This window comes from Microtus pennsylvanicus, chromosome 3 (assembly GCF_037038515.1).
Source record: "Microtus pennsylvanicus isolate mMicPen1 chromosome 3, mMicPen1.hap1, whole genome shotgun sequence".
NCBI lineage: Eukaryota > Metazoa > Chordata > Mammalia > Rodentia > Cricetidae > Microtus > Microtus pennsylvanicus.
Window position 1 is genome coordinate 81155874 of NC_134581.1, and position 72089 is coordinate 81227962.

Sequence of the window (72089 nt, forward strand, 5' to 3'; positions counted from 1 at the left end):
GAAGACTAGCTTTGACAGTATCAGAAGGTGTTGTGCAAGCTTTCAAGGGAGAAGAGCAATAAACACCTATGAACCACATTAATCACCAACCAGTATGGCGAGTTATCCCTAAAGGTGCAGTATTGTTGCATTTACATCTTGACAGTAACGAACAACTGTCTAATTAGACTTAAGGCCTGCTTGATAGGCATAATGCCAGGTATGGTAAATTTAGCACAAAAGAAATGATCCCTGATGTAAATGGTTGTAAAACAGTTCAAAATACTTAGTATATCACAGTGCCTTGTATTGAGTGTTCTTTTAGTGTGTCGCAGTGACTTCTTGAGTATTCTTACAGTATGTCACTGTGGCTTCTAGAGTATTATAGCAGTATATTGCAATGGCTTCTTGTTGGGGATTCTTGCTGTCTGGAGAAAGAGAGCTCTCTACTGGAGCAACTTTACTGCAATGATAAATTGGCCAAAATACCCTTAAATACACACAAACAAATTTCAATTGTGAAACAAAAGGAACACTAAATGAATACATTTGATTATACAAAGAATTAAACACAATTACTCTTTTATAGCTTATTGCTTTGAGTTGATATGTAAATGATTGCACATGTCTATGGGATCAAGCAGTATAAATATAGATGCTGTGTTTTTTTCTGTTGCTGTGATAAAACAACATGACAAATGCAAGTTAGGGAAGAAAGAGTTTATTTGTGTTATGGTTCCAGAGGGACGAGTGTGTCATGGTGGGGGAGGGATGGGAGTGGGAGCAGAGGCTGAGATTTCTTATTTGGAACCACAAGTACAAAGTAGAAAGAGCAGCCTAGAAATGGGATGAGCCCTGAAACTCTCATCCCTGCTCTGTGGCACAGCCCACCTCCCAAACATCCACAGAAAGCCACACAAATTATGGACCAAGTGTTGAGTTGAGCAAGCCTTTGGAGGAGAGTCTCATTGGAAACACCACAGCTGCATCGTGTTAATTGTCAAACTAGGGCCATTAGCACATCCATCTCTTCCAACATGTCTCCTTTCTTTGTCATAAGAACAGTGAAATTTTATTTACTAGTTGCTTTGAGTTTTTCTCATTTCTTTCTCCTGTTCAGTTGTTAAAATCTTTGCTTAAATTTTGGGTTGGTTTTGTTAGAAGAATGGAAAAGATTCAAACGGGACAACAATCAGTTTTAATAGTTTTTTTTTTTCTAGATTTTCAATTCAAAATGATAAATTATTTTCAGAGAATAGCTTAGTACAAGCAGAACTCCCCCTAGTGACTGGTGTAAGTAGTGTGTCTGTATGCTTTTGTTTTGGTTTATTCATACTTTGATGGCAATAAAAACTCTCTGTGTGAGAGAAATGCTGAACCCTCTGAAAACACCCCAAACTCCCCTTATACCTATGGAATGTTTCTCCTGACTCTCAAATTGCAGACAGAGGAAAGTCATATCAGTGTCTTCACTGTACCTTAGATGAGGGGCAGGAAAGAACGAAAATGTCATTAGCCCATTCAATACAATGTAAGAAATCCTGGTTTAGGAATCCACAAGACCCCAGTGCTTCAGGGGTGGCACTCCTTACAAGACTGTGTCTTTATAATAAGGAAATTCACCTACTTAGCTTTGGTTTCACACACTGAACATGAAGAGGCTGAACTTGCTATTCTAAACAATAATCATTACACTATAATCATTACAAATACTTTAAAAAATTTGATAAAATTCTATTTATTTATATCTTTATTTAATATATTTATTTCACATCCTGACTGCAGCTTCCTCTGTCTCATCTCTTTCCATTCCCTCCCTCTACTTAACTCTACCTCCCTATCCTGTAAATTCAATCCTTTCACTCTATTGAGAAAAGGGCTAGTCTTCCATGGGTATAAACAAAAATGGTATATCAAATTGAAGTAAGACTAAACACCTCCTCTTGTATAAAGGCTGGGCAAGGCAATTAAGTATGAGGGATAGGTTTCCAAGAGCCAGCCAAAGCATCAGGGACAGCCTTTGCTCCCATTGTTAGGAGTCCCACAAGTAGACTAAGGCACATATATTTGTAGAGAAACTAGGTTGGTCCCATGCAGATTTCTTGGTTGTTGTTCAGACTCTGTGAGTTCCTATGAGCCAGATTAGTTGTTTCTTGTGATTTCCTTGACCCCTCTGGCTCTTATAATCCTTATTCCCTCTCTTCAACAGGATTCCCCAAACTCGACCAGATGTTAAGCTGTCGTTCTCTGCATTTGTTTTCATCAGTTTTCATACGGATAAAGGCTCTCTGATGACAGTTGGGGTAATCATCAATGTGGTCCCAGGAGATGGCCAGTTCAGACTACAAATCCACTATTTCTAGGACTCTTAGCTGGGGTCATCCTTGTAGATTAGTGGGAGTTTCCTTTGCATCAGGTTTCTGAATTGACCCCAAAATGTCCTCCCCTTTCCAGTCATCTCTTTTAGTTACCTCTCCTTTCATCCAGCCACAACCTGATATCTCAACTTCCCATTCCCACCTGCCCCCAGTACCCTCAGGAGATCTCTTTCTTTTTCCCTTCCCAGGGAGATCCTTGCTACTCCCCACTTGTGCCCTCCTTGCTACCTAGCTTCTTTGGGTCCGTGGATTGTAGCATGATTACCCTTTACAACTAACATCCACTTGTGAATTAGTATTTGGATATAGCCTTAAATGCATTGGCATGGGAGACAATTTCCTAAATAGAATTTCAGTAGAAATAACATTAAGATTACAATTAATAAATGGGGACCTCATGAAAATGAAAAGCTTCAGTAAGGCAAAAGACACTGTCAATAGGACAAAACAGCAGCCTACAGAATGGGAAAAGATCTTCACCAGCTTCATTTCCAACAGATGCCGATCTCCAAAATATATAAAGAACTAAAGAAATTAGACATCAAAAAATTAACAATACAATTAAAAATGGGATGCAGACCTGCCGTGCACCGTGGCCCCCCGGGTCTGCGCTCTATGCGCTAGAACCCAGTTCGCGAGCTTAGGGCAAGGGGCTGGAGGTTGAGAATACACATGCAGAGACAGACCGACACACAGACCTTCCAACACTGGTACCAAAAAGCCCCCCTTTAATAGCACCATGGAGGCTTAAATACCCTGAAGTCAATGGCCAACAGGTGAAAATCCCATCCTCTGATCCTCTAGGCAAAACACAGCTTTTAGCACCTTCAATTAGAAGGCGCTAGCAGGGAAGAGCAGCTGAAGGCCATGGCTTAATTGGTCCCAACACAGACCTAAACAGAATTCTCGACAGTAGAATCTCAAATGGCTGACAATCCCTTACAGGAAATTTCAACATCCTGAGCCATTATGGAAATGCAAATCAAAATGACTCTGAGATTCCATCTTATACCTGTCAGAATGGCTAAGACAAAAAACACAAGTGACTGCTCATGCTGGAGAGAATGTGGAGCAAGGGGAATTCTCTTCCACTGCTAGTGGGAGTGCAAACTTGCACAGCCTCTTTGCAAATCAATACAGCAATTTTCCAGAAAACTGGGACTCAATCTAACTCAAGACCCAGCTATACCATTCTTAGACATATACCTAAAGGACGCTCAGTCATACCACAAGGACAGTTGCTCAACTATGTTCATAGAAGCTTTATTCATAATAGCTAGATTCTGGAAACAGCCTAGATACCACTCAACCAAAGCATGGATAAAGAAATTGTGGTGCATTTACACAATAGAGTACTACTCAGCCACTAAAAACAATGACATCAGTAAATTTGAAGACACACAGATGAAACTAGAAAAAATCATTCTGAATGAAGTAAAAATGACTACTTTTAATTTAATTTTTTAAAGAAAGTGCTGTGAGATGGTCCTGTGGTTTAGAGCAATAGTTGACCTTCTAAAGGACCTGGATTAGATTCCCAGCATGCAATGACAACTGGCAGTTATCTGTGATTTTGGTTTCAGGGGATCCCATACCATTTTCTGGCCTCCGCAGCCACATCATGGATGTGATGCTCAGGCATTCAGACAGGCAAAACACCAATACACATAAAAAATTTAAAATAATAACAAATTTGTGAGTGTGTGTGTATATGTGTGTGTGCATGGGACTCCTAGAGGCTAGAAGAATATGTCAGATCCCCTAGAGCTGGAGTTACAGGCAGTAGGGAACACTCTTAGGAATATTCTTAGAGAAAGGCATTTTAACTGCACAATCATCTTTCCAGTTCCCATGAATAATTTTTGATAAGGATCTGTTCATGACTTGGAAATGGAAAAGTGTCTAGAGGGATTCTAATGTCTGGTTTTGTAGGGGAAATGAGTTTCCTTCTTTGTTGTCATATCTTGCTCTTCTGTTTAGTCTTCTCAAGAAAGTGAAGCTGTATCTGGGAGAGGGTGCTATTGAGCCACAAGAAACTGGTTATATCTTCCAGTGACCATATTACCCCCTGCAGTGGTAAAAACCGGGAACAGAATTGAGAGGACCCAAAACAGTTGTGATGGATATTGATGATGATGGTGGTGGTGGAAATGATGATGATGATGATTACTATGATCATGATGATGGTATCTGTGGGTGTGGTAAACAAATGCTCATGGTTACTGCTGTTGATGGCAACAGCATGTTGGTATCTTTGCAAGGAACAGTCTTAAACTACTACTCAGTTGCTGCAGTGTATATATTTGAGCCTTGCCACAGACACTTCTCTTGTAGCAGAGATCAGCTGCAAGACACAACGTGTGGAGATAGTTTCTGGCCTCCGAACGCATATAATGTTTGAAGACTGCAAAAGGGCGGCTTTATGCTGCAGCTCAGGTCATCTTCAACACACACTATCCTTATTTCTTAGGCAGGAAGGAATGGAGTTGATCCCCCCTTCTTTCCTCCCTCCCTCCCTCCCTCCTTCCCTTCTCGTTCTTTCTTTCTTTCCTTCCTTCCTTCCTTCCTTCCTTCCTTCCTTCCTTCCTTCCTTCCTTCCTTCCTTTCTTTCCTGAATTAGGAACTCATCCCAATAATCTCTTTTATTTTTTTATTTTTTTTTATTGAGAAAAGGAAGAAAAAAAAACAAGTTTCCACCTCCTCCCAGCCTCCCATTTCCCTCCCCCTCCTCCCACCCTTCTCCCCCTCCTCCCACTCCTCTCCCCCTCCCTCTCCAGTCCAAAGAGCTGTCAGGGTTCCCTGCCCTGTGGTAAGTCCTAGGTCCTCCCCCCTCTGTCCATATCTAGGAAGGTGAACATCCAAACTGGCTAGGCTCCCACAAAGCCAGCACATTGAGTAGGATCAAAACCCCGTGCCATTGTCCTTGGGTTCTCATCAGCCCTCATTGTTCGCCATGTTCAGAGAGTCCAGTTTTAACCCATGCTTTTTCAGTCACAGTCCAGCTGGCCTTGGTGAGCTCCCAGTAGATCAGCTCCACTTGAAAGGATAACTTGATCATTATTGTCAATTTAGCTCACACTTAATAGTTTTCAAACTCTGTTATTAAATTTTATTTAATTTTATTTCAGATTTTAAACTCCCATCCTTCTTTACATACAATTATGGCTGCTACTCATTACTTTTAATTCTTTTTAGGTCATGCAGGTGTGAAATTATGTATATATAAAATGGTGTTGTTTCTTTTTCAAAAGTGAATGCCATCATGAGTGTTCTTCCTGGCCCTGCTGCATTTCTTGCTACCTAACTGTTTGCTGTTCACAGGTTAGTAAGGTCACTCATGTGAATGGAGAAACAGTTGGAAACTGTCTTCAAGAAGAAGAGTTCAACAGCAACATTTTTTGGAATTTATTTTGTTAAGAATAAGAAAAGAAGCCAGGCAGGAGTGGTGCATGCCTTTATTCCCAGTACTTGGGAGGCAGAGGCAGGTGGATCTCTGTGAGTTCAAGGCCAGCCTGATCTATAAGAGCTACTTACAGGACAGCTAGGGCTGTTACACAAAGAAACCCTGTCTCGTAAAACCAAAATTAAATAAATAAATAGAAAAAAAGAACCATGCATATTTCAGGGGTATGATTCACTAAAATCCATGACATTTGTGTAATGAACAAGCCAGAACTTCAAATATTATTAATGATTTTGTATTAGTAGTTGTTGTTTTGTTTGTATATTTGGGAAAAGTTACATGTGTTCTGGTGACTCTATTAACACTAACAGACAGCGGAGAGAGTGAGCTTCATGAACTTTTGCTGTAACTGGAAACATCATTTTTTTCCCCAAACATTTTGACATTGAAAATCCTTTGGATTTCCATATGAATTTTAGAGCTTGGTTGCAACCTGCTAGAGTGTTTGTTAGGATTTTATTTAACTCACAGGTCAATCATTAGTAAACTAATCTTTTAGTACTCTAAAGTGCCATTCATAAGGAATGCATGCACATTTTTCTTTCAAGATGTATAATGTCAGTGTTCAGGTCCAGCCCAGTTTTATTGTTATTTTCTATCATTTGGAATGTTACTCTATGATAATCATATGATTACAATTAATTTTCCTGTATCAACTATGTAAACAACTTTGCAAGCCTGAATACTAATCATTGAAATATTTTCAGCTAAACCCCAGATCTGTATGGATAATCACATTGTCTGCAAACTCAATTTACTTTTATTTGAAATTCATCTTTTACTTTTTTTATACTGAATTGTCTTATGCAAAAATTGTTTAACATTGAGTAGAAAAGATGTGAGTATTAACTTGGTTCCTAATTCTAGAGATGAAATAACCACTTTGTTACCGTTAAATATGACATTAGCTTGTGGGAATTTGGGGTCTTGTTTTGTTCTTTGAAACTTTGGAGATTATTCCATTTATCTAGTGAAAATATTTCGCCATAGATTAAATTTGCAATTTGTCAAATTAGTTTTTGGTATTTTGGTGTGTTGAAAGGAAATGCCTCCTAAAGGGAGTGGCACTGTTAGGAACTATAGCTTTATTGGAATAGGTGTGGCCTTGTGGGAGAGAGTGTCAATGTGTGGGTGAATTTTTGAGGACTCCTTTGTTCAAACTTTACTCAGTGTGAAACTATGACCCTTTTCTGCTGTCTGCAAGCCAAGATGTAGGACTCTAGTCTACTTCTCCAGCTCTATGTCTGCCTGCACACCTTCCTGTTGTACCATAATGATAATGGAATAAACCTCTGAAAAGGTATGCCACCCCAATTAAATGTTTACCTTTATAAGGGCTGTCATAGTCATGGTGTTTCTTTACAGCAATTAAAACCCTAACTAAGACAGGTATTGGACTGGGGTATTGTTTTGAAAGGTCTGGCCATGTTTTTTGCTTGCCAGAATTTGGAATTAGTACTTTGGGTTAGGAAAATAGTGAAATGTTTTAAGTGCTGCTTAATTGGCCATACCAGAGGAGCATGGAAGACAGTGGTTGCAAAGATGATTTTTAATCGTGTGGGGCTGGCTCAAGAGGGCTCAGAGGAGAATTTTTTTTATGTTGCCTAAAAATCATTTGTGTGATATTTTGGTGAAGAATGTGGATGCTTTTTCAACTTATTATAAAATCTTTTAACGTTTTTAGATAAATTTATTTATAGTATTTGTCAAATAACAATACATGCTTATGTATCCATCTATTTTTTTGTTTTCTATTTGTTTACTTTAGTACATATTATAAACATGTCCAAGAAACATAAATAACTATCCAGAAGGTGAAGATAGTTAAGTGGAGCGTGCACACGCAAACACACACACATATATTGTGTAGATTAAATGTGACTACTAAAAGTAGGTTAAAGCATTGGAATGATTTCGATAGTACTTTGAAAAAAAAGTGAATTAAAGTTAGGTTAAACAAAAGACAAAAACAACATACATATGCAATACGATTAGTAATACTTAATAATACTTCAAAACTGTTGTAGGATGATTGGGAAAATCACTTCAAAGTCACAAAATTTATAAGAAAAAAGAAAATTCAGTTTTCCCTTGTGTTTTATGTATTTACTAAATATGTTACAAATTGTCATATTACCTCTATAGTGAGTATATTAATGAGGGAGAGACCAGGAAAGGGAAAAAGATATAAGAAAAGAAATTTAAGCCATTAATTATTCCCTTTGCTTATTCATACATCTTAGGTCACTGGAGATATTGTCCCCAAAGAGACCAGTTCCATTAATCCTTCTAGTTATAAAACATTATAAATTCATTATTTGAAGGTCAAATTAATAGCAGACCTGAGTCATAGATTCAAGAGGAGAGGGCAAAGCATCTTGTATCTACATCAGGACACTTTCTGCACAATAGAGTCTTTTGTTAGAAACTTTTTGACTAGAAACTTTCAAGATATCTGTTTGCTTACATTAGCTGTGATTCCTGGCTGCTGTATGTGAGTAAAGCTCTGGCTTCTTTTCATTCTTGGGCATGCCTTTCTCTCTTCCATTCTTTTATGTTCATTATTTTCTAAAATATAGAATCACAGAACTAAAGATAAAGGTTTTTGTTTAATTTTTTAAAATGAGAAGCCTATGGTTGCTGAGGTTGGTCGCCATCATCAGAAGCCAAGCAATATTTATGCTTCAACCCCCAGAGTGCTGAAGCTGGTACCCATTACAAAAGTTTGAGTTCATTGATCTATTATTAAATCAACATGAGAAAGCAATGAAAGAAAAACCTATAGGTTGTTTGCATATGTATGTGTATGTGTGTGTGTGTGAGTGTGTGTGTGTGTGTCTGTGCATGTGTGTGTGTTTGTCAGAAGGATTTAGGGAGGAAATGAGTAACATCAGGCAGATAGGGTCCTATTTTTTACTTAGCACAGATATGAGAAATTATCCCTGTGTCATAAGTATCCTTATTGCTATCTTTCCACACCTTATCCATGAATACTTCCTTAATGGGCAATATGTTTATTTCATCACATGATATTTTATCTCCATACCTAAATATAAGGGAATGTAGTGAAACGAGGATATTCACAAAAATTAGTGTGAAATTTTAGAATTTGCTTCTTGTTGAAACAAAGATAAATTTTCACACTCCTCTCAGAAGTGTGATTCCTTCTTCTGTCTCCCTGAAAGGTGGTCATATAGGTTTTAACCAGAAATCTTCTGTGGTAGGAATTTGGAATCTTTATGGTTAAGAAAGACACAATTCCAGAGCGTTTCCCTGGTATCTTGTCCTTTCTTAGGATATTCATATATGAAGTATGATATTGAGGTCTGACTGCAGATTTCCAGGGAGAAGGATTCTAAACATGCATCCAAAAGAGCTGTGAACTCTATACTTTCCTTAGGGCAGGTGAGGGCCAGTCAGCTGTGCAGCTTGCAGTGTGAATCTGGTTACTGGGTCACACACAGGAAGTCTATGAATAAGAGAGCTCCTGAGATCTTTTAACCTACTAAATGCTCCTTCATGAAACACATTGTTTAAGTGAGAGGAAAATAATGCCCCTCCAGATCAATGTGTCTTCTTTTGTCTTTAATCACAGGCTCCATAAATATCTATGGTTAAATAAATATATAAACAAATGTAATAATATTAAATGTACTAAGTTCTTTATAAGCTGTTTTAAATTAGATTTTCATCTTACCTGCAAGGCTTTTGTTGTTTTTGTATGATCATTCTTACTGCAGGGTTACTTGCTGGAGGATAACTTGTTAAACTAACTTCATTATGTATTTGCCACTAAAGGACCAACACAAACCACAGCATTATACTTTTATCTCACTCAGGTCACAATCATTGGAGGCTGAACATTATCCATTTTCCTTAGTGTAGGTGAGGTTCCGAGCCATGAAGTTACTCGGGGTCCAGAGGCCCACATTGGTGGAAGAAGGCAACGGTCAGAAACCACATTTACATTTCTCTGTGTATGGGAATTTCATTTATCTTTATAATTCTGGCAGGCTGATAGAAAATGAGTGTGTGAAATTATATTTATTGCTAAGGTCCAAAGTCAATGTCTAATAGCTAAAACAGAGAATTTTTGCATCCTGTCTATAACTTCTGGGATTTTAATTTAATCATATGGTTTGAATAAGACTAAATTCAGACAGGACCTGGCTTGTACACTAGGGACAATGATTATCTGAAACCTTTTTGTTTCTCTTCATTCTTGCCACCAATTATGCTTTTTGTATAGCAAAGATTTTATTTGGTCAAAACCCAAATAACACACATCTGCAATCTATTAGGCACTCTGAATGGATAAAACTGCTTTCAAAAACAAACGTTAGATACAGTAGAACAAAATTAGCTGCTGGTCATACGTAGAAGGTTAAGATAAGTGCAACACAAAACAGAAGAAGATTTTTTGGCGATTATTAATTACTGATTAGTATCCTAATTAATAATGTTAAAAAGCTCTAATGATATTGAAATTTCCATTTGTGAGATTTTTAGCATAGAAATAGAATTTGACTGAGAAGATAGATCATGGGAATGTAGAAAGTGTTTGTGTATCATTGTACAGCGTCTGCTTCTAAACTCAGTCCACATTCTGCCTCTGTGTGTGTGAGTCTGTGTGTGTATTCTAAATAAAAGCAACATGCTATTCTAACTATGATTGATGAAGAGTGGAAAGTATATTTTTGGAGGCAAACATTAAAAAGAAGAGTCTTACTTTCTTTTCCTTTTCACATTTTGCATGCTCTATTGGAGCAATCATGTTATGTACAATTCAAGCACAGCTTGGCCATCCAAAGTGAAGTGAAGTCGTCATCTGATAACACAGGTTTCATAAGAAAAATGGGTGCTCTGAAATGTACCAGCTTTTTTTGTTTATTATTATAAGGCAAATGTGAAGAAACAGACTGGTAAAAAACGATCACCGAGTAATATTCTTTTCCCCCACCTAACATGTAAAGAAATGGAGACCAAATGTGAATCACAACTTAACTGAATGCCAAGAGTAGATTCATCACTGTTTCTCTTTTTCCTGTTTATGCAGTCACTGCCTTAGATAGGAATCCCTTGGTCAGGAAGCTGTTCTCAGTTACTCATGGACAACATTGCTTGACTTTTCCAGGACTACCTGTGTCATGAACATGAGGAACTACACCTTTGTGACAGAGTTCATCCTGCTGGGAATTTCCAACAGCGAAGGGCTAGAGAACATGCTCTTTGTCCTGTTCCTGATCTTCTATGTCTTTGCCTTGCTGGGGAACCTGCTTATCTTCCTCACCATCCTTGCTTCCCCCAACCTCCATACCCCCATGTATTTCTTCCTGGGGAACCTGGCAGTGTTTGACATATTCTTTCCTTCTGTAAATTCTCCTAAGATGATGGATTGCCTAATGTTGCAGAGTTGCACTATCTCATACCAGGGCTGTGCCTCACAGATTTTCTTCTATCACACCCTGGGGTGTACTGAGTGTTTCCTGTACACAGTGATGGCCTATGATCGCTTTGTGGCTATTTGCTACCCTATGAGATACACGATCATCATGAACTACAAGGTGTGTACCCTCTTCACAGTGGGCACTTGGCTGGGGGGCTTTGTACATGGAAGCATCCTCACTTTTCTTATCTTTAAGTTACCCTACTGTGGACCCAATGAGGTGGACAGTTTCTTCTGTGACATTCCTGTGGTGCTGTCCCTGGCATGTGCAGACACCTCTCTAGCACAGACTGTGAGTTTTACCAATGTTGGCATTGTTGCCCTTACATGTTTTCTCCTTGTTCTCACTTCCTACACTCGTATCGTCATCTCCATCTTGAAAATCCGTTCATCAGAAGGCAGGCGCAGAGCCTTCTCCACCTGCAGTGCCCACTTCACATCCATTCTATTGTTCTATGGTCCTGTGATTCTTGTTTATCTCAGACCTGCTTCTAGCCCCTGGCTGGACTCTGTTGTCCAAGTGTTTAATAATGTTGTCACCCCTTCCTTGAATCCTCTGATTTATTCTTTGAGAAACAAGGAAGTGAAATTAGCCCTGAGAAAGGTGTTAAGTCAAGCAATGCAACCTTTGGGGTATAAGGAATAGAAGCAATCATTCTTTTCAGGTTGCTCCATGTTTTCTGTCATCAGAACTGTTGCCAAATTAGTGAGATGACCAAAGCTACTCTGCTTGGTTGGTTGGCGTCCTCACAGGCAGGGCTTATTTGGGCTAATATGTGGGTTTAGCCATGTAGAAAAGACTTTTCACATTAACCCAGTGTTTTTAATTGTAGTTTGCCAAAACAATGAATATTTCTGCCTTGCAACATCTACTGTGAAATCCACTTTTGCTTGATTGAGTTCTTTTAATTTTTGCATGCACCTATTGGGGCAATCAGCTTATGTACAATCTAGAGACTATGGAGTATGTTATGCTTGCTTCAATTTCTCTCATCACTTCTTTTAACTATTATATCTTTCTATATTCTTCTAAATGTCCCTTTGGTCACCCAGTTAAGCTAATCACCATTAATATGGTATGGAATTTGAAAACTGGATTGAAATAAGTAAATGCATCTCTATTCTATCAATTTTGATGAAAATTACCAAATTTAGAACAAAAAAAGAATCCATGTATAGGAGATGCCACGTTCAAATAGACTGAAGAATATTGATTATTGTCTGATTCTTAAAGTCCAAAGTGTTTATTTGCTTGTTATGAACTGTGACTGGTATTATAAAAAAAATAAAATATGCATAATAAAGTGCTCAGGCACTCCCAAGAAGCACAGGGAATTGATAGAGGATCCTGGTATGACTAGTCCCCAGTCAAAAGCTGCTATCATGACACAAATGTTGCTGGTAAAGAAATCAATTTAATTCAGAAGCCAAACCGTGAGAAGGTGGATAAGGCTCATTTTCAAACACCACCTCAGGGACCTCAGACAGACCAATGCATTCCTGCAACAGTGGGGCCATGTGCAAGGGCTACATAATAGTGTAGTTTTGTCATCAGACACATGTGTTTCCTTTTTTTTTTGTTACTGGAAATTTCCTGGGTAACAATCAGTTTCCTATTCTAAGCAATTCCCTCTAATTCTTTAAATGGACACATTGTTTTCCAGCAAGTTAAATACTATTTCACTTTTAACTCAAGAAATTAGCCAATCCTGTGGTTGTCTAAAGACCATAATATTCTTACAATTCTTAAAATTAAAAAGAAGATTATTGATTAAACAGTCTTGGCATCCATCTGCTCCTTTTCTTGAAATATTTGAGTCCACACCACAGTATTCTAATCATCCAAAGTTGATTTTAAAAGCTGCAAAATTTATGAAAACAAAACCCAAAAATGACAAGTATCTAAGAAACAATTCATAGACCAGTTTGTCAGATGTGATAGTGTAAGCTGTTGCTCAAGTCATTCTTGCTGGATGGCTTTACACATTGGTGCAACAGCTAATTAATTTCAGGCCAAAATTCAAAGACCTATCCAATTTCCAAGGCCAGTATGTGTCTGGGGAAATCTGTACAGAAGGTTTGTTTGAGAACCCCAAGTGTCTATTACCCTGTTTTATTTTATTTTTTTAAAATTTATTTATTTATTAAAGATTTCTGCCTCTTCCCCGCCGCTGCCTCCCATTTCCCTCCCCTCCCCCATTCAAGTCCCCCTCCCTCATCAGCCCGAAGAGCAATCAAGGTTCCCTGACCTGTGGGAAGTAGAAGGACCACCCACCTCCATCCAGGTGTAGTAAGGTGAGCATCCAAACTGCCTAGGCTCCCCCAAAGCCAGTACGTGCAGTAGGGTCAAAAACCCATTGCCATTGTTCTTGAGTTCTCAGTAGTCCTCATTGTCCACTATGTTTAGCAAGTGCGGTCATTAGAACTGTTATTACCCTGTTTTAAAAGGCCCCTGAAATCCAATCTCAGTACTCTGAGCCAATGCTATTCCACTCCTCTGGATTTTTTTTTTTCTGACAGCACTCAGGTGGTAAATTCCTTTACTCTGTCTTTCTCCTCCTCATAAAATGTTTGTGTTGACGATATGTCCTTTGGCTATCAGTAACAGCACCTGCTGTGATTCGTTCCTTATGTGTCATCAAATGAGATAATTTTCAATCTATGTCTATAACTGGGAGAATAAATTTTTAAAAATTGCAGTGAAAAAATATAGAGCCAGAGTTCCTATTATATATAACCTCTCATAATTCCTTAAATGCAACAGAATTATAATGAATAGGCATTAAAGTATGAACAAAACTTACTTTTTATTTTTGTATTACTTCAGAATTTATTCTTTTAACATTTAATCAACTACTTTTGTGATTATAACTATCTGTTTTGATTACCTTGATTTACCACAGAAACACTTAGAGTAAGACACATATAGAGTAAGCCATCTATGTGTTCTTCTAGACACCATTTGCTCTTCTAACCACTTTGCAAATACTGAAAATGAGATTTGAGCCACATATCTCCTTCTGTAGCAGCTCTCAATTGCCCTCACCAGCTTCTTAGCTAGTTATGGGATCTTGGGAGCACTTTCCCCATTTGTGCTTGAGTTTTAAGTGGTTTTATCTGGTACAGGTCTTATGTAGGTAATCACACTGTTGTGAGTTCATGTAGCTAACATCCATGTGATGTCCAGAAGACAGGATTTCAGTATGCTTTGACATCCACCGTCAGTTCCATCCAGTCTGCTTCTTCTTCCATGATGTTCCCTGAATCCGAGGAGGATTAATAACGATGTTCTTTCTATGTCTGAACATTCACAGTCAATTTTTCAGTGCTTTCATAATTTATTCATTCTTTTCATTAACTACTGTCTATTGCAAAAAGAGGTCTGAACAAGGCTGCAAATAGTAGAAATCTGTGAGCAGCGACACAGATTTAGCAGGCAGTTTTTAGATATTGGCAAAGAACAGCAGTATGTTCCCACTAGGGGCTTATGTTCTTCCCAGCCATGAGTTTTTAACTAGGTTTAAGGAACCTGGCATGATACCTTTTTGTGAAGTAGGGTTCATATCGAATTAGAAGGCAACTAGTTAGCCACATAACAGTTATATATCCATTTCATAGTTTGATCAGAGTATCCATAAAGTCCATTTAAATGATTAAAATATACCTAAGTAAACATTAATAGTTGCCTTAAGGGAAAATAAAAATGTTTTCAGGTAAGAAATAAGGTATAAATCCAAGCATTTAAAGAAATATTCATAATGGGATATTATAGAAAACATTTGTTTGCAGAGTAAAATGTACTAGTAGCTTTTCTGATGTTGTGATAATACTCTGGTAAAAAGTAAATTAGAGATGAAAAGGCTTTATTTTGATTTACAGTTCCCAAGAGACTGAGTCCATAATGGATGGATATTTCATTTCCACACATTTCATTCCCACATAGAAAGCATCAGCAGAGAGAGAACAGGAAGGAGATAGAGGCTATAAAAAGTCTTCTCCCAGTGAAGTACTTTTTCCAGACTGTCTACATCTCCCAAAGACTTCATGATCTGGGGACCCACTACGCAAATGTATGAGTTCATGGGGATATTTCTCATTGAAACCACAACAAAATGTTACATGATAGGTTATATATTTTCTTCTTCTTGAAACCAGTACAATTTTAGATGTTTTCCACTTTTCTCTAATTTTGATCCCCAAAGAACAGAGTAAATTGCAGCATTTGAACCCAAGGGATGGCACTCCTCCAGGGAAAACTCAGTATCTGCAATAAAGGAGCTTCACCTGAGTGGCTTGAAAATGACTAGGTGAATACATCCTACTCTAGGGAGCATAGGAAGCAATGCAGAGATGAGAAGGAGTGAAAAAACAAAAGCAGAGATCTTCATAGCTAACTGATCTCTCCATTCTACTCTCTCTGGTCAGGGTCATTGTGGAAAAGAATCCCAAAAGAGACCCAAAGGAAACATCTATTCCTCCTAAGTGGCTGGCTAGCTGATGCTCTTACACTCAGGGCATGAGCCCTCCTGCATCACAGATTCTAGGCATCATCAGCTGGGTCTTAGGCTAAGAAGATGCAGCCTCCTCCTCCCCTCAGCTTCATAGCAAGGCTGTTCTGTTTCATCCCTTCCAACCACAGAGGGCAGATGTGGCCGTGGGTTTTAGCCCCAATTTTTCCATCATCTGCTTTGGCGTGTAAGTGCTGGTTTACTGGAATGCGTTCTCTCAGCATCCTCTCTTCTGTGGTGTATGTCCCCTTGAAAGAGTAAGAGCCTGTGCTTACTTAGCTCAACTTGAGTTTGGATATTCATGTCACTTTATGTACTATTTATGATATGAATTATGACAGTGTGTCTTACCAACACTCATGTGGATAGCACACAACCATAGCTTGGATCATGGCTTTTGGGAACACAAACTCTATATTCAATCAATTCATAACAATGGCATCTGTAAATGGCTTTTCCCTATATTGTGTATTATGTTTTGTCTTCTGTTCTTTCATGCACCCACCATATGGATTTCAGTTTTCAGTTGTACTGACTCTGAAGACAAGAAAGAGGTTTTATGAATCAATAGCTCCTAGTCACTGTGATTGTGGCTTAGTTGAAGTCTCATTATTCAGAGTATTAGAACTTTGAATTATTTAAGAAAATACTATGTTTTTGGACAAAGTTGATAAGATATTTTATGCACATTAGAGCTTTGTGCCTTCAAGAAATTTAAATTAATAGTTTCTTCACAGAGAATAAAATTAAAATCAGAGATATTTGACAAAACTCTCTGGATTCAGAATAAGGAGTCGATGTGACATTTGAACTCTGATGTATGTAATTGTGATACTCTATGCCAGTGATACTCAACCTGAAAAAGCCAAGCAACTCTTTCTAGTGGTTACATTTCAGATATCCTTCATACCAGATACTTATGATTCATAACAGTATCAAAATTACAGGTATGAAGTAGCAATGGATATAATTTAATGGTTGGGGGTCACCACATATAAGAAACAGTGTTAAAGAGATACAGCATTAGGAAGGTTGAGAACTGCTATTCTATACTGTTAATTTGATGCTATATTCTTAATTCAAGTTGACCTCTTTAAGTTTTAGGGGAGAATTAAAAATAAATAAATGGCCAATTTGTTATTAAATATTAATTAGACAAATTAAATGAAATCTCATATTGAAAGTTCTTTCAAATACAAAGGGTCCCAGTGTGATCTGCAAAGGCTTTAATTTCTTTGGGAAGTTCAGCTAAGTAGGTCCATCTTTTTGTCTTCCAGGAGTAAGTAAACTTGAAAATGAGGAATTGCACTTTGGTAACTGAATTCCTCCTGATGGGAATCCCACATACGGTTGGGTTGGAAAAGATTCTCTTTGTTCTCTTTTTGGCCTTCTACCTGCTCACACTCCCAGGAAACCTACTCATTCTCCTGGCCATCCTCACCTCTTCCAACCTTCACACACCCATGTACTTCTTCTTGGGAAACCTGTCAGTGCTTGATATATTTTTCCCTTCGGTGAGTTCCCCAAAGATGATGCTCTATCTCACTGGACACAGCCACACCATCTCCTACCAGGGCTGTGCCTCCCAGCTCTTCTTCTATCATTTCCTGGGCTGTGCTGAATGCTTCCTGTATACTGGGATGGCTTATGACCGCTTTGCAGCCAGCTGTCACCCTCTGAGATACACAGTCATCATGAGTTCATGGGTGTGTGCCTCCATGACAGTGGCTACCTGGATGGGGAGCTGTCTGCATGCGTCTGTTCTCACGTTTCTAATCTTCAAGTTACCCTACTGTGGACCCAATGAAGTGGACAACTTTTTCTGTGACATCCCCGTGGTGTTGCGCCTGGCCTGTGGTGACACATATATGGCGCGGGCTGTGAGTTTCATCAATGTAGGTCTTGTTGCACTGGTGTGCTTCCTCCTTATTCTTACTTCATACTCTCGCATAGTTATCTCCATCTTGAAAATCCGTTCTTCTGAAGGCAGACGCAGAGCCTTCTCCACCTGCAGTGCCCACCTGACATCCATCCTGCTCTTTTATGGCCCTGTAGTCCTCATTTACCTCAGACCTGCCTCCAGTCCTTGGCTGGATTCAGTGGTTCAAGTGTTGAATAATATTGTTACTCCTTCCCTTAATCCTTTGATATATTCATTTAGAAACAGGGAGGTAAAGGTGGCTTTGAGAAAGGTCTTGACACAAGGGATGCACAGTCCTGGGGAATAAGATTTATATCATAATCTCACTTGACAGTTTGTCTCTATTATCTCATAAAAGTTGCTCTTATTTTTATATGATCTTAAAAGTTGGTTGTGGCATACTTTATAATGAGTAGATATTATTTTGATTGAACCCTATATTTCTATTGCTTAAAATTTTAAACTTTTAATATAATTACAACATTTATCCCTTCCTTTTCTCCCCCTAAACCTTCCTTCTTTTCTTCAGCTTCATGGTCTCTTTTTCCACTTACTGTATTGCAAATATATGTAATATACATATGCACATTCATATAATCCTATGTATGTTTGTATATGCAACCATTTTCTTAAAAATAACCATTTGAATTAATATAATATTAGTTTTATGTATGTTTTCAGGACTGACCTTTTATCCATGGACAACTAGTTGGTGCATCCTATCCTGGGGAGACCTCCATTTGAGTTCCTCTCTTCCATTATCAATACCCATTTTTACCCTCTATTGTATTCCTTTCTTGTTTTTAAAGGACATATTAATATTCAATTCCATTTCACATATATGAATTCATACATTACAGGTTTGTTTTTAGTATTGGACTGATCTGGATAGAATGAGTTTAGATGTCTTCAATTTAGTTTTAGTTATGTTTGTGGTCCATTTTGAATAAACTTGAACTCTATGCTCATTTACTTTATGGTCCTGATATGATTCTAACACGTTGTATGTTGTCCAGATTTCTGATCATAATTACTGAGAAGTTCATTTTGAGCTTATGTTGTCATAGCAGAATTGCAGTACACCGAGGCTATTTAAGGCTAAGAATCAGTTTTTAAAAGACAAAAGTAGTTAGTAAATACTTGAAAAAATACAGAATAAATAAGAATTAATTGATATTAAAATACAAGCATTCCAAAACTTTAGAAAAGGCATCAAATATAGATATGTAGTGGAATATGACATCCAAAATTATAATCACATTGTATAGAATTGAAATACATAAACAGAATCTAAATTATCTGAGAAAACAAGGTGTCTTTTAATGCAGGAGACTACCAGTCAGGTTGCTATTTGATAAAGAAGAAAAAAAATAGAGTTTATAACCACACCACACACAAAAATATGCTTGCACACTAAATCTCAAAAGGGCACCCAACAAATTAGCAAACAATAAATGACAAAAAGCAAAGGGATTATCTATAAATGACTTTAGATAGAGTTCTGATAAAGGTGTACTATATTCCAAACCAGTGAAAAAACCTTATCTATTTAATTAGCTATTAAGATGAAAACAGTACCAGCTGTAACATAAGCACTCAGTGTAACCGACTCTGGTTCCCCTTGTGCTATTCTTCCCTTTCTGCTTGCTTATGTTATCTGTGAAGAGTCTTCAAATGTTGTGCCATATACTCTGTCCAGAGTTTATATTTTAATTAAGTGAAGAAAAAGGATCCCAGGTATTTCATTGTGTAATAAAAAAATAAAACATTAATAAGACTGTAAGTAAAAATGCTCTTATACACAATTCGTTCAGAATACCAGTTATTACAAGTGACATAGAGGAATTCAGCAGTATCTAACAATATCATCTACGGTTACTTTTAAAATTATTTACATTTATTATTATTATCATTGTTGTTGCTATTAGTGTGTGTGTGTGTGTGTGTGTGTGTGTGTGTGTGTGTGTGTGTGTGCATGAATACGTGTGGAGGCTATCTTGAGTGATCTGACCCTCTCCTTCCACTATATTGATTCAGGGTTGGGGTTCTAGGGATTGGTTTCATGTTGTTAGCTTTACAAACAACTGCCTTTATCTGCAGCTTTGTCTCTCCAGCCCTGTTAAGTACTTTTTAATGTAGAAGTTTATTGTTATTTTAGTCTTATCCAGAAGTTGTTGCTCAAACAATATGAAAATTTCACATCTGGGTTACTTGTGTAGTAAGACCGTGGAAACTGTATAAATATTTAGATGTAAGACAATACTATTTATCTAGCTTTACAGACTCACAGTAGTATTTAAATAAGGTATAACAATCCACAAAATACATTTTAATTTGGAAATATTAATATTTGCACAAGTAAATAAAAAGAAAAAAACTATAAGGATGGAAACAAAATTGTATATGAAAATTAACAAAATTATAACTATTTTTTTTTTTTTTGGTTTTTCGAGACAGGGTTTCTCCGTGGCTTTGGAGCCTGTCCTGGAACTAGCTCTGTAGACCAGGCTGGTCTCGAACTCACAGAGATCCGCCTACCTCTGCCTCCCGAGTGCTGGGATTAAAGGCATGCGCCACCATTGCCCGGCTAAAATTATAACTATTTAATATTTCTTTATGCATTTATTTTTGTTTTGTTTGAGACAGGTTCTTGTTCCACAGCCAGGCCGGTCTTGAACTTATGTAATTATCCTGCTTCAACCTCTTTAGTGATCATATTACAATCATAAGTCATCATGCATATTGGGCTTAATTTAAATTAGTATCATATGCACAGCAAAGGTAGAGCTAGCTTTGCATTGTAACTGTATCTTGTCTTCTTGGCTTTTTATCTTTAACAATGGAGTACTACACAGCAGAAAAAAATAACAACATCATGAATTTTGCAGGAAAATGGATGGAGCTAGAAAACATTTTGAGTGAGGTAACCTAGACACAGAAAGACAATTATCACATGTACTCACTCATAGGTGGTTTTTAAACATAAAACAAAAAAAGCCTAAAACCACAATCCCAAAGAACTTAGACAACAATGAAGACATTAAGAGAGACTTACATAGATCTAATCTACATGGGAAGTAGAAAAAACCAAGATCTCCTGAGTAAATTGGAAGTATGGGGGAGGGTTACAGGGGGGAGGGAAGAGGTAGGGCGAGGAGGAGAGAAAAATGTAGAGCTCAATGAAAATCAAAAAACGGAAAAAAATTAAAAAATAAGAAAAAAGGAAAAATAGAAAAAATTAGATAGAAAAAGAAATTAACCAAGACTGAAGGTACATTAAAAAAAAAAAACAACCAAAACAAAACCATAAACCATTTTCACTTCTGTAAGATAGATAAAGAGACCTGCACCATTTGGGCAAACTCTTTTGGGAAATATTTCTTCACTGTCAGTTCACAGGATGTAGTCCAGGATGAGGCTAAGGCTATATCTGCAGCTGGTGACTGAACAGAATAATGTGAAGAAGTCTCCCACTTTACACTGGTATTGAAGACATGAAGGATTCATGGAGAGCAGAAGGGGCTTGGCACCATGTGGCACTGTTGGATTTCCTGAAGAGAGGACCCCCTGTTCTTAAAGGCACAGCTTCAGTTCCAGTGGAAACTCAGGGTATGGAGGATGCCAGGCATGTAGAGTGAACACCAAGGTCAGTGGCAGATGTGGAGTTGAGTCAATAGGAGTCTATGAGATAAACTGTGTGCACCTATGCTTTTTGGAACACAGAAGACCATGCGTGAGACCAGGATACTAGTCTTTGGGCTACAAGATTTGATTTACTTTGTTGGATGTTTTTTTGTCTTGGATTTTTTTTTTTTTTGTAACTTGGCTCTGATTCTTCTCACTTGGAATAAATAAGAAGCTATCTTTGTAGTTTTTGATTTTTTTTTTTTTGTTTTTCGAGACAGGGTTTCTCTGTGGCTTTGGAGCCTGTCCTGGAACTAGCTCTTGTAGACCAGGCTGGTCTCGAACTCACAGAGATCCACCTGCCTCTGCCTCCCGAGTGCTGGGATTAAAGGCGTGCGCCACCACCGCCCGGCTTAGTTTTTGATTTTTAAGTTCGGGATTAGGTACTTTGTATATTTTAAAGGACTTTGAACCTTTAATTTGTTTCCATTTTTTTTTAAGGCTGTGGGTCTAGGGTCAGTGAAAAGTGAAAAAGAAAAGGGAGTTGGGAGGAATGGTAGAGGTCACTGGTGGAGGAAGAACTAAGGTCTGTGTCATTCACTCTCATTGCTAATCTACTCATGACATCCAGAAACTGGAAACAACCTAGATATCCATCAACAGATGAACAGATAAAGCATATATGGTGCATTTACACAATGAAATATTATTCATATAGGTAGAACTTGAATATATTTTTAATTAAAGATCTTTTATAGGGTGACATTAGTGATTTTATGTCTTTTTAAGAAGTTATTAATCTTAATGAAACCTAGTAGCTCAGTTACATAGTCTCCTTTTTATTTTAGTGCCGTTCCTGTCTTGTAGCCTTGGAATAATCTTCAAGAAGCTAGAGAAAACCATTTGGATAATAGTAATAAAAACATAAGAACCAGATGGTGTACAATCAGATTAATTCCCAAAGGAGTGCAATCTATGCATCCAAGAAATTGGCTGCAAATAACTCTTTTGATTTTATTTTTGTTTATATCTTTATGTACATAAATTCATTTATTCATTCACCTTGCAGTGTTTGAGCAGCTTTGCATCTTTGTTGTTCTAGAAATTGGGGGCAGAATATAAAATTCACACAAGCCCATGACTATTAGAGACCTTACTTTTTAGCTCTTATCAGAGTGTTAAATTAGATTTGAAATGAGTGTCATGAAGGAGGTACATAGTTTCTCTCCAATAAGGAGGTATATGCTGTCTGGCCTCATTTATTTTGCTTCTAAAATCCTATAAACAAGAAAACTTTTTGTATGTCCTAAAAGAATAGCCACAAAGAAACTAAATAGAAACTTGCCATATTTGATGGGGCTGTTTTGGAAAATATTCCTATGGATTTTTCTAAATTCTGGTATGATGTGGGATTCCCCTCAGTATGCTGTGATATGCTTTATTGCCATTGGTTAATAAAGAAGCTGCTTTCGTTCAATGGCTTAACAGAGTAAATCCAGGTGGGAAATTTGACCAGAGATGGAGAGAGAGAGAGAGAGAGAGAGAGAGAGAGAGAGAGAGAGAGAGAGAGAGAGAGAGAGAGAGTAGGAAGAGTCAGAGAGAAGCCATGTTACTGCTGAAGGAGGAAGACACCCACCAGGGTCTAGCAGAAATTTGTCGGTAGGCCATGACCTTGTGTTGATGCACAGATTAATAGAGATGGGTTGATTTAAGATGTAAGAGATAGCTAGAAATACGCATAAGCTAATAGGTAAGCAATGTTTTAGTTCATATAGTTTCTGTGTGATTATTTCAGGTCTGGGCAGCCGGGAACTAATAAGCAGCCCCTTTTAACATCAGTATAATTACTGTCTTCTGATACTTTAATTGAAAACAGAAGACAACACATTATTTATCCTTCACATCTTCCTGCTCTTTCCAACTCTGGCTCATTGCTTTGGCTTTATCTGATTGTTGGTTCCAATCTCATTGCTGGGGAATGGATTTTTGTGAAACATGACAGTTACTTAGGAAATATGTACCCCTCAGAATTGTGTGAGTGTGAGTTCAGTTATGCCTGTGCCTGCCCTGATCACACCCACAGTCAGTAGTTTTCTTAATGCTAACTAGTTTCAGGAGAAATCTATGAAGTATCTGTGAGTTTCCTGGAAAATATTTTCTTCAATAATAAATGTTGCAATACGAATAAAAATGAAATCTTGTTATTTCCTAAAGAGGAAAGTTTGGTGAAGATAATGACCATAATTGTTGTTAATTGAATGTGTCTGAGAGTTAGTTAGGGTTTTTATTGCTGTGAAAAGACACAATGATCATGAAAACTCTTGAAAAGAAAACATTTAATTGGGGTGGCTCATTTACAGTTTCAGAGGTTCAGTCCATTCTTATTGTGAAGGGGAATATTACAGTCTACAGGTAGACATGATGCTGGCTAAGCAGCTGAGAGTCCTATATCTTGCAGGCAACAGGAAATCAACTGAGACACTGAGCAGTACTGTGAGCATAGAAAATATCAAAGCCTGCCCTCACAGGGACACACTTCCTCTAACAAGGCCATGCCGACTCTAACAAAGCCGCACTTCCTAACAGTGCCACTCCCTATAAGATTATGGGGCAAATTACATTCAAACTACCACAGTCTTCATACGAAAAAGCTCATTCACAAGTTTCTGTGTCATTGAAAATTACCATCCCAAAATTCCAGCTGCAAACTCAAAAATATTTAAATGGTTTCCTATTATGATCCCCCTCTTGAATCCTCATCAAAGTCATGAGTACATATTAGGTTCTCTTCAGTATATATTCACAACCCTGTCTCCCCTCACTGTTGTTGAATTCTATCTCTTCTCCATTTCATTTTCATAATTGTATTCCTCATTCTTCATATGTTTGTATATTTGTATTAAAATACAGCTGTAGGCCATTGAGGAGGCTTAGTGGGTTAGGATGCTTGTCACTGAAGACTTAATCTCCAGGAAAAGGAGAGAGCCAACGCTCCTTTCATGGCACCCCTCCATCCACAAATCAATAAATATAATCTTTAGAATTTACAAAATAGACCTAGCTATTTCATATGAGACTGCTATATATTTATTTGTCTTATTTTTTCTTAGTAGTATTTGGTAAGAATACAAATACACACACATGTATACATATACATTTATGTGTATACTTTATCTGTCTACCAGTAAGTAAGAAAGTAGGCTATAGATACTAAGGAAAGTAAAAACCACTGTGCTAGGAGTAGCGATATTAAAGGGTGGAGTGAGGTTTACCAAAATAAACCACACAGACATTTTACTTGAAGATGACTCGTCTTGTTTAAATAGCATTCTTACACAGGACAATTTAAAAGATAAAATGAATGTTTAAATTGCTAGCTTTAAGATGTCTTCTATAGAGACCGAGAGTGTAACCCACCATTCATAAGTTTTCTAATGGCTTCTTTAACATCTTTGTTCCTAAGACTGTATATAAGGGGATTAAGCATGGGAATCACGGTAGTGTAAAAGACAGAAGCTACTTTTTCCTGGGTTGTGTCACCTGTAGCTGGTTTCAAATACATGAAGATGATGGAACCGTAGAAGACTCCAACAGCTACAAGATGGGAACTGCATGTACTGAAGGCTTTGGATCTGCCATCTGCTGAGCGAATTCTCAGGATGCTGGCAAGGATGAAGGCATAAGAGATGAAGATGGCAAACACACTTGCAAATACATTAAATCCCACCAGCAGCATCACCCAAAACTCCTTGGTATAGTCTCTTGAGCAGGCTATGTTCAGAAGAGGGAGGATGTCACAGAAGTAATGGTGAATGACATTAGCTCCACAGAAGGAACGGCTGGAAATGTAGCTGGTATGGATGGTGGCTCCAAAGGCCCCCATAGCATATACAGCAGTGGATAGTAGCACACAGACTCTGTGAGACATGATGACATTGTAGAGCAAGGGGTTGCAAATGGCAACGTAACGATCATATGCCATGACTGTTAGCATGTAGGAGTCATCAATACCGAAGAACGAGAACAGAAACAGCTGGGTCATGCACTCAGGAAAGGCTGTGGAATTCTTCTCTGATACAAAGTTCACCAACATCTTTGGGATTATAACAGAGGAGTAGCAGAGATCTATGAAGGACAAGTTACTGAGAAAATAGTACATGGGTGTGTGAAGCTGAGAGCTAATCCTGATTAAAAAAACTAACCCCAAGTTTCCCGACACAGAGACCACATAGATCAATAGAAACAGGGTAAAGAGTGGAATCTGGAGCCCTGGCTTGTCTGTTAACCCCTCAAGGACAAATAAGGTAGAGTGATTTCCTGGGCTCATTCTCCTCCCAGCTTTCATGAGTTGAATGAGTCAATGGAGAGAGGCAAACATTACCAGTTGGCAATATTTGTCAGTTTGAAGTTTGACAAATGACATGTTTTTTTTTTTAAAAAGAACCAAGTTTTTGAAATCTAAACTCAACAATCTAGCAGTACTTCTTTGAGTATCACCTACCATCAAGATTACACTTCACTTGGCTTCATTTGTATTCCATGCATTGAGAAGTAATACCCACTAGGTTTCTCTTTTATAGTCCTCATGTGACATTTAAGTGTGAAAGTCATGTTGCTACCAAGGAAGCTCTAGATTTCCCTGCAAAAGAAGAATAACTGTTATTCATACACCTTCCAGGAGCACCTACTGAGAGATGGTCTTCCATTTGGTGGGTTGGGTCTCCAACAGCTGTTGTGTCTATGTCTCGGACTTGAACTTTTTTTACTGATCTTGCTTGAGTTTCCCTTCTACCTAGCTTACTCAGTTCTAATCACAAAGACTTTGCTTCCTTCTAATCTGTCTATATACAGTCTGAGTTTCTGGTCTTGAATTAGTTTTTCTTGCTGCTACTCATGGGTCATAGAGATTTGAGAAGAATGGGGGATAAAAAGTGCTGTGTCTTTTGCTGAAGGAAAGTGAGAAAGGAAAAAGAAAAACACCACCACAATTGGTGCTTGTGTGCCAGGCAGTGTGCTGAGGACACACATGTGAACATTATTGATGTGAAAAAAGTCGAAAGAACAACACATGTAAGAGAGAGAGAGAGAGAGAGAGAGAGAGAGAGAGAGAGAGAGAGAGAGAGAGAGGGAGAAAGGTAAGTCAGTTTCACAGGTGAGAAACTAGAGAATGTTAATGTTGTTTGAAGGTAACCTTATTTTTCCCACTTTACATGTATTCATATAAAATTTCTCAAATCTATCAAATCTTAAGTTCAGTTCCTATATCTTTGCATGTTTTATTTAAAAAACAATGTACCTCTGCTGCAACAATTTCCTTTTGAGTCGGAGCCCAGAATGGATGGAAACTTCTGCGTTATGCTCATTATTATAATTCTCAACAATTCCCTCTGATACTGCTTTTCTTGGGATCTCTGACAACATTACGTTAGCTTACTGGACACTTTGCTAAGTACTAAAAACCTATTGAGCTCATGTTTGTTTAAATAAGATTGCATTGACCGTTATATCACCTTAAGGTAGGAAAAAGCAGTACTGGAGAAGACCCATGGATACATTTCCATACTGAAGTTGACCTGGGGCAAGAAGTTCCTTGGTTCCTACCATTTTTGACAGAATAAGCAGAACCTAAGAGGTCCTTGTAAAATGTCACAGGAAGTGAAATAGCACTGTAAACTTCCACACAGTGGCTATCAGCTTCTGGTACACAGCCACACTGCTGCCATTCTCCCATTTGCTCTCTTTCAAACATACCAGGAATGGCCTCTGGGAACTTTTGAATTGGATGTGCTCTCCAAAGCAAACTGTATCAAGATACTTCCATGGTCACCTCCTTCACTTCATTTAGAACTCTTTTCAACTTGAAGGCACACTGTAAAGCTACAATCATTGATAGTGTCTGAGAGTTTACAAGGAATCAATGGAACAGAATGTGTAACCAAATCCAAAACTACTTTATATGAGCATTTGATTTTTTGCATGCTTGCCAAAGCAGTCCAGAGGGAGAGAACATTTTCAGAAAATAGGGGCATAATAAATAATGTGTTTAATGTAAATGAATGCCAACTTGAATCCTGTGAAAATTAATTTGAGAAAAGTCAAAAACACAAATGTAACTATGAAATTATGAAGTTTAGAGAAGAACATATAGGGGAATAGATTCACTAAAGTTCTAAGCTTTTTAGGACAAAGAAAGTTATAACTTTAAAGAAAAGAAGTGATGAATTTCTTATCATCAACAGTAGACTTCATATCACTAAATATTTTAATCAAGAAAATTAATGAAGGACTTGGGGTAGGATTTGCTATAATCCTGTTCAGTTAGTTTGCTAATTCTAAAGTCTTTTATCCATGTAATTAAATACACCATTTTTTAAATTATTTCTCAGATTTAGGACTTTATTTTCTCAAGATTAAAAATATATATTCTAATTTACTGAAAAAAAAGAACTATACTCAAATCTCACTTCTTCCAGAGTCTTCCTCCACTAACCTTCTTAGCTGTGACCCAACAGTGTTTTAATTTTTTACAGTGGCTTTCACTTCTCCATTCTAAATTACCTGCTTCTGACTATACTGATTTCCTCTACTCAAGGGTAGGATTTTTGACAGCCTGATTCTGCCTCACTTGATATTGCAGCTATGGGTGTAGAAGCCTCTCAAGAGAAAGAGAGGACAAATGAATAGAAAATTGCAAAATTCACAAATTGTAGAATTACTCTTCCTTGTATATAAAAAAAACCTGAAGTTTACACAAGAGAAGTGACAATTTCAGCATCATAAAGGGGAAGGTGATCACAGAAATATAGGTGACCAAGCCTGAAAGTGGACGCAGTTCCATCTGACTTTAAATCTTGAGCCTATTACTAAAATATGATAGCATAAGAAAGTATAGAATGGATGTTATTAAAGAGTGCAAAGTAGACTTGGGGAATGTAAAAGTCAAAAGAAAAGAAACTTTATGAAATCACAAATTACCTGGCGACTGAGATGTTTTAAATTGCTTGAAGAAAGATAAACTTTTGCCTGGTAATTGGATGGATATGAGAATAGGAATACTTTCACAATTAATTAATATTTATTAAGGGGCCACAGAGTATTTCTAGGGACTACATAGAGGTTTTGGCATGCAGAAAGATGTGATTTCAGTATATTGGTAATGCAGACATGGTTAACTAGAAAAGAGGTGAGATTCCTTTGATGTGTATGATATATATATGACTTGTGTGAGCTCAAGAAGTCATCACTTGCTCAATACAGGATATACACACATTAAAGATGCTATTGGAGGATGGGGTTAGGGAGCAATTTTTCTGCTTTGAACATACTTAGCTTGATGATTATCATCGACCGGATGGATATTTGAGTAGGAAACTATATATGAGTTTAGAATTCAAAGGAGATGTCTGAGGGGCTGTGATTGAGTGAATCATCAGAACAAACTTGGGGCTTAGGGACTGGATAGAAACATTCCTGCAGTGGCAGGTAGATACTAAATTATCAATATCATTTTCCAGTGCTTTTAACAGCTATCAACATAAATTCTGATGGACAGTAAGGATGCTTCAAATCTCTTCTCTTTTTTCTTCTATTCATTTTATGTATTTACCATCTTGACTTACTCCCCATGGCTGTTTGTCTAGAGTAGTAGTTTGGCATTTTTTTTAAACTCTCAATATAGTTACTGGTAGTTTGGCATTTTTTGTAAAGAACTGGAAGCCTCCAGAAAAAGTATGCAGCACAGTGGAGGAGGATGTCCTGCACTGACCTGTTCTCTTTCTTCCTTCAGTGTCTCTCTGTGTATGGCTTCCACTCACATCCAGTTTAAACAGTAAGTTTGAATGAATACCACATTCCCAGTTTAACACTTCTGTAAGTATTAAAAACATACTTTCATGTGGCCTGTGCCACTGACAAACATAATTTAGACTTTCTGTTCCTGACAAGGTATTAGGTAAAAATATCATTTGACTTTTTCAATATATTTGCAACACTGATCATAGTAATCCTGCAGAAAGGAAATATGAGGATCAGGATAGTGTCCAAGGCTGAAAATGTTTAATAGTTTTTTCTTAAAACATCTGTGATTTGATATGAGAATTAAAATCAAGGGAGAAAGGTAATGATAGGAAAAATATGTGGAATAAAGGATTCTTATACAATGTCAGAAATGATTTGCTAATTTTTTAAGATTATCTTTAGTAACACCAAATTCCAGGCTGGAGAGATGGCTCAGTGGTTGAGATCATCTATTGCTCATCCAGAGGACCTGTAATCAGATCCCAGAACCACATGGCAGCTCACAGCTGTCTGCAACTCCAGCTCCAGTGGACCCCACATTCATGGCCCAAACAATCAATGTACATAAAATAAAAATGAATAAATTACTATAACTCCAAATTCTCCATTGTCAGTAGAGAACGGTGTCTTTTCTGATATTGAGTATCACAGCTTATTAAGTGTGCTAAGAGTTATGAATATTTGTGTTAGTTTACAGATGGACTCTGTTCTTATCTGAAAGGTAGGAGAGGTACATTAGTGTTAGTGTCTGTTTAGTTAAAGGGGTTTCTGACCTCACCAAGCACTGCACTATGTGTTCATTTCACTGTTGGTAATAATTATTAACACAAATGGGCTTGAATGGGAGAAAGCAAAGACTTTGGGATTGGGGCAGATACGGAGTACATGGGAGTAGTGTTCTCTATGCACTATACTTTGTGCCCTCTGTCATGCAGCATATGGTGCCTCCTTCCCCAACGGATATAAACATTAGCTCCGCCAGTTTAGATAATAAGACTGTTTAACCATCTCCCAAAGTTATATTTCAGCTACAATACTTTATCAAACCAAGTAGAAATTTGTGACTCACCTGAATATTATCAACAGGGTACGTGTAGCTGGTTATATATGATTTTAATTTTAGTTTTTTTAAAGTGTACGCATGCAAACGCACACACACACACACACACACACACACACACACACACACACACACACACACACACACAATTACCAGATAACTTGGCCATCAAATATAGATTCCAATGGTGATCCTGAAGTTGACCTGGTGTAAGAGTTTATGGATTTGGCTGAATAAAAAGAGGAGTCAACTAAGAAGAGCAAGAAGAGTGATCCAGTGGCCTCTCAATCTTTGATTATTAAGTGCTAATTCCATTTGGATCTATTTGCACCCAAGGAGATGATTGTGAACCACTGTTCTCCTTAGGGGCTTCTCATGCCAGTAGTTGAACCCTAAAGGGAAAATAATTGTCAAGTTCATTCCTGCTAGCAATATAGAAGCGTCATCCTCTTAATCTCTGAGGTATATAAAACAGAAAGACTTTGCCCCTTGAGTGTTGGGGATATTAATAATAATTCAATAATAAATGTCAAGTTTTAAATCAATATTTCATAAGATATATTCATTGTACATAGTATTGAGATAAATGCAGACAATTTCTTTCAAATATAGCATGTATTTTGAGCATATTCATTGTCTATAATATATATAAAAATCATTTGGACTATCAAATGTTTTTTAATTTATTTATTAAAGATTTCTGTCTCTTCCCCGCCACCGCCTCCCATTTCCCTCCCCTTCCCCCAATCAAGTCCCCCTCCCTCAACAGCCCAAAGAGCAATCAGGGTTCCCTGTCCTGTGGGAAGTCCAAGGACCACCCACCTCCATCCAGGTCTAGTAAGGTGAGCATCCAAACTGCCTATGCTCAATAAGCATTTGTCTTATTATTTTTTTAAATATAAGCCCCACTTCATTCTTTACAAATTTGAGGCACATCCTATTTTATTCTCAATATATTTGATACTTAGAATATTATTTATGGTGAGAAAGAAGAAGCTACCTACTTCCTTTCTATGATCAAAAGGAATGTTCTGGAGTTCAATGCATTTTCTCAAATGTATGTTTGTGTTAGAAAACATGTGGTTTTCAATTCACACCTAAATTCAAACTTCTGTTATCTTTTAAAACATTGTGACTTATTTGTTCATTTCTCAAAATTTTAACAGTTTTTTTTCCGTATGTCATTGTTACACAACATATAGCACATTTTGAGTACCTATTAGATAATTTGTCCATGAAGTCATTTTCCAGACAAAGAAACAAATTTGTCTCTCTGTCAACGATGTTTATCAAGCATCTTGTAATCCTTTTTTAAAATTGCACCCCTAGGCAATGTGAAACCCACAGTTGTTTTAATAAATTGCTTTTCACATTCAAGAATTTGTGGAGATTTTTGTAGTCAGAGGCTGTTCATTCGTTCCTAGCCACTCAGACCTGAAAGAATCACCCAGAAACTATATTAATTAAATCACTGCTTGTCCAATCACTTAAGTGTATTGATAGCTAGCTCTTTTATCTTAAATGAACCGTTTTCCATTATTTTACCACGAAGTTCGTGGCCTACCAGAAAGGCTCCTGCATGTCTGTCTCCAGTGGTGGCTACATGACTTCTCCTGACTCTGCCTTTGTTTTACCAGCATTAAGTTTAGGTTTCCTGCTGAGGTCTACTCTGCCATGCCATAGGGCAAAGCAGCTTCTTTATTCATTATCCATTAAAATCAACACATATACAAAAAGACTTCCTACATTATCTCCCCCTTTCTATTCAAATAAAAGTAAGGTTTTAACTATAACATAGTAAAATTACATATAATGAAACAGGTATTAAGCAAGAACTATAGTTGCAATATTTATATCTACTTTATCTTTAATCATAAATAAGGAAAACCATAATTAAAATGATCTATTCTTCACTCCATCAAAGATCCCAGAAGGATATAATATTACCAAGCAAACAGGAAGTGCATTGTAAGCAACTTCCAAAATTCTAGAATTGACAGAGACATCTCAATGCCTGAAAAGTCACCCAAAGTTCTTCTGTGTCATTATGGCATACATCTACAGACCATAGTATCTGGCAGACTTTTCTATGAAGCAGCAAATTTCAAAGACAGTTCCACCTATATTGGCAGTTTGTAAGTCACATTCTTCTGTGTCCTTCAGAATGTCTGGCAGACTCTTTTATGAAGCAAGAATCCTGAAGGACTGTCTCACCTTTAGGCAAGTTTAGTAGTCATTTTTCTGTGCGTTCTCAATGTCCAATTCATACAGTATAACATCAAGCAGTCCTGGCAAGAGCAGTTTCTTGCACAAATGGCTAACCAATGCCAGTCCAGCCCTCATTGTCAGTCACATTCAGAGAGTCCGGTTTGATCACATGCTCGTTCAGTCCCAGTCCAGCTGGCCTTGGTGAGCTCTCATTAGATTAGTCCCACCGTCTCCATGGGTGGATGCACCCCTCGCGGTTCTGACTTCCTTGCTCATGTTCTCCCTCCTTCTGCTCTTCATCTGGGCCTTGGGAGCTCAGTCCAGTGCTTCAAAACACATATACTTTAAATGAGACATATCTGACATCTTGTAGTAGAGAAGCAGAGACTGGAGAATATGTCTACCATATACACCAGACTATAGCACTCTGTCCTGTATAACCCAGCAAAAGTGAGGAGAAATTTCAAAGATTTCAACAAATGTTAATCTTTCAGTAACTAAGTTGTAAATGTAAGGAAGTTGAGCTTTCCTCTGGTTTGCCTAACTCTTTCAACTGTGGTGCTTTTTGGGACTGACCACTGTGGTTTCCCATGATGACAGTAATTGCAAAACAAATGCAATTTGATGAATGGTGAATTGATAGCCTAAGCCTCATAAATAATCTGAAAAATGCAAATAACACTTAAATAATATTCTACTTTAAATGGTTTTACATATTCTTTTAATTATTATAAGAAGTAACAATGCCAAATATCAAGCTGTTTAAAGAAAGAAAATCAAGGGTCAGTTAAGTTTATGTAAATAACACAGCCAGCCTTAGAAAGAGACAAGAATAGTGCCAAAAACAACCATCGTATGTCGACGGGTTTTGTGCACTTAAAAACAAACACCTTTAACAAAATATCATCGACTGATTCCAACAATACTCAGAAGAAATTGTACACCATTATGATTTAAGATGTATCAAGGCACTGGAAATTCTATTTAATATTTGAAAATAATCAAAGGCACTGATATCAACAGAATAAAAAGGCAGAAACCAGTAAGAGTCTTAATAGACATAGTCCACGTAGTTACCAAACCATTTCCCTTATTCATGACCCCACAATAACTAAATAAAGGGTGGATTTCTTCAGCTAAAGGAAGAATATGAAATGCCAGCTTATAGCTATATGCTTAATTTTATGGGAACATTGAAAATTTTTGTATGAGTATTAGGGAAAAAGCAAGCATACATACCTTTCTAATAATAGACAATATTATATCAGGAATTTTTTGCTGATAAAGAGTAAATGAGCCTAATGGTGGTGGTGACACACACCTTTAATTTCAGCACTTGGCAGTAAGAGGCAGGTGGATTTCTGAGTTCGAGGCCAGCCTGGTCTGCAGGGTGATTTCCAGGACTGTCAGCTACACAGAGAATTTCTGCCCCCAAAAAACCAAAAAGAAAAGCAAAGGGAAAGCAAACATAAATATTACCCTGCTTTACAGTTACTTCTGTTATATGCATGATACAGTAAAAGTCATTTCTCCGAAATCCACTTAAATTAATTAATAAATTTAGGAAGAGTAAAGTTTAAAACTCAATATGTGAAAAAAAATGTATAACAAATGAAATCAAGTACAATATAAATTTACCTGTGAAGGCTAGTGTTACTTGCCAACTTGACAGACTCTAGAAACATATGAGAAATAAGCTTTAGGCATGCCTGTGGGGGATTACACCAACTGATATGGGAAGACTGACCTTATCTGTGACCTTTTCCTTTCCAGGGTGGCTGTCCTGACTGTATACAGTGGAGAACAGAGCTGGGGACGAGTATGTACTCTCTTGCTGCTCTCTGACTCTTGTGATGGATGCAGTGTGGTCATGTTATCAGCTCCCTTGGGCTCCTGCTGACTTGACTTCTGCAATGATGGATTGTCCCTTGAATTGTGTGATGAAAAAAAATCCTTTCCTTATTAAATTGTTTTGATTAAATATGTCATCACCACAATGTGAAAAGAAAACAGACAGCATAAAATTACAGACTACTTAAAATATTTTTTCCAAATATATATATATATATATATATATATATATATATATATATAACCTCTTCACTGAAAATTCTAGAACATCCTTGAGAAAAATGAAAGGAAATATATAGATAAAAGATGTGCACCATGTTCATAGTGTGAAGTGACATTCCCATACTTGGAAGTGACTGGATGAATTTCTCATTACAAAGGCTGAACCTGATCCCACTCATTAACAAAGCGTGTGTGCATTCATGTACACACACACATATACCCAGCACCACTACCACCACAACCTCTATCACTACCACACAAAACTAGAAGTCAACTAAAGAAAATTAGGAGAGCATATTACTGTGTCTGGGAGGAAGGAAACTTTTATTAAGTAGAATACATGAAAATGATAAGTATAATCTATTAAGATTTAGCACATCAGATTATTGAAAGACATCATCTTTAAAGGATAAAGTGTGATGTGGGGTACTTCCAACTTTCTCTTCTATTAGGTTCAGTGTGTTCAGATTGGATGCTCACCTTCCTGAACCTGGATGGAGGGGGCAGGTCCTTGGATATCCCACATGGCAGGGAATCCGGACTGCTCTTCAGACTCGAGAGGGAGGGGGAATGGAGTGGGGGGGAGGGGGAGAGGAGTAAGGAGAAGGGGAGAGAAATGGAAGGCAGGGAGGAGGCGGAAATCTTTTCAACAAAAAAACAAATAAAAAAAAGTGATGTGGGCTGAAAATATGTATACGCATAAATGCCAAACCAAAGTGCCTAATAAAGTACTTCTGCCATTTATTGCAAGCAATTAATACAATAAAGTACAAAAGACAATGGAAATAAATAGAATACTGCTTTAGAGAAAGAATATACAAGGGTTAACAAAGGATTAAGCTATTCTGCGTATCAGTATTCACAAGGAAAAGTTATTTTTCATCACAGGGAGATATCATTGTGCATTCACCAGAAAGATGAAAACGCAAATAGTAGTGAGATTTTACAGCAGTGATACCTCTCAAGTGTCATGCATGAGAGTATAAAATCATCGCGGTGCTGTATGAATAAAAATACAAACTTGACTGTTGTGATTGCATTCATAATAGAAAAACAGAAAAAAATGACAGATGATAAAAGCCATTGACCTTCATGTCTGTCAAATGAACCTTACACATGAGATAGGTCCTCTGATGATTTGATTTTTATACACTTCAAAGGCAATGTTCATTTAGTAGAGATTTTATTTCAAACATAGAATTTTTGTATGATTCTGGGTTAATAATGTCATAATGTTCTTTGTGTTGCTAGGCAACAGCAGCTAACTGCAGCTCCTAGTCACATGATCACAAGTGCAACAGTCGACTCTTTACCCGTGCTTTATTCTCTACTTCTTGTGGACATGGGATACAATAACTTCCATGAAAAAGTTAATGGTTTGATACAAAATAATCTTAGTGTTAGATGATTCTTTCCCAAGTATAAATTAATGAAAGTTTGGAACATGTTTAAGATAAGTCAGTCTATCTTTTGATATTCTGTAAAACAGGGATGTTAAGTGCATTTTCAGCACATAGTGTTTTCCACTTTGAAAGTGTTATTAGGTTTTAGCCTCATCAGAAGAACCATTTGTATGTTCTGTTTGATACAAATTATTTCAAAAATGACTTTATGAAAACAGCATTCATAATGTTGTCTTTCACTACATATGGTTAGAGAAAACACGGAGAGGGTATATGGCAGGAATTTGCTCACAATGTTCCATAAAGAGCCCGTTAGAGAATCCTTTAGGTTGTGTAGATCACAAAGTCTCTGTTGTCAACCTCTACAGGCAATGGCTTCAAATGGTATTGCAGTGAAGGTGTGTGACTGTTGACTGTGTTGAGTACAATTCTATTTCTAAACACTGAAATTTGAATTTAATGTTTTTTTCTTAAAGCATTTGAAACATATAAGAATATTTACTCATGAATAATACCAAATTTGATTTGAATTAGATTTGACCAATGAGTTTAGCTTTCTTCTCTGCACTGGGATGGTTGAGCTTGCTAGATTTTTTTGGTAAATATAGTTATCCAAACTCATTGAATTGTATGATTAGCCCTGTTACCTTTCCTATCGATAATAATTATAAATGATTGCAATATAAAAATTAAATGCTGAGGACTATAACGACCTTAGATAAAATAATCATTGAATAAGTTGACTAAAATAAAATATATAACTATATAAAAATCTGCATAACAAAACATTTTATGAATAAAGGACAAGCCTTTACTGTGAAATGTTATATATAGAATCAGCGCTCTGAATTATAAAAGCTCCCACAAATGAATAAAAAGAAAATAGCATAGCAGATACAAAGGTAGAAACATCTACCCAAGGGGCAACCAGTGTAGTTTACCTTCCTCAGGCTAGTGTGATTCTACAGCAAGAACACAGGGCTGTTCTGGAGGAAGGCTTGGTTTCCCATACCACTTTTAGCTCAAAGAACATTTGCAACTTGGGAGAAAAGGAAACTTACTCACAGACTTTCCAGTGAATGTTAGTCCTGCCTCTACCTAGATTGCTTTTCAAAATGTCTGGAAAGGGAAATGAGTGATAAGTTCTCAAATGGTAGCATAGCACAGCTGAGATGGGCTTGGGTAAGCTTTCTGGAAGTTTCTTTGAGGAGCTGTGAAAGGAGGAAACACATGATAGAAATGTATTGAATAAAAGATTAAAAAAATGAACACACACAAGAAAACAGATTTGTACTTGTCTAAGTCACATGCAGAGGCAAACTAGACATGGATCCCCATCCCTTATCCAGAATCTGTCTCCGTTTGACAAATGCTTTCAAGGGGAGTAGAATTCTCTCCAATGGAGTTTTACACAAACCACACTTAAGGGAGGTCCCATGCCCAGCAGTAGATGGCCAACACAAAATGAGCTAAACAGGTAAAAAAACCAACAACACAGAACAACAAGGTCATGGAAAAGTACTTAAAATCCAAGAAATGAACACATAAAAATATTGACACATTAATAAAATGTCATTCATTTTTAATCCCAGAATCTACAACAGCAATAAAATGTATCTAAAGAGAACAAAGCTAGGAGTCAGAAACTTAATGTTATATTTTGTCTCCCTTCTCAAATGGTTCTAAGAAAATATTATCTTAGAGGTTAAGAATTCTCATTCATCATGAGAGAATCTTTCTCCAGAAACTGATGAAAGTAGATACAGAGATTCATGGACAAACATTAGGTAAGTGAAGATTGAGAACCTTGAGGAAGAGGGTGGGGAAGGAAGGATTGTACGAGCCAGAGGGATCATGGGAACTCAGAAACTGAAGCAGCAATCATGGAGCCTACTGGGTCTGCACCATGCCCTCTACATACATACTATCGTTCTTTAACTTATAATTTTTGTCAGAATCCTAACAATGAGAGTGGGTGTGGCCCTGACTGTTTTGCCTTTTTTTTTTTCTTACTGGGTTGCCTCGTTCACTCCTAATATGAAGGTATTTGCCTAGTCTTATTTCATTTTGTTTTGCTGTTTGGTTGCTATTTTCCGTGACCTATTCTTTTCTGAAGGAACATGGAGGAGCAGTGGATTTAGGGTATAGGGAATGTGTGTATGTATGTGTGTGTGTGTGTTGTTGGACAAGGGGAGGGAGGGGAAGCTGTGGTTGGGATGTATTGTATGAGCAAAGAAAAAAGAAAAAAGTTTTAATTTAACGACTGTGTTAAATAGCTTTTCGTGGACTGGAGAAATGACTCAGTGATTAAGTGCATGCTCTATTCTTTCTGAGGATCTGAATTCAGTTTGCAGGATTTACATAGCAGCTCATCACCATCGGTGTCTTCAGTAACAGGGAATGCAACACTCTCTTCTGATCTGCACCTGTACCGGACATGCTCATTGTGGCACACATATGGCCATACTCCAGACAAATAGATGCTATGCTATGCTATGCTATACTATGATAAAAGATATAATAATAAAAATTAGTTATGTTAAAGAAAATCATCTTGAGGGTTCACTAATGACAGTGAAAGCTGATGGGTTTTAAATTAAAAGTTGAGAAGTGACAATAGAATTGGAAGACTTCAAGATGCATTTAAGTAAGATTTAGGGTCAGAGTGAAAATGATGGTGATCATTATAATATGAAAGGAAGTATAATGTTAAGTAACACATACACCGAACAGCTCATATTTATACAGTGAGGATTTTTATGTACATATATGTATGTACATATGCGTGTACAAAAAGAGGCTGTGAATTTGGGAGATTTCTGGGGACAGCTTTGTTGAGCTATGGGCCATTCACCTGTCTTCCATTCAACTAAGGCCATGGTCAAACTACAGTTTATATGGTGAGGAGACTGTGAGTAAAACATACAGATAAAGTGGACTGCACTATCAGACCAACAACTTGACTAGAATAAGAGAGGTCCAGGAATAGTTAGGCATGCCTCTGGGAGTGTACATGACACATTTCCAGAGATGATTTATGGGGGACATTAGCAGAAGGTAGAGAAACAAACCCAAGGTGCTGTTCCAGGTGGAAAACAATTGGAAGAGAGGAGGGCAGCATTTTAGTTGCCTTGTCTTCTGATTATGTCTTGCTGGCTATCTTCTCTATATTTCAGAACCAGCTCCTTAGAACTTTGGCATCGAGCTAGTGACTCTCCAGGGAGCTTCCAGGCCCCCTGCTGAATTGCAACTACTGAGTCATTCTGATTCTTAGAATGAATACTGATTTTTGTTAATGATTTTACTTCTCCAGCATAGAAATGGTATTTGTTGGAGTATATAGATACCATTATACATCCTGTCATCATATTTATTAAATCCAACCATCAATAAATTATATCTACTATATTATATTTCTGTATTACCATGACACATGAATTAAAATATTAAAAAATAAACATTGAATCAGGCTCTTATTGGTTGTTGATAGAATATAAAAGTCATGTTACTCCTTTACTGGGAATTGTCACAGATTGTGGTATAAGCCTTTTATATTTTTGTACATAATCCATAATCAATATGAATGTCTTCATTATCTTGAGGATCCTTAAGGAATTTTTGAAAGTTAAACTTTATAGAGTTTAACCATACATTAAACGTTACAAAGTTTTTAGATACTCATCTTAAAAGATAGTATCTAATTTTCCAGAAGTGGAAATAACAATTATAGACAAGTTGGCAAGACCTATTCTAGGACTTAGAGGCATCAACAGAGACATATTGCATCAATTAATTTCAGTACTGCTAGGTAATAAAGAGACAAATACAACATAGAAAAGCAGAGTATATGTTGACTCTTAAAATCCCAGCAAGCAACTATACTTGTAGTTCAAATTTTAAAGTTCTGAATACGTTGTCAAAGTAAGATACAGATTTGACATAGATTGCAAACTAGAAATTGAAGTTATTATACAACTCTGATTCATGCTGAATCAAATAGTAAAGTATCGTAGCATTCCCACTTAGATGATGAGATTATCATCTTGGTGGAGAATTTGCTTGAGTTTCTATCAATTGGTTGAAAAAGACAGGCAAGATGAATGGATTTGGAACTAATTGTCCCATAGGATTTTAGTATATATATTAATATATCCCTCAATGATAAAGATAAGTCAATATTCCACATAACAAATGATATGAAAGTTCATAGGAAGACAAAGTATTGAAAACAGAACCCTAAAATAAGAGACAATGTTGACATATGCACCAATATGCAACAGATTATTCAAATAATATAGTCACTAACAGATTTACAACATCATCTTTTTTTCACTAATAAGTTTTGTTAACAATATTATTTCTATTATTTTAGGCAACACTGAGCAGTTTTTAAATACTATATATCAGGGAATTCATCTCAACACAATGCTTTATATCTATTCATAATTACCCAAATCAAAAATCATTTTGAGTAATATAGTGGTCTAGCATCTAAACTCTATATGCTCAATCACTTCTTATGTTCAAGACTCTGAGAATACATTTTTTTTTTAAATTTGTAAATATATGACTACCACTGAGACTTGATCTGTGAGTTACTGGTATAATTATGTAAGGTAACCTTTTGAGGTTTTGGGTGCATGCTATATTTTGAAAAATCTCAAGGATAGCTATTACAATTATCATCATTATCCTTATCATCATAAAAGGTTTCATGATTATCACTATCATTGTCATTATTATTTAAAAATATAACCAGAGGACTCTTAAGCCTCAAGAGTTTTTATTCTATATATCTTTTGGACATTGCAATGCAGGTTTAAAGATGATATAAATGGGAATTGAGGAAGTGTTACATAGGAAAACACCACTGGTATTCTAAAAATACACAAAGTAGGGCCAACAAATATTATGCACAGGCAAAATAAACTCCCTTTACTAATATGGCAACAATTGAATTTATGTGTCTACAATGTTTCCCTGTTAAGCATTTTCTTAATGGCTGATTTGACATCCTTATTTCTCAGGCTATAGATCAATGGGTTCAGCATGGGAACAACAGTAGTATAAAACACAGATGACACTTTCCCGTGGTCCATTGAGCTGACTGATGATGGCTGTAAGTACATGAATGCAGCAGAACCAAAGAAGATAGCAACAGCAGAGATGTGGGAGCTGCAGGTGCTGAAGGCTTTGAACCTGCCCTCAGTGGAACGGATACGCAGGATGCTGGTAATGATGAAGATGTAGGACATAAGGATGGTCAAAGCAGGTGTCAGGATATTTAATGCACTCAAGAAAAGAACCAATAGTTCATTGATGTATATACTGGAGCATGATAGCTCCAAGAGTGGAAAAAGATCACAAAAATAATGGTTTATCACATTGGTCTTGCAAAAAATCAACTTTAACATAAAGCCTGTATGAACTGATGACCCAATAATACCCAAAGTATAAACTCCCACTGTGAGCCAGAAACAGAGATGATGAGACATGACAACATTGTAAAGTAAAGGATTACAGATGGCAACATAGCGGTCATATGCCATTGCAGCCAACATATGACACTCTGCAATAGCAAAAACAAGGAAACAGTAGAGCTGAGTCATGCATTCAGGGTAGGAGATGATGTTCTTCACTGTTACAAAGTTCACCAGCATTTTGGGGGTAACAACAGTAGAATGGCAGAGGTCAATGAAGGACAGACTGCTGAGGAAGAAGTACATGGGGGTGTGCAGGTGGGAGCTGAGCACGATCAGGATGATCATCCCCAGGTTCCCCAGCACTGTGAGCAGGTAGATTCCAAGGAAGAGGAGGAACAGGGGCAGCTGCAGCTTTGGTTTGCTTGAGAGTCCAGCCAAGATGAACTCAGTTACCAATGAATAGTTTCCAAGCCCCATTTTTCCAAGCTCTCACTATATTGTCTAAGGTTCTAAATTCAAAACAGAGACATGAGTATGCTTTCTTGTATCATCTGTTTTCTCTCTTCCTCACCCCTGTGTCTCTTGTGTGCATTTTGGAGAGATGGAAAAATGGAGACACAAAGACTTAAAGAATTCTGTGGAGAATATTATCCCTTATAGCAGACATTCCATATAATTTTTTCTTAAGTTTCTCCTGTTTCCTTGGGACAATCAATGATTACAAGATTCAAGGAAGAGTAACAGACATCTAGGAACTTGAAATTACTACTAATCATAACATTTTAAGGAGAGTGCAAGGTCTATACTTTTAACTTCAATTTAAAGTAAAGACTTATTATATTTATTTTTGAAGCATTTTCTTCCCCCTCTCAAATTCTCAGTAATGTATGATATCATGCATATTAATATTTATAATACATAGCAATTAAATTTTATCAGAATCAGAACTGGCAAGAATAATAAGCATTTTCCTTCATTTCTATTTGTAACTGGAATCATAGAACTAGTTTTCATGCTTTAATTGACTTGCTAATACAGTAGTTATCCCATTGAAACTGCTGCACTGTGTATGCCATAAACTTCATGTAGTCCTGCTGCCCTTCAAGGTGTTGTACTTACATCTCAACAGCAGAGGGTCTGTGCTTTCTTCTAACCTGTATAGTTTCTGGGGAGAAATACATTGGCATTCATTCATTCATATTCTTTACCACTGTGGAAAAGAAACAATGGACCAGGACTGAACCCTACTATTATTAGATTGGCAGAGACCAAAATACTACTTGTATTATGAGAGCAGTTTGGAAGGCCAACACAGGATACATTATTCACTGGTAGATTCTGTGATCATGAGGTTTATATGTATCCTCTAAAATGTTTGTTGGTGGTGGCTTTTGATTACCAGAATACTTACAAAATGCAATTTGAAATTTTTATCAACCCACTGTAGCTAATACTTTGATGTAGCTTTTCAAATAAATTTATATTTAAAAGGTAAAAATGTAGATATTAACACCAAAAAAATTCAAGCAACATCTGTACTATTTACTATCTTTACATTAGAGTGGGGGTACTTTAAAGGGACATGGAAACCAGATAATTTCAGAAAAAAATCAACAACTCTTGTTAATTGAGGAATTTTTAAAATAACAGAGAGTAATTTGACAATATGGTAAAAATGCACATATCACATGACATGTGTATCAAAATATTCAACATATTGGTTTATTTAAATCAGTATTGTCCTCACTGTATTTGTCTCCAAAAGTTTAAGGTAAAATTAATGTCTTGTGCAGAAGTATGTTGCTCCTGAACCAAATAGGACATCTCAATAGTACGACATGCTTTGATTTCCTCAAAACTAGGAATGTTAGAATATTTGTTGTATAGTCATTTTTCAGGTATTGCTCAATGGCATAGGCATATTAAGCCACCTTTGGGATCTTTTCCAACTCTAGTATTTTGTGACTTGATAATGCTAATGTCATTAGATTAGGCAATCTAAGTTCAAATCTTTTCTCAAAATACTATTTGCTGTATGACCACCAAAAATTAATTCAATTCTTAAATTCACATAGAAAGCAGAAATTCATATATGTGACATGTAAAAATTAAATTAACTGGCACACAGTTTCTAGATTGTGGTATGAACTTAATTGATGCCCATGTGATTTACATCACAACGTGTTGAATTTCTCTCTGAGATGTCCTACATGTGTTAGTCAGCAGTTTTTCTATTGTTTCATATCGTAGATCTGAATAATGTTTGGTATATTGCCTTGTGTGTAGGAAGTGTGTCAAAAATATGTTCAAAACAGCTGTCCACAGAAGTTTAACATTCAGTTAAAACAAATCTATAAGAAAGGAACACCATCTTCACACTGACTGAGTTAAAAATGAGTAAATAATGACATGTCTGATAGGAGTTTCTACTGACAAAGACATTGGGGAAACAGACTTCTCAGCAGAGTGTTGTCTTTAGAACGAGCATGGGTATAGACGGATAAACTGCCATGAACATCTGTGTGGACCAGCAGAGATATTTCAGCAGAAGATTGGGAGGTTTTAAAAGATAAGCTTGGGAGTTTGTACTTACCCTTTCTTTGCAAGAAATTTAGTGTTTGAGGTTTTTATTCTCCATTTCACTGGATGTGAAATGTGAGAAGATATTGGAGCCTCTGATTTTGAACTGTGATTAAGATGATGTTTCAGTCATTTGTTCACTGCAAAGATGGGTTGATATCCATGTGTTAGAGTCAATCCCAGTCTCATTAGAAACAAAAAATAATAAACTCTCAGAAGATCCCTATCCCATATGTATTAACTGTGAGGAAAAGAGTCAGCAATTAGAAGTTCCCTTTCCCCAACCAATGTCAAGGGATTAATATCATCTAAGAATTTTGTTTTTCTTGTTAGATTCTATATTGAAACAAGAACATGAGTGTTCTCATTGTTAGAGTTTTGGATATCTCAAACCAAGGCACTTAAGACGCCAAAATTTCAGGACAATTGTAAAACATATGTTTAAAGAATTATCTCATGTGCTTTCTCCAAAAGGGAAAACAGGAAACTAGAGAAGCTATATGCTTTTAATTACCTTTGTTGACTTCACTTCTCTTACTCTATTTAAATATTATAATACATGCAGAAACCATGATTTTTAGGGTATTTTCAGCTGTGGAGTGAACACAAGCATGCTTCATTTTGCTGCCCCTCTGCAATGTTCAGACATTATCAAAGACCCTCAAGGAGTTCCTAACAAAACCAGTAGGCAGAGACAAGGAGTTCTTTCTTAATGAATGAACAAGATGAATTTATTTTTGTAGATTTTATTTTTGTACTAACTTATTTGTTGAAGAAAAATTACATTTAATGTTCTATTGATTAATGTAGAGTTTTGAGAACATAGTTGCAATAAATTTTTGCTTACGTTGGAATTCTTTAAATTTTTTGAATGTAGAATAGAGTTTTAGTATTCTTCTAATGGGTATTTCTCCAAACAGTTAAGTTCTACCACATAAGTTTTAAGCAAGATTAGTAAAATTAAAGCTATCAGCAGTTAATGGGTGCTGGCAAGGAGAAAATGAAGTATCACTAGGTGTATCAACCACACTCCTGGACAGGGCCTATTCCCTGGAGGACTTGGGTGACACAGAATGGACTCAATTTTGTTTTTTTTTCGTTGTTTGTTTGTTTTTCATGGACTTTAGGTTTCATTTTGTTGTTTTGGCTTGTTTTGTTTTACTGATCTTTGTTTAATGGAGCCTTGTTTTTTCTTTTTTTCTTAGAGAGCGAGACAGAGCGAGAGAACATAAAGTTCTGTTAGCAGGAGGTGGGGAAGATGATCTCAAGGGGTTCAAGGAAGGGAAATTTGTGATTAAAATATATTATATGAAAAAGTTTTACATAAAAATAAACTAGTTAAAAATAGCAAGCAATCAAAAAACAGACATTAAGACAAAAAATTGATGCCAACATGGTCTAAAACATTTGGGGCTGATGCCTGCCACCCACTTTGGTTCCAGATGCTTTTCTACCCACTTGGGGTCAGGAGGAAAGTAGCTGAGTCCAGGACCCTGGCTCAGTGCTTCCAAACTTTGGCAGGTGGTCAAATCAGGTCTGCTAGGTGTTCACAGGCAGGAGAGCATGGCAGATTCCTGCTGACATACACAGAAATATTTCCAGACCATGCCTTGCACTGTATGACAGATTAAACTTTTTCATATAAAAAGGATTTATGTGATGAAGACTCCTTCTCAGAGTTAAAGTGGTGAGCATAGCTCGTACCCAACAGTCCCAGAGCTAATGGTAGTGGTACCTCCACCATATTGAAAGGTGGGAAGAGACAGAGCAAGCATCCAGGGCTGCTGCAACTACACTGCTTATCACTTTAAAGTACTCCTGGTCAAAAAAGTATTACAAATATACAATACAGATAAATTTAGATGAAAAAGAGCTCTAAATGGGTCACAGTGTATTTGAAAAGCGTATGTAATTTTGGGAGTGAGAAGAAAAAAAAATATAGACAGTTATAAAAAAAGTAAATGGTTTTAAAAAGTAAAACATAGTCTTTAAAAAGCCAGAAAACAAACAGTCATAAATTTAAAGGAATAAAAAGAAAAATTAGGCACATACAGATGGAATATGCACAGAGACTCTGGATTATGTATGTTATTGTGTTTTCTTTGAATTTTTGACTGTAAAAGAGCTAAGTACAAAGAGACATTTCATTGTATGGGATACTAAGCTAAACCAACATATATATTTTAAAGGGATCTTGACTTCAAAATTTGGGTCTAAGGACATGCTGGTTTAGAAAAGAGGTTCTTTTTTTTTTGATTCCACAGAGGATGCGAACCTGTGGATTCCTTCTAGACTAATGTAGTTTGATGGAGCAAGACACCCCTTAAAGGTCATTGTAAAAACCCCCAAGAAGAAAATACTTTCCCCCAAAAAAGCAGGAAGCAGTTTTGAGAGAACTACATCCAAATTCCCCAAATGATTGTTTATAAATGTTTGTTTACATTTAAAGGGTATATGCTGTAGATATCAATACTTTGCATTGGTATGGATCTTGGTTATCCTTACAAATTTAGGTCAGTCTGATATGTATATTTCTGCTCTTGATTAAGGTATTGTGTTTGTGTTTAAAAAGGTAATGTATAGTTAAAAATATAGGTTAATAGAGAGTAATCTCTAATAGTCAAGTTTGTAGTCATGTTAGGTAAGTTTTCTAGGTGTAAAAAGATGTATTTCAAATGTATATTTATTCTTCAAACCTTTCAAAGACTAATAGAATTTGTCATTTAAAATGTTTTAATAACTTATGACTTTTCATGACAATGAGACACATCTGCTCCTGACAGCACCTATCTACTTCAAGAGGTTAATGGGCATCAAAGAGGCTCCTTATGAAGTTTGTTTGCCTGGACTACTTGATGTTATGCTGTATGAACTTGTTATGCAGGATACACAGAAAATTGACTACTGAACTTGTCTAAACATGAGATGGTCCTTTGTGGTTTCTGCTTCATGAAAGAGTCTGCTAGACATTCGGCAGGACACAGAAGGAAGTAACTGAAAAACTGCCAATATAGATGGAAATGTCTTTGAAATTTCCTGCAGGTCAACAGAGCTAGGAGGGGAAAACTAAAGTGAAATCTGGGAGAAAGGAGGTGGAGTCTGGGAGAAGGCATGTAGCTGCCTGCTGAAGACAGATTTGCTGGAACCTTGCTGGTAAGCCACAGCCAAATGGCAATTCAAAGATTAATAGAAACGGGTTAATTTTGAGATATAATGTCTAGCCATTATGAAGCAAGAGATAATAGGCCAATCAGTGAGTTAATTAGTAGAGTTTCTATGTGATTATTTTGCAACTGGGAAGTTGAGAATGAATCTGTGACTGCCCTGCTGTGTTGGTCTTGTGCTTCCTGACCCAAACTAACATCCTCCCTTTCTGTCCCAGTGCTGCTGGCAAAGTTGAAAAGGATTGAGAGTGTTCTAGGTAGACAGAAAGAAACAGGGATCCAGCTGTATTATATGTATCTTGAGCAGGAGCTTCCTCCTGGTGTACTTACTTGGAGCAGATGATAAAAGAAGGAAAAAAAAGTTGTTGCTAATCAACAGTGATACTATGCAAGACTTTTTATATGACATCCATCGAATTCAGATGCAATATCATTTCTATAGCATATATGTGGTTAAAATGTGGAGTTGTAGGTAATGCATAAAAGTTAGCCACTTGTGTTTATCACTGAAAGGACTATGAAAGCTGGAAAAGAATGGAATAAAAAAGGTATTTTGGGGTGGGAAGTATCAGAAATAAAGACAAAGATAAAGACTGAATTTAGTATGAGATAGGCTTTTCTAAAAATGCTTTACTCCCACAGGCAGGGAACCCTGATTGCTCTTCGGGCCAAGGAGGGGGGGGGACTTAATTGGGGGAGAGGGAGGGAAATGGGAGGCGGTGGCGGGGAAGAGACAGAAATCGTTAATAAATAAATAAATAAAAGCACATTCAGCCACTCTGAAAAAAATGCTTTACTAGTTACTAAAAGACTGCATATTTTATTAGTGCTTCATATATCTTATTTTAGTCACATTTAAAAGAATTATTTTTTCTTAGATGCAGCACTAAGTCTAAATGTTAAATTCGAGGTATTGGTATCAGAGAATTCAGTACTAGTACAGCCTCAAGTGTACTTGCTCATTGCAGTGTACCAGGGTTTGGTTTCCAGCATCCACATTGTGATTCACAACAATCAGTAACTCTGAGTTCAGGACATATAATACCCTCTTTAGGTTTATAAACTAGAAACATATATGGTGTATAAGCAACCTGAAATTTATATACACAAAAATGTAAATCTTTAATTTTTTAAAAAAATGTTCTGGATACAACTATATAAAAATGCAAATTTTCAATATGAGGAAGAAACTGTTAAATATTTATTTCTGATGTTTATTCTGTTTTCTACTACAATAAGCACTTCTGAGCCTTAGTTTGAAATGCCACTTTCTAGATCACCATTGTATCTCTTAATATCTCTTACAATTAAGTTTGTTTATACGTCTAAGTCTTTTTCAGAGGGATGTAGGTGAGCTCCATCATTCTGTGTTGTACTCATCAAGGTATGAGGCATCCATTTTTCCTCCCATAGATTCCTGGTCTCTGGATGTAATGCTTAGGTATGCAGATAGGCAAAACACCAACACACATAAAAAATTAAAAATAATTACACATTTGTGAGTATGTGTGTATGTATGTGTGTATACGCTATGTGTGAATGGGACTCGTAGAGGCGAGAAGAAGATTTTAGATCCCCTAGAGCTGCCATTATAGGCAGTAGGGAACCTTCTTAGGAATCTTCTAAAGACGGAGGCATCTTAACTGTGCAATCATCTTTCCAATTCCTATGAATAGTTTCTATAAGAATCTGTCCATGACTTTGGGAAGGAAAAGTGTCTAGAGGGATCATAATTTCTGTTTTTTTTGGGGGGGGGAGGAAATGATTTCCATTCATTGTTGTCAAATCTTGTTTTTCTGTTTGGTCTCCTTAAGGAAGTGAAGCTGTATCTTGGAGAGGGTGCTATTGAGCCACAAAATACTGGTGATATCTTCCAGTGACCATATTACCCCCAGCAGTGGTAAAAACTGGGAACAGAATTGAGAAGATCCAAAACAGTTGTGATGGAAATTGATGATGATGGTGGTGGTGGAGATGATGAAAACAATGACTACTATAATGTCGATGATAGCTGTGTGTGTGTGGTCAACAAATGCTCATGGTTACTGCTGTTGATGGCAACATCATGTTGGTATCTTTTCAAGGAACAGTCTTCAACTACTACTCAGTTGCTGCAGTGTATATGTTTGAGCCTTGCCACAGACATTTCTCTGGTAGCAGAGATCAGCCATAAAAGACAATGCATGGAGATAACTGCTGGCCTCTGAACCCAAAATATGTTTGAAGACTGCAAAAGGGCGGCTTTGTGCTGCAGCTCAACACACACTCTCCTTATTCTTTTTTTTATATTTATTTATTTATTTATTATGTATACAATATTCTGTCTGTGTGTCTGCCTGCTGGCCAGAAGAGGGCACCAGACCCCATTACAGATGGTTGTGAGCCACCATGTGGTTGTTGGGAATTGAACTCAGGACCTTTGGTGGAGCAGGCAATGCTCTTAACCACTGAGTACAATATTCCATCTGTGTGTATGCCTGCAGGCCAGAAAAGGGCACCAGACCCCATTACAGATAGTTTTGAGCCACCATGTGGTTGCTGGGAATCGAACTCAGGACCATTGGAAGAGCAGACAATGCTCTTAACCACTGAGCCATCTCTCCAGCCCCCCACTCTCCTTATTCTTTAGGCAGGAAGGAATGGAGTTGATCTCTTTCTCTCTCTGTCTATGTCTGTCTGTCTGCCCCCCTCTGTCTGTCTCTCTCTCTCTCACCTCTCTTCCTTTCCCCTCCCTTTTTATTTCTTTGTATTATGTAAAAAAAAGCCTTGCTTTCCTTATTAAGAATCCCCAGAAATTATTTTTAGTTCATTAAATTTTGTGATGTAAGTTTTAGGTTCAACAAAAATGTTTCATTGCTCCTAAATATTAGGACTATTTCTTGACATTAGTGCTGACAATGGCATTTGTTCTAATGTGAGTATGTGAATCTCATCTATAAAACCCTCTTAGCTCATGTGTTCAGCTAAGTAGGTCCATCCTTTAATCAAACTTAAAAATGAGGAATTGGACTTTGGTAACTGCATTCCTCCTGATGGGAATCCCACATACAATTGAGCTGGAAAAGTTGCTCTTTGTTCTCTTTCTGGCCTTCTCCCTGCTCAGACTTCCAGGAAACCTATTCATTCTTTTAGCCATTGTCACCTTTTCCAGCTTTCACACATATTTGTATTTCTTCTTGGAAAGCCTGTTAGTGCTTGATATATTTTGCCCTTTGTTGAGTTCCCAGAGAAAGATGCTCTATGTCACAGGACATAGACACATCATCTCTTATGAGGGCTGTGCTCTAGGTTCTTCTTCTATCGTTTCCTGGGCTGTTCTGATGGCCTACAATTCCCTTGCAGTCATATGTCAGCCTTTGTGGTACACAGTCATCATGAGTTCATGGGTGTGTGCCTCCATGACAGTGGCTACCTGGATGGGGAGCTGTCTGCATGCATCTGTTCTCATGTTTCTAATCTTCTAGTTACCCTACTGTGGACCCAGTGAATTAGACAACTTTTTTTTCTGTGACTCCTTGTGGTGTTGCCTTGGTTTGTTTAGATATGTATCTGGCACAAGCTGTGAGTTTCATCAATGTAGGTCTTGTTGCACTGCTGTGCTTCCTCCTTATTCTTACTTCATACTCTCGCATAGTTATCTCCATATTGAAAAATCCGTTCTTCTCAAGGCAGACGCAGAGCCTTCTCCACCTGCAGTGCCCACCTGACATCCATCCTGCTCTTTTATGGCCCTGTAGTCCTCATTTACCTCAGACCTGCCTCCAGTCCTTGGCTGGATTCAGTGGTTCAAGTGGTGAATAATATTGTTACTCCTTCCCTTAATCCTTTGATATATTCGTTTAGAAACAGGGAGGGAAAGTTGGCTTTGAGAAAGGTCTTGACACAAGAGATGCACAGTCCTGGGGAATAAGCTTTATATCATAATCTCACTTTACAGTTTGTCTCTATTATGTGTTAGAAGTTGCCTTTATTTTAGTATGATCTTAAAAGTTGTTCGTGGCATACTTTATAATGAGTAGATATTATTTTGATCAAAGTTTATATTTCTATTCTTTTAATTTTTGAAATTATAATATAATTGTATCATTTGTCCCATCTCTTTCTTCCCTCCAATCCTTCCTGCTCTCCTTTAGCTTCATGGTTTGTGTTTTCTATAATTGTATTTATATACATATAGATTTTGTGTATTTTATATACATATAGTCCTACATATGTTTATATATACATCTATTTTCTTAAATATCACATTTTAAAATCATTTTTAAATTCATATAATATCAGTTATACATATGTATATTTTCAGAACTAAGCTTTTGTCAATGGACAACTACTTCATACACCCTTCCTTTTTTTAACACCCATGTTTACCCTCTCTTGTATTCATTTCTTGCATTCTAAGTGCATATCAATATTTACCTTTATATATATATATATATATATATATATATATATATATATATATATATATACATTGCAGGTTTGATTTTAATTTTTTAAGACTGTATGTGTATCTAGGGTCAGTGAGAAGTGAAAAAGAGAAGAAAGCTGGTGGAGGAAGAACTAAGGTGCATGTCATCACTCTCATTGCTAATCTATTCATGATACTTAGAAACTGGAAAAACCTGATGTCCATCAACAAATTAATGGATAATAAAAATTTGGTATGTTTACACAATGAAATATTATTCAGATAGTTAGAAGGTGAATATATTTTTTAATTAAAGGACATTTATAGAGTCATATAAGTCATTTTACGTTATTTATTAAGAAGTTATTAGTCTTAATTAAACCTATTAGCTGAGATATACAGTCTCCTTTTTATTCTAGTGCCCTTCTTGTCTTGTAGCCTTGGAATAATCTTCAAGAAGCTAGAGAAAACAATTTGGATATTTATAAAAACATAAGAACCAGACTACAAGCAGATTCATCCCCAAAAAAGTGCAATCTATGTATCTAAAACTTGGCTACAAACACTTTTATTCATTTTATATTTGTCTATACTTTTATGCACATAACTTCATTTATTCATTCACATGGCAGTTTTTGAGCAGCTTTGCTTCATTTGTTCTAGAAATTGGGGGCAGAATATAAAAGACACTTATGCCTATGATTATTAGAGATCTTATTTTCTAGACATATATGCCTAACTCTTATCAGAATAAGTGTTAAATTTCATTTGAAATGAGTGTCATGAAGTAGGTACATAATCTCTCTCCAATAAGGAGGTATATGCTGGATGACCTCATTTATTTTGTTTCTAAGATCCTATAAACAGGAAAGCTTTTTGTACATACTAAAGAAATGCCCATAAAGAAACTACATTGAAACCTGCCAAAGTTGATTGGGTCATTTTGGAAAATATTGCAGTAAATTTTTCTAAATCACAGCATAATTACTGTCTTCTGATACTTTCATATATAGCATGAAAACAGGAGACAGACCATTATTTAGACCTCACACCTTCCTGCTCTTTCTAACTCTGTCTCGTTTCTTTGGTTTTATTTGAGTGTTGGTTCCAATCTCATAGCTGGGAAATGGGTCTGTGTGAAACATGCAAGTTTCTTAGGAAATATGTACCCCTCAGAAATGTGTGGGTGTGAGTTCAGTTATGCCTGTCATTGCACTGCTCACACCCTTTGTCTATTGTTTTCTTAATGCTAACTAGTTTGAGGGGAAATATATGAAGAATCTCTGGAAAAATATTTGATTCAGTAAGTGCTTCTATACAAATAAAAAGAGAAATACATGTAAAACTTTCTATGAAGATATGAACCTAATTGTTGTTAACTGAATGGGTCCTTGTGTTAGTTATAGTTTTTCTTGCTGTGAAGAGACACCATGACCATGACGACAACACTTGTAAAGAAAACATTTAATTTTGGTGGCTTGCTTACAGTTTCAGAGGTTCAGTCCATTCTTACCATGAAGGGGAGTATGGCAGCCTCTAAGCAGACATGGTGCTGACTAAGTAGTTGAGAGTCCTACATCTTGCAGGCATCAAGAAAACAACTGACACACTAAGCAGTATTCTGAGCATAGGAAATATCAAAGTCTGCCCACACAGCGACACACTTTCTCTAAAAGGCCATGCTCACTCTAACAAAGCCACACTTCTTAATAGTGCCGCTCCCTATGAGATTATGGGCACCAGTCACATTCAAACTATCACAATCCTCACAGGAAAAAACATACACGATTTTCTGTGTCATTGAAAATTGCCATCCAATCATTCTAGTTGCAAGGTCAAAAACATTGAATTGGTTTCCTGTTATGATCACTCTCTTGCAATCCACATCTAAATCATGAGTACATATTAGGTTCTCTTCAGGGTATATCAATAATCCTGTCTCCTTCCATTGCCACTGAATTTTATCTCTTCTCCATTTCGCTTTCATATTCTTATTCCTCAATCTTCATGTGTGTGTAGATTTGTCACTTCAAATATTACTATAGGCCATTGAGGAGGCTTAGTAGGTTATAAATCTTGTCACCAAGACTGAAGACTTAATGTCCAAGAAAAGGAGAGAGCCAACTCTCTCATCTTGTCCTATGATGCTCCTTTCATGGCACCCCTCCTTCGAAAAATCAATATAATTTGTAGAATTTATAAAATAGACCTACTCTTTCACATGAGACCACCAAGATTTTGTCTTATTTTATTCTTAGTGGTATTTGCTAAGAACACAAACACACACACACACACATACGTACACATCTATATGTATACATGTATACTTATATGTATACCAGTAAGTAAGAAAGTAGGTTAGTGAGCCTAAGTGAAAATCGCTGTGTTGGGAGTAGTGATACTAAAATGGTGAAACGAGGTTCACCAAAAATAAAAAAAACACATTTTGTTTTAAGATGGCTCTTCAACTTGAAATAGCATTCTTACACACAAGACAATTTTAAAAAAATTGAATGCTTAAATTGGTAGCTTTAAGATGTTTTCTATACAGACTGAGAGTGTAACCCACCATTTACAAATTTTCTTATGGCTTCTTTGACATCTTTATTCCTAAGACTATATATAAGGGGATTAAGCATGGGAATCACGGTGGTGTAAAAGACAGAAGCCACTTTCTCCTGGATTGTGTCACCTGTAGCTGGTTTCAAATACATGAAGATGATGGAACCATAGAAGACTCCAACAGCTACAAGATGGGAACTGCAGGTACTGAAGGCTTTGGATCTGCCATCTGCTGAACGTATTCTCAGGATGCTGGCAAGGATGAAGGCATAAGAGATGAAGATAGAAAATACACTTACAAATACATTAAGTCCAACCAGCAGTATCATCAAAAACTCCTTGGTATAGTCTCTTGAGCAAGTTATGTTCAGAAGAGGGAGGATGTCACAGAAGTAATGGTGAATGACATTAGCTCCACAGAAGGAACGGCTGGAAATGTAGCTGGTATGGATGGTGGCTCCAAAGGCCCCCATAGCATATACAGCAGAGGATAGTAGCACACAGACTCTGTGAGACATGATGACATTGTAGAGCAAGGGGTTGCAAATGGCAACGTAACGATCATATGCCATGACTGTTAGCATGTAGGAGTCATCAATACCGAAGAAAGAGAACAGAAACAGCTGGGTCATGCACTCAGGAAAGGCTGTGGAATTCTTCTCTGATACAAAGTTCACCAACATCTTTGGGATTATAACAGAGGAGTAGCAGAGATCTATGAAGGACAAGTTACTGAGAAAATAGTACATGGGTGTGTGAAGCTGAGAGCTAATCCTGATTAAAAAAACTAACCCCAAGTTTCCTGACACGGAGACCACATAGATCAATAGAAACAGGGTAAAGAGTGGAATCTGGAGCCCTGGCTTGTCTGTTAACCCCTCAAGGACAAATAAGGTAGAGTGATTTCCTGGGCTCATTCTCCTCCCAGCTTTCATGAGTTGAATGAGTCAACCAATAGAGGCAAACATTACCAATTGGCAGTATTTGTTAGCTTGCAGTTTGACAAATGACATTTTTTTTAACAGAAACATTTTTTGAAATCTAAACTCAACAATCTAGCAGTACTTCTTTGAGTATCGCCTACCATCATGATTACAGTTCCCGTGGCTTCATTTGTATTCCTTGCATTGAGAAGTAAAACCCACTAGGTTTCTATTTTATTGTCCTCATGTGACATTTAAGTGTGAAATTCAAGAAGCTACCAATGAAGCTCTAGCTTTTCCTGCAAAAGAAGAATAACTCTGTTATTCACACATCTTCCAGGAGCACCTACTGAGAGACGGTTTTCCATTTGGACGCTAGGGTCTGCACTGGCTGTTGTGTCTGATGTCTTGGGCCTGAACTTCCATTACTGATGCTACTTGAGTTTCCTTTCTACTTAACTTCTTCAGTCCCTGATTCTAATCTGTCTATATTCACTCCGAGTTTCTGGTCTTTAATTAAATATTTTCTTGCTGCTACTCGTGGGTTATAGAGAAGTCAAGAGAATTGGGACTATAGGGGTCTGTGAGCAGGGAGTTGTTATCTTTTGCTGAAGGAGAATTGAAATGAGAAAAGAAAAACACCAAGACAATTGGTGCTTGTGTTCCAGGCAGTGTGCTGAGGGCACACTTATGACCCTTTTGATGTAAAAAAGACTGCAGAAGAACGAGAGAGAGGGGATGGAGAGAAAGAGAGAGAGAGAGAGAGAGAGAGAGAGAGAGAGAGAGAGAGAGAGAGAGATTGATTTTGTTTCACAGGTGAGAAACTGGAGAATGTTAGCTTTGCTCAAAGGTAACATTTTTTTCCCACTTTACATGTATTTATATAAAATTTCCCAAATTTATGACTTTTACAATTGTCAATTAATTTATCCTCTCCTTCTCTTGAGAGGCTTTTACTCCCATAGTTGCAATATCAAATGAGACAAAATCCTAACCTCTAGTAGAGAAAATCAATACACTCAGAAGCAGGTAATTTAGAATAGAGAAGTGAAAGCCACTGCAAAACAGTAAAACAATATTGGGCCACAGTTAGATTCTGCTTATTCTATCAATAATATACATTAAGGGGTCATAGATTCTATCTAGGGACTCACATAGAGGTGATGTCATGCAGAAAAATGTGGCATCGGAATATTGGTAATGCAGTCATGGTAAACTAGAAAAACAGTTGAGATTCATTTGATATGGATGATATATGAGACTTGTAGGATCTTAAGAAGTTCATCACTTCCTCAACACAGGATATAAACACATTAAAGATGCTTTTGGAGGGCAGGGTTAGGGAGTATGTTCTGCTTTGAACATACTCAGCTTGATGTTATATAGGACTGAATGAATATTTGTGTAGGACACTATACATGAGTTTAGAATTCAAGGGAGATGTCTATGTGGGATGTGGTTTCTGAATCATCAGTACAATCTTGATGCTAGGGAGTGGATGGAGACATCCCTGCAGTTGCAGGTAGATACTAAATTATCAAAAACATTCTGGCAGTGCTTTTTCACTGCTATTACCAGTAATTGTGTTTCTCAGTAAGGATGCTTCAAACCTCTTCCCTCTTTGCTTCTACCCATTTTTTTTTGTATTTACCATCTTGTCTTACTCCCCATGGTTGTCTGTCTAGAGTAGTAGTCTGGGAATTTCTTGTAAAGAACTAAAAGCCTCCAGAAAAAGTATGCAGCACAATGGAGGAGGCTTGCTCTCTTTCCTCTTCCTCCAGAGTCTCTCTTTGTACGGCTATCACTCACATCCAATTTAAACAGTAAGTTTGAATGAATACCACATTCCCAGTTTAACACTTCTGTAAGTATTGAAAACATACTTTCATGTGGACTGTACCACTGACAAACATGATTTAGACTTTCTATTCCTGACAAGGTATTAGATCAAAGTACATTTCTATTTTTCAATATGTTTGGAATGCTGATCATGGTAATCCTGTAGAATGCAGGTGTTTGAAGATGGCAATATGAGGATCAGGATAATGTTCAAATCTCCAATTGTTTTGCTTAAAATATCTCTGATTTGATATGAGAATTATAATCAAGGGAGAAAGGTACAGAAAGAATTATATGGAGTAAAGAAGTCTTACTAAATGTCTGAAATGACTTGCTGTTTTTTAAGATTATATTTAAGAAATCAACATCTGGGCTGGAGAGATGGATCAGTGGTTGAGATCACCGACTGCTCTTCCAGAGAACCCATGATCAACTTTAAGAAACCACATGGAAGCTCAAAGCATTCTGTAAGTCCAGGTCCAGGGGACCCAACAATCATGGCAAAAACATCAATGTATATAAAATGAAAATAAATAAATCAAGCCGGTAGTGGTGGCACATGCCTCTAATCCCAGCACTCAGGAGGCAGAGGCAGGCGGATCTCTGTGAGTTTGAGGCCAGCCTGGTCTACATGAGCTAGTTCCAGGACAGGCTCCAAAACTACAGAGAAACCCTGTCTTGAAAAGCCAAAAAAAAAAAAGAAAGAAAAAAGAAAAGAAATAAATTTTAAGAAAAGAACTTCAAATTCTCCTTTGTAAGCAGAGAAGGGTGCCCTTTCAGACCTTAAGTATCAAATCCTATTTAGTGTTAAAAGTTAGAAATATTTGTGTTAGTTTACAGATGGACTCTGTTGTTATCTGGAAAGATAGGATAAGTACATTAATGTCAGTGTCTGTTTAGTTGAAGGGTTTTCTGACCTCACCAAGCATTGTACTATGTGTTCACTTTACTACCGATAATAAATATTAGAGCAAATGGGCTTGTAGTGGGGAAGAAAGCAAAGACTTTGGGATTGGGGCAGATATGGAGTACATGGGAGTAGTGTTCTCTATGCACTATACTTTGTGCCCTCTGTCATGCAGCATATGGTGCCTCCTTTGCCAACAGATGCAAACAATAGTTCCACCAGTTTAGATAATAAGAGTAGTTAGCCATCTTACAAAGTTAAACTTCAACTTTATCAAAACTATGTAGAACTTTGTGACTTACCTGAATATTATCAAGAGGGTAAATGTAGCTGGTTATGTAAGATGCTAATGTTTGTTTTATAAAGTATATTCATGCAAACACAAACACACACAAAATTACCTGACAATTTGGTCATTAAATACTGAGTTCAAAAGATCCTGAAAAATATAGTAGAGTTGACTTGGTTTAAGATTTCATGGATTTGGCTGAATAAAAAGACGAGTCAACTATGGAGATCAAGAAATGTTAACCCATGTTCTCCCAATTTTCTATTATTAAGTGGAAATTCCCTTCTGATCTATTTGTACACAAGAAGATGACTGTGAACCGCTGCTCTCCTTGGGGGCTTGGGGGCTTGTTATATCAGTAGTTGAACCCTAAAGGAAAAATAATTATCAAATTCATACCTGCTAGCAATATAGAAGCAGCCATGCTCTTAATCTCTGAGGTGTACAAAACAAAGAGAGACTTTCCCCCTTGAGTGTTAGAGATATTAATAATAATTCAATAATAAATATCAACCTTTTATCAATGCTTTATGAAGTATATTCATTGTACATAGTATTGAGTTAAATGTAGACATTTTTCAAGTATAGCATGTATTTGAGCATATTCAATGCCTCCAATATAAATAAAAAAATTTGAATGATCAAATTTTTTATCAAAATCAAATATATGCATTTTTCTTAGTTTTTAAATATAAACCCCACTTTACTCTTAAAAAATATGGGGAGTACCTTATTTTATTTTAAATCTATTTGGTACTTGGAGTATTATATACGTCAAGAAAGAACAAGCTACCTATTTCCTTTGTATAACTAAAAATATATTCTAGGGTTCAAAGCATTTTCTCAAATTTATGCCCAAGATAGGAATATGCACATATGGTTTCCAATTCCCACCTAAATTCAAACCGCTGAGTTATTTCTTGCCAATCTTATAAAATATTGTGACTTGTTTTCTCATTTCCCCATCAAACTTCTAACAGTTTTATCAGTATATTACTGTTACACAACAAATAGCATACTTTGTGTACCTATTAATTTGTCCATAAAGTCATTTTCCAAATAAAGAAATGTACATATCTGTTGGAGGAGCCTGTTTTTTTTTTTTTTGTTCCGGCCTCCCAGAACTGAAATAATCACACAAAAACTGTAACATTTAAAACACAGTTTGGCCTATTAGTTCTAACTTCTTATTGGCTAGCTTTTACATCTTAATTTAACCCATCTCCATTAATCTGTGCATCACCACAAGGTTGTGGCCTACAAGCAAAGTTTCAGCATGTCTGTCTCTGGTGGCAGCTCCATGGCTTCTCTCTGATTCTGCCTTCTTCTGTCCAGCATTCTGTTTAGTTTTCCCCACCTAGCACTATTTCCTAAAGCTCTACTATAGGCTCATAGCAGTTCCTTTATTAACCAGTGATATTCACAGCATACAGAGGGGAATCCCACATCACCTCTCCTTTTCTGTTTAAGTGAAAATGAATGTTTAACTTTAACATAGTAAAATTACACATAACAAAACAGTTATTCAACAATTACAGTCACAATATTTATATCTCCTTTATCTTTTATCATAACTAAGGAAAAATAATAATAGCTATCTATTCATCAACCCCATCAAAGACTCCAGAAGTGTCAGGAGCCAATTTCCTCCTAAAATCTTTACAGGAACCATCACCCTGGGGAGTCGGCAGAGAACCCCACACCCATAATTGTGTTAGGAATCAAAGCCTACCCCACACCCAAATTGTTAATGAGAGCTATCTGTTAGCGGAACCCACCCCGCATTCCAAACTATCTAAAGATCTAGGTGTGTCGACTCGTGACTTCTTGGCCTACAGTGACTTGACCGAAGATAACCTCCTGCCTATGTGACCAACGAGGACCATGTGACCAACGTGAACCACGCGGCAGGAGCCCAGAACCCTGTGCCCATCCCCCAACTCCTTGCCCTATAAAAGGTTGTATCTCGTCCCTAATAAAGGGAGGCTTTGACAAACCTTGCATAGCCTTCTTCCTCTTTCTTAGCCCATTTATCTTCCAGGTAGTGCCTCTCCGTGACCCTGGAATAACTGAACTGCCAGGCGGGCTACTAACCCTAGACTAAGTAGCCCGCCAAGGCAATCAACAGTGGCGCCCGAACCAGCGACTTGGAGCACGGTCAACTATCGGACGAAAACGCGCAGTCCCGGGACAACAAGAAGAAAAGAGAAGGTTCTGCGGCTGTAGAACTCGGACAGATCTGCAGGACAAGGTAGGCGCAGGCTCACCGTCGTCCAAAAAGATATGGGACAGTCACTTTCAAAGGAAGAGAAATTTATACAGGAATTTAAGCAATCCCTCAGGGAAAGAGGAGTAAGAGTCAAAAAAAGAGATTTAGTTGCATTTTTCTGTTTTATAGACGAGATATGCCCCTGGCTAACTTTAACTGGCCCAGAAATACACCCTAATGTTTGGGATAAGGTGGGAAAAAATCTTAGTAAACTGATTAAATCAGGTGATTCTGTGCCGGAAGTTGTTCTTACTTACTGGTCCCTAATCAGAGACATCATAAATAGCCCGGAATGTGGAGGAAATGGTTCCCATCTTCTGACAATAGTTACTGAATTCTTAGAGGCATCCCGCCCGCCATCTCGTAAAGAAGAGAGGGGGTGTCCTTCCCCGTGCCCTTCAGTTATTATTAGTATCCCTGAGGACCCCTCCTCAGGGCCTATTAATCCCACGGCAGGCCCCCAAGAGGAAACCGTGCCGGCTGGAGATAAGAGTCAAAAATCGCCTAACAGCATTTATCCATCGCTGGTTACATTAAAAAATGAAACCAAACCTAGCCAGCAGGACTCGGATCACTGGATTCAGAGTCCAGGGGAGCTCTTGGATTCAGAGTCCGAAGATGAGTTAGAAGCGGCTAGATATAAGGAAGGAAAGCATGGTAGAGGAGCGAGGGTTCCCCGCGTCTTCCTTAGTCAGCCAAAAAGGACTCCACAGCCGCCGCCCTATGCTCTGACCGCCCCCGATAGCCTGCCTTTACCCACTCCTTTGGTTCAGGAATTATTTAATACAAAAGCTGCCCTTAAGGCGCAAATAGGAGGTCTCAAGCAAGTGCTTACATTACAACATGAACTCTCAGACCTTTCCTCTCAGATTCGGGACTTACAATTCACTATGGGAAAAGGCATGATTTTAGACAAACGGGCAAACTCTAGACCTAATCGTAAAATGGTCTATCCAGTCATGACGCGGTCACGAGCTAGACAGGCGAACGCCGCTGAGCTCCACCCTGATACTGTAGAAGAACAGGAGAATTGTGATGAAGTTCAGGAGACCTCTGATACTGAGGAGGAGCCCGAACAAAGTGAAGGTGACACCTCTCAGCCCATATATAAAAAATTAAAAATTAAACATATTAAAGACCTTCACTCAGCTGTTAAAAACTATGGAATACATGCACCTTTTACTCTTTCCATATTGGAGGGATTATCAGGGGATGGATTTATGTTGCCCATAGAATGGGGCAGGGTGGTTCAGTCGGTGCTAACTAGAGGACAATATCTGATCTGGAAGATTGAGTTTTTGGATAGGGCTGAGGCCTTTGCTAATAACAATAGAAAAAACCCACTAAGTCAGACTGCCTCCTGGACAGCTGATAAAATTGCTGGCCAGGGTGAATTTGCAGATGAGGAGAAACAAAGGGGATTGTCACCGGGAATACTTTCGCAGACGGCGCAGGCAGCCCTGGCAGCCTGGAGGGCAGTTCCCTCCACTAGCGGCACTACTACCCCGCTCACTAAGATCATTCAGGGGCCCCAGGAGCCATATGCCCAGTTCATGGGTCGGCTCCAAGAAACAGCAGAAAGGATCTTGGGGCCTAAGGAAATTGAAGGGACCTTGGTCAAACAACTAGCCTTCGAAAACGCAAATCCTGCATGCAAAGCTGCATTAAGGGGAAAAATGAGGGACATTGATGTTTCTGGTATGATTAAAGCGTGTAATGAGGTAGATACTTTTGGCCATCAGCTATCAAAGTCAATCAGCCTGGCCATTGGCGCAGTATTTCAGGGACAAGGGGGACACTCTCGCCCCCAATGGAGGTCGTGTTTCATCTGTGGTCAATTGGGACATCTTGCAAGGGAATGCCCCTCTCGACAAATGGTAGGGAATAATCGAAATGGTCCTGGGAATAGAAGGGGTGATCCCACGAGACCCTGCCCCCGATGCAAACGGGGTGTACATTGGGCAAGTGAGTGCAAATCCAAGACTGATGTATTAGGCAACCCCCTAATCCCTGCCTCCGCTACTGCGGTTCAGGGAAACGGGAAAGGGGCCCCGATTGGGGGCCCCTACTCACCAACTTTGTACCAGCCAGCTCAAACCCCGATACCCAATATAAGGGAGATGACCCAACGTCAAAACCCCTTTTCCAGGCCACCCCAGGGAGTGCAGGATTGGACTTGTGTCCCTCCTCCACCCGGATTATAACCCCCGAGAATGGGACCACAATTATAGAGACGGGTCTATTTGGCCCCCCTCCTCCTGGCATGTTTTATCTCATTATAGGGCGAGCTTCATGCTCTCTAAAGGGGCTTTCTGTTATCCCCTCTGTAGTTGATGCTGATTATAAAGGAGAAATTAAATTACTTGCCACTGCTACCGAGGGCCCCCTAACTCTGAGAGCTGGACATCGCATAGCACAAGCCCTGCCATTGCCTATGATAGGACAATTCCCCTGCTGAGGAAACGAGCGTGGTACCTCGAGCCCCGGCTCTTCTGATGTATATTGGGTGCAACAGCTTTCTGATACTCGACCTATGATGACATTATGGTTAGATAATAAACAATTTCAAGGCCTTTTGGACACGGGTGCGGATGCCACTGTTCTATCATCTAGATATTGGCCTAAGGCCTGGCCCGTGGATTCCACTGCCACCCACTTACAAGGTATAGGACAAACCCAGAGTACTCTGCAAAGCTCCAAGTTGTTAACCTGGAGGGATAAAGACGGCAATTCAGGCACCATTCAGCCTTTTATAGTCCCAGGCCTCCCGGTTAACCTCTGGGGAAGGGACATCTTAAAACAAATGGGAGTTATTATGCTTAGCCCTAATGAAGTTGTCACTAAACAGATGCTTAATATGGGATTCCTCCCTGGTAAAGGATTAGGGAAGGAAGAACAGGGGCCTACAGGCCCTATCGCTGTTAAACAATGCCCAGAGCGCTTAGGCTTAGGTGCGGACCTTTTTTCATAAAGACCACTGCTCCTCCTGCACTCCAGGCTGATAGGATATCTTGGAGAACTAATGACCCAGTCTGGATTGATCAGTGGTCTATGCCTCAGGAAAAGGTTCAGGCTGCCCTGCAGTTAGTGCAGGAACAACTAGAGCAGGAACATCTTGAGCCCTCCACATCCCCATGGAACACCCCCATTTTTGTTATTAGAAAGAAAAATGGGGACTGGAGACTGTTACAGGACTTAAGGGAGGTTAATAAGACCATGATGCCCATGGGGGCTTTACAACCAGGCCTGCCGTCACCGGTTGCTATTCCCAAAGGATTTCATAAAATTGTTATTGATATCAAAAACTGCTTTTTTTCTATCCCTTTGCATCCCGCTGACTGTAAACGATTTGCGTTCTCTATTCCAATTATCAATCATGCTGGCCCAAATCCACGGTTTCAATGGCGAGTCCTGCCCCAGGGCATGGCTAATTCGCCCACCCTGTGTCAGCGTTTTGTAGCTCAATCTGTGAACCCCATAAGATTGCTATATCCCACTGCTTATATTCTTCATTATACAGATGATGTATTGATAGCTGCTGATAGGATTGAGGTAGTAAATCAAATAGCTCAGGATTTAGTTTTAGCCTTACAAGATAGAGGTTTTATTATACCTCCAGAGAAAATTCAAACTTGTTATCCCTTTTTATTTCTGGGATTTCAATTGGACCCAACCTTGATTCATACACAAAAGATTCATATTAAAAGAACCAAATTAAGTTGTTTAAATGATTTTCAAAAACTCTTAGGCGATATTAATTGGCTACGCCCTTATCTCCGACTCACAACAGGAGATTTAAAACCATTGTTTAACATATTACAAGGGGACCCCGATCCCAGCTCTCCCAGGAGTCTCACACCAGAGGCAGAAGCTTCACTTGTAAAAGTAGAGGAAGCTATATCTCAGCAAGGCATAGGATACTTTGATCCTGCAAAAATTCTCTATTTGTTGGTATTTAACACTGACTATATGCCTTCTGGACTTCTGTGGCAAGAGGAGCAACCACTTTTATGGGTTCACGCACCTGCTACCTCATCCAAAGTTTTGCCCCCCTATCCCTTTTTGGTAAACCAAATCCTGTTTTCAGGAATTAAGACTGCAGTTCGCTATTTTGGCCGCGACCCTGACATTATTGTCACCCCATATTCGGGACAACAAATCGCCTGGCTACAGCAGAGGCACGATGAATGGGCTGTGTTACTTGCTGGATTCCACGGAAATCTTGACACTCACATGCCAGGGAACAAGCTTATCCAATTCCTTAATATCACATCTTTTACATTTTTAAAGAACACATGCCTGCGGCCCATCCCAAATGCCTTGCTTGTTTTTATAGATGGTTCAAAAAATGGGAAAGCCTCTTATGTTATTAATGATAAGGCCTACTCTATTGATACCCCATATAGATCTGCCCAGATGGTAGAATTGTATGCAGCATTCACCATATTCCAATTGATCCGCCACCAGGAATTTAATTTGTTCTCTGATAGCCAATATGTTGTTAGGGCCCTTCAGGTCCTCGAAATGGTGCCTACCATTCAGCCTTCAACACCTACATTTCAATTGTTTTCCAAAATTCAAAGGTTAATTAGAGACCGCTCATATTTATTTTTTGTGGGCCATATTCGAGCACATTCAGGTTTGCCTGGACCTTTAACACGGGGAAATGAATTGGCAGACAAGAGCACTCATTTAGTAGCCTCGGTATCTGTACAGGATCCCGTGAAGGAGGCCCAGGCTGCCCACTTGCTTCACCATCTTAATGCCTCAACCTTGCGTCTTAGATTTGGTGTAACTAGAGAACAAGCCAGACAAATTGTTAAAAACTGCAAGAATTGTGTGACCCTTTTGCCTGAACCCCATTGGGGAGTCAATCCTCGGGGCCTGATCCCAGGGGAACTATGGCAAATGGATGTTACTCATATCCCTTCCTTTGGTAAACTTAAATATATTCATGTTACTATTGATACTTATAGTGGCTTCCTGTATGCGTCTGCTCAGACGGGGGAAGCCACTAAACAGGTTATTGCCCATTTGTTTCTTACATTTTCTGTGATGGGACAACCCAAAATACTTAAAACTGACAATGGACCTGGATATACTAGCCAGAAATTTAAACAATTTTGTGCCCAGTTAAATATAAAACATTGTACTGGTATTCCCTACAATCCACAAGGCCAGGGCATTGTTGAACGTGCCAATCAGACACTTAAGCATACCATCTTCAAATTAATGGCACAGGAGACACTTTACCCCATAAAAGGTAATGCTAAGATAATCTTGGCCCATGCTCTCTTTGTGCTCAATTTCCTAACATTGGATAATCAGGGGAGGTCTGCTGCAGACAGACTGTGGCACCCCTCTACCCAATCTACCTATGCACAAGCCCTTTGGAAGGACCCCTTGTCGGGTGCCTGGGCTGGCCCTGACCCTGTGCTTATTTGGGGAAAAGGCCATGCATGTATTTATGATACCAAGGCTCAAGATGCCAGATGGCTCCCTGAGCGTCTGATAAAATTGTATAATCCAACCAGGGAAAATAAGCCCTGAGAAGATTTCCCTTCTTGTGTTTTATTTCAGATGCTGACAAAAATCTTGATATCACCTTCACTATGGGTCCTCCTAATTTGGGCCCGTCATCTCGGAGGAGCAGCACCCCCGTATCAATTTTTCAATTTTACCTGGCAAGTCATAAATGAAGCAGGTGACATTGCTAGCTCCTCCTCCACTATAGCTGCAACTCCTGATTGGGGCCCTTTAGAAGTAGATCTCTGCAAATTGGCTTTGGGAGGCCATTCAGACTGGGGAGTACACGATAAGTTTCTCCCTTTAACACAGGCTCCAGAAACTCCATTCGATTTCACGAAGGAGCCTGGCTGTACCACTAGATTTAGCAGGCGCGTCCTCGCTCTTACACCAATATATGTTTGCCCCGGAGCCTCCCACAGAGATCGCTCCCTGGCCTCCAAATGCGGATTTAATCCTGATTATTTCTGTGCCTCATGGGGCTGTGAAACTACTGGGGATACATATTGGAATCCCTTTCTTCCTGGGATTATATTGAAGTTAAGAGAAAAGGCCCAAAGCAAAGCTTAGCTGCTCGATGTGTACCTCACAGATGGTGTAACCCCTTAGTAATCACCTTTACAGAAGCAGGAAAAAGGTTTGATTGGGTCAGTTCTAGAGGAGTAGAATGGGGGCTCCGTCTCTATAGGAGCGGAAGAGACTTTGGGGTGACTTTTAAAATAAAGTTACTAAAGACAGTCCCCCAATTCGCTGTTACTGCGGTAGGCCCCAATAAGGCATTGCATTTTTTGACCAGCAAACAACTCAGTCGTCCTTCAACTCTGACCAATAGTCTCTCTGTATCAGCCCCTCCCTTTCAACCCACCTTGCCCCAAGGACTACCCTCTTCTGCTGATCTTATTCTATCTATGGTCAATGCTTCTATAGTTGCTTTACATGCTATTAATAATTCCCTATATGAAGAATGCTGGGTTTGCTTTTCACCAAAGCCCCCCTTTTATGAAGGTGTGGCTGCTTTTGGCTCCCCCAATTTAACTAATGATACAAAGCAGTTAAGGTGGCATCCTGTTGATGGGGAAGGTCTTACGATAAGCCAGGTCTCTGGCCTAGGGCTATGCCTTAGGGGACCAGCCTTGCGCTTCCCTCAACCGTTGCAGCATACCTGCAATCAGACACTTATTGTCAATATTTCTTTTTCTTATATCTCTGCACCTGAAGGACTCTATTTTGCCTGTTCCTTGGGCCTCACCACTTATATAGTTACCAGTAAGTTTTTGATCAATGAGGATTATTGTGTGCTAGTGCGGTTGGTACCTCGTCTGACGATACATGAGTCAGAGAATCTCCTTCACTTTTGGGAACAGGGCGCTATTATGCCCCGATACAAGAGGGAACCTATTTCAGCCATTACCTTGGCTGTTGTTTTGGGGTTAGGAGCCACAGGTGCAGGAACAGGGATTGCCTCTCTTATCACCTCCCAACAGCAATATGCTCAACTTAGTCTGGCGGTAGACAGAGACATCCAGGAATTACAAAAGGGTCTAGAAAACCTAAAAGATTCATTAGTCTCTCTGTCAGAGGTGGTTCTGCAGAATAGACGAGGCCTTGACCTGGTTTTTCTTAAAGAAGGGGGACTTTGTGTTGCCCTTAAAGAAGAATGTTGCTTTTATTCAGATAAAACAGGCTTAGTACAGGATAGCATACAGAAGGTAAAAAATAGTTTAGAAGAAAGAAAAAGAAACAGAGAAAAGCAGGAGTCTTGGTATCAAAACTGGTTCTCCACTTCCCCCTGGCTGTCCACACTTTTGCCTAGTTTATTGGGCCCTCTCATGGGACTATTACTACTATTATCCTTTGGCCCTTGGGCCTTTAAAAAATTAACCCGCTTTATTAAGACCCAGATTGATGAAATAACAAAGGATTCCATAGCTGTTCTTTACAATCGCCTGAACACTCGGGGCTCCATGGAGGACCTCAGAACCCCAGAGACAGAGCAACCTGCAGCTGCTCTCCAATTTTCCACCCTTGCTACACACCCCAAACCCTTTAGGTCCTGGAATCCCTGGAAAAAAATGTTTGGCAGGCAGCACTCATAATCTTATTGTGGAGTAGGCATTTAGGAAGGAGGATACCTAAGGCCAGATTAAAAGGTGAATACTGGGTTTGGAAAACACCCTTTTTTCTTGTCTGGAAGATGGAGTTATTGGTGCCCAAAATTATATCATTATATTTTGTTTGAGGAGCTCCTCACAGCCTTTTCATTAGTGATAGACACAGGGGCCCAATGACGGGAGTTAGTGTGGATCCTCGCCTGAACAGCACACCATACAGAGGTTGTAGAAACCGGCTCAACATGGCATGGTGCCAGGCACGAGGAGTGCCCTCCACATGGCCTAAGACAGGGTGACCTGTGATCTGTTTACTTTAAATCTCGCTAGATACCTTTCATTTGAGGAGCTCCAAGGACGGGTGACTTGTGGCAGGAAATCCCCCAACCTAAGACAGGATACTGGGAATCCTAAGACGGGTAAGGGGGATAAAGACCTGGTCCCCACTCGACCTAAGAATCATAAGGCACCCCTCTGTTCCCAGGAGAGGTAAATTGCTTCACCATTCGAGAGGAGGGTCTCTCCTTGTCCCAGTCCCTTCTCCTTTAGATCTGACACCATGGTTGGACTCTGACCTGATGCCCTTCCCTTAATAGCTGCCTGTCTTTATAAAAGAAAGGGGGATCTGTCAGGAGCCAATTTCCTCCTAAAATCTTTACAGGAACCATCACCCTGGGGAGTCGGCAGAGAACCCCACACCCATAATTGTGTTAGGAATCAAAGCCTACCCCACACCCAAATTGTTAATGAGAGCTATCTGTTAGCGGAACCCACTCCGCATTCCAAACTATCTAAAGATCTAGGTGTGTCGACTCGTGACTTCTTGGCCTACAGTGACTTGACCGAAGATAACCTCCTGCCTATGTGACCAACGAGGACCATGTGACCAACGTGAACCACGCGGCAGGAGCCCAGAACCCTGTGCCCATCCCCCAACTCCTTGCCCTATAAAAGGTTGTATCTCGTCCCTAATAAAGGGAGGCTTTGACAAACCTTGCATAGCCTTCTTCCTCTTTCTTAGCCCATTTATCTTCCAGGTAGTGCCTCTCCGTGACCCTGGAATAACTGAACTGCCAGGCGGGCTACTAACCCTAGACTAAGTAGCCCGCCAAGGCAATCAACACAGAAGGATATAATATTACCTAAGTAAACAGCAAGTGCATTGTAAGCAACTTCCAGAACTCTAGAATTGACAGAGAAATCTCACTGCCTGGACAGCCATCCAAAGTTCTGTACTGTTGGGACACCCATCTTCAGCCTACAGGCCCTTAGTATCCAGCAGACTTTTCCACGAAGCAGGAAATTTCAAAGACAGTTCTGCCTATATTAATTAGCAGTTTGTCAGTCACTTTCTTCTGTGTCCTACAGAATGTCTGTCAGACTCTTTCATGTAACAGGAACCCCAATGGATCATCTCACATTTAGGCAAGTTCAACAGTCATTTCTCTGTGGGTCCTGGATGTCTAGTTTATCAAGGAGCCCAGTGAAGAGCAGTTTCTTGCCCAAATCGTTAACAAACTCTGTAAGAAGCCTCTTCATGGCTCATCTTCCTCTTGAAGTAGATTGGTGATACGAGGAGCATCATGCAGTGTCTCATGCTGTGAAAAGTCCTAAGTGCTTAAACATTTTATATGCCATATTCTGTAATCTTTGAAAGGTTTGAAGAATGCCTATACATCTGAAATACATCTCTGTACATCTAAAACATCTAACTAACTTGGCTACAAGCTTGACTATTATAGATGATTATCTGTTAACCTATATTTCTGAATTATACATTAAATTTTAAAATGAGCTGTACAAATACAATATCTTGAAGAGCAGAAATACACATATAACAATAAACTAAGATCCATACCAATGCAAAGTACCCATCTCTATATCATATCTTCCTTTAAATATAAACAAACATTTTAAACAGTATTTGGGAATTTGGGCATAATACTCCAGACTACTTTTCTGATAATTGGGGGCACTTTTAATCAGGTCTTTTATGGTGTATTCTGTGTGCTAGCTTCATCTCAGTCAGCATTTGAGTGAAGTAATTTTTGGGAGGTGTTCATGGCAATCTTTCAGGGAGTTTCAGTCCTTCAAACCATATTAGTCCAGAAGCGACCCACAGGTTCTCATCTTCTGTGGAAAAAAAAAAAGAAGAACCTCTTTCTAAAGCAACATATCCTTAGACCAAAATTCTGAAGTCAAGATGCCTTTATAATATACACACTGGGTTAGCTTAGCAGCCCATACAATGAAATGTCTCTCTGTACTTAGCTCCTTCACAATCAAAAAATTCAAAGAAAACACAATAATATACATAATCCAGAATCTCTGTGAACTTTCCATCTTTACATATCTTATTTTTTTACTCCTTTTAATCTATGACTGTTTTATGCTGTCTCTTTAAAGACTTTATTTTTTTCTAAACCATTTACTTTCTTTTATGACTCTATATACTCTTTTTTTCTCTCTTCCAAGCCTACATACATTTTTAAAACACAGTGCATCTCAATTAGAGATATTTTATGTCTGAATCTCTCCTTATTGCATATCTGCAATTCTTTACTGTCCAGGAGTGCTTCTTAAAATGCTAAGCACTTCTAAGGCTGCTTTGCTTTCTGGCTCCACCCAGTCCAACATCGTGAGGCAGAGGTCTGTCTAGCATGAGCCATGCTCACAGCCCTGCTTTCTTGAACACAGAAGGTCTAGGTTGTCATTAAGCAAGTTGTATCACTCTACTCACAGATCCCCATTTAAATGCTCAGCCTCCTGAAAGAGTCAGAGGTTGAGCTGACAGCACGGCCCAGAAAGCCAGCATTTCAAAAGAGCTCAGCTTTTTTCCTGCTATCACTGAATCAGGAAAACCTCTCTTAAAGAAGCTGCAGCATGCTGCCAGCAAACAAAGCCCATTTGGGAAAATAAATGCAGCTAAACTTTGTTTTTCTGTTTCTAGAATTCCTTCTCAAGCTCTCTCAGGTTTTATGTGGATTTAGTCCACCACATTGGTGCCAATTTGTTGGATGAGTCTGCTTGTTTGTCCTGGCTGTCCAGAATTGAAATAATCACACAGAACTGTATCATTTAAAACTCTGCTTAGATTATTAGCACTACCTTCTTATTGGCTAGCTTTTACATCTTAATTTAACCCATCTCCTTCAATTTGTGCATCACCATGAGGTTGTGGCCTACCAGCAAAGTTTCAGCACATTTGTCTATGGCAGTGGCTCCATGGCTTCTCTCTGATTACACCTTCTTTCTCCAAGCATTCTGTTTAGTTTTCCTCACCTAGCTCTATTTCCTAAAGCTCTGATATAGGCTCAAAGCAGTTCCTTTATTAGCCCATGATATTCACAGCATACAGAGGGAAATCCCACATCACATATCTTACTATCAATGAGGTTTATCAAATATCTTGTAATCCTGTCTCCCACTGCATCCGTAAGCAATGTGGAATTCACTTTTATTTTAGCAAATTATTTTTAATGTTCAATAATTTTGTGGTAATTTTAGTATGTAACTGTTCCTTGATTTCTTCAACTTAATTACTTTGAGATTCACTCCTGGTCCTGCATGTGTTTTTGTAATCAGATGACTTTGATTACAACATTTGTTAATGTAAATTAACACAACTATGTGGTCCCATTTTTGTTTTCCTTGATTCTGATATGGTATTGTCTTTCTAAATGTAACTTTATATGTTTTGAATTACTTAATGCCTATCATTCAGTTCATCAGCATATATACATGTTTGGTGTCCATGTGTGTATATGGCTTAGCAGATTTATGCATGTGTGTGTGTGTGTGTGTGTTACTGGTGCACATAATGTGTGTGCCATGCAATGGATTCCTGTGGTTGTAGTTCACTGTCTTTTTCCAGTTCTATCCACCTGTTATGCTGAGGAAGAATCTCTGGCTGAAGTTAGAGCTGTCTAGTTTACCTGGGTAACCTACTCTGGGAATTCCTGTATCTATCCAGCAAGCTTCTCCTACAAATTGACCATGATGTCGGATTCTATGAGTTGACTTGGAGCATTTACAACTTTGCTCTTCGTGCTTGTGAGGAAACACTTTTCTTGATGAGCAATTTGCTCAACTCCTCAGCACTTTTCCTTCTTCTGGGCTGTTTTCAGAAATGAAATTTGACTTTTGATATTGAATTCTCTAACATAGCTATTAGAAATTTGATTGACATTACAATGGTATTTTGGATAAATTTGGCAGGCATGTGGCCCTT

General features: G+C 38.1%; 5 protein-coding genes and 1 pseudogene across 5 annotated transcripts; 3 read left to right on the plus strand and 3 right to left on the minus strand.

Moving 5' to 3' along the window:
* Positions 1-10943: 10943 nt before the first annotated feature.
* Positions 10944-11912, plus strand: LOC142847106 (putative olfactory receptor 10D4). The gene has a single exon (XM_075967836.1). The coding sequence runs from the start codon at positions 10968-10970 to the stop codon at positions 11910-11912; it is 945 nt and encodes a 314-aa protein (XP_075823951.1). The 5' UTR covers positions 10944-10967.
* Positions 11913-17069: 5157 nt separating this feature from the next.
* LOC142847107 (olfactory receptor 10D3-like) lies at positions 17070-18002 on the plus strand. Its single transcript, XM_075967837.1, has one exon. It carries the CDS (start codon positions 17070-17072, stop codon positions 18000-18002), a length of 933 nt encoding a protein of 310 aa, XP_075823952.1.
* Positions 18003-24710: 6708 nt separating this feature from the next.
* LOC142846772 (olfactory receptor 8D2-like) lies at positions 24711-25646 on the minus strand. Its single transcript, XM_075967580.1, has one exon. The coding sequence runs from the start codon at positions 25644-25646 to the stop codon at positions 24711-24713; it is 936 nt and encodes a 311-aa protein (XP_075823695.1).
* A 15181-nt stretch (positions 25647-40827) lies between these two features.
* On the minus strand, positions 40828-41763 carry LOC142847108 (olfactory receptor 8G3-like). Its single transcript, XM_075967838.1, has one exon. It carries the CDS (start codon positions 41758-41760, stop codon positions 40828-40830), a length of 933 nt encoding a protein of 310 aa, XP_075823953.1. The 5' UTR covers positions 41761-41763.
* Positions 41764-50023: 8260 nt separating this feature from the next.
* Positions 50024-50937, plus strand: LOC142847109 (olfactory receptor 10D1B-like; annotated as a pseudogene).
* Positions 50938-53978: 3041 nt separating this feature from the next.
* On the minus strand, positions 53979-54914 carry LOC142846773 (olfactory receptor 8B3-like). The gene has a single exon (XM_075967581.1). It carries the CDS (start codon positions 54912-54914, stop codon positions 53979-53981), a length of 936 nt encoding a protein of 311 aa, XP_075823696.1.
* Between the last annotated feature and the right edge of the window lie 17175 nt (positions 54915-72089).

Coding starts and splice junctions, on each gene's coding strand:
- LOC142847106 (XM_075967836.1), top strand. CDS start 10,968: ATGAACATGAGGAACTACACCTTTGTGACAGAGTTCATCCTGCTGGGA.
- LOC142847107 (XM_075967837.1), top strand. CDS start 17,070: ATGAGGAATTGCACTTTGGTAACTGAATTCCTCCTGATGGGAATCCCA.
- LOC142846772 (XM_075967580.1), bottom strand. CDS start 25,646: ATGAGCCCAGGAAATCACTCTACCTTATTTGTCCTTGAGGGGTTAACA.
- LOC142847108 (XM_075967838.1), bottom strand. CDS start 41,760: ATGGGGCTTGGAAACTATTCATTGGTAACTGAGTTCATCTTGGCTGGA.
- LOC142846773 (XM_075967581.1), bottom strand. CDS start 54,914: ATGAGCCCAGGAAATCACTCTACCTTATTTGTCCTTGAGGGGTTAACA.